This window comes from Pempheris klunzingeri, chromosome 19, assembly GCF_042242105.1.
Source record: "Pempheris klunzingeri isolate RE-2024b chromosome 19, fPemKlu1.hap1, whole genome shotgun sequence".
Classification (NCBI taxonomy): Eukaryota; Metazoa; Chordata; class Actinopteri; order Acropomatiformes; family Pempheridae; genus Pempheris; species Pempheris klunzingeri.
In genome coordinates, this window is record NC_092030.1 from 2,828,093 (window position 1) to 2,897,956 (window position 69,864).

Consider the following 69,864-nt stretch of genomic DNA (forward strand, 5'->3'; position numbering starts at 1 on the left):
TCTGAGTCAGTGTTTGTGTGTCACTGTGCCTCTGTGCGTGTTGTTATTTTTGTTTTTTTCAAGGAAGTGAGTCGGGTATCTTCAGCAGACGTCAGTCCAACACTCGTTTACTGAAACAAGGTCTGAGAGCCAGTTCATTTTTGGTCGATTTGATTAAATCTCGTGTTAAAATGGAAGGAGCGTTGGCTGGTTTCTGAACTTTAAAAAGTTTTTCTTTCAGTCTTTCAGTTCTGAATCAGGCACCGTGATGCTTCTCACCTCCCCGCCTTGGAAGCATGTTCATACTGCAGCGGTCAGTGAGACTGACAGCTCCTCCAGCCAATGAGAGCCCAGTCTGTGCTCAGTTAGTTTGTGGGGAGTGGGAGGCCGTGATTCACCATCCATCAGCAGCCGGGGGAGGTCGTGATGGGGCTGTGGTGCAGGTAGGCGGGGTTCACCACAGAAACTGGGAAGTTGAAAATGAATGGGGAGGTGGGCGTGGCCGCCGTCGCAGTGGTGGTCGCAGAAGACTTGGGTCCCAGCAGCGGGCTCGCTGTGGCGGCCGCCTCAGCGGCACATGACGTGGCGAGGAGCTGCGACTCGAACTGCAGCAGCTGGCCCATGAAACTGAAGTTGGGGGAGATGATGCTGCGTCTCCGGCGCACAAACTCGAAGGCTTCGTCCAGACGCACGCGTTTCCTCTTCATCAGATAGGCCAGGCAGATGGTGGCGGAGCGGGAGATGCCTGCTTGACAATGGACCAGCACTCGACCACTGGAGTCCCGTACTGAATCTGAGGAGAGAGGGGTCAGAGGTCAGAGGTTTCCATAGCAATAAACATAATTCAGTTTTCATAGGCTACTACAAACATCCCAAGACTGAGACATCCTCATTGGATGGATCACCGTGGACATGGTCCAGATGTCCACGCTTCCCTAATGACTCTGGCATCCTCTGAATCTTCCTCTGGTGCCATCAACAGTTTTTCTGTGTGTACACCGTTGGCCTTAACAAACAAACTGTCACCCTCAGTGTAAAAATAAAAGTCTCTTAAGCACAGCAGACATACAGTGATGCTTTGCCACAAGTTCTTTTCATTTCCTTTTCATTTCCCTTCTCTGTGCAGTCAAACCAGTAACTAACCTCAAAGTAAGAAAGCTGCAAATCACATTCAACTGAAACACAGAAGTGCAAAAGTTTGAGTCATCAGCCTCACTGACACTTCCTCCCATCCTATTTATGCCTCTGCCTCTTTCAGTATATTTAGAAGCTAGACATTACTTCGCTGCTGTTGATAACAAGATTTAGGTAATAGCTTGATTAAAGCGTTTAAAGTAACTCAATTTCCTCAGCAGTTTGAAGGATTGGTTGGGCAGTCACGTTAATGTACTGGAGCATGTGTGGCGGCCAGCAGGAAATTGGAAGAACAGAATATGAAGAACGTAATGGGGGGAATTCATTTATTGTTTTTTCATGATTCATTTAATCTGATTTTCCACCACTGCCGGCCTCGCTGCTCTTAATGCTAAATTACCGCTTTGAATAAAGTTCAAACGTCCTTTCAGAAATATTTACAGTTTTTTTTCTCTAAACGCACAGATGCTTGATTGATGACAACCGCCTCCCCCACCTCTCAACCTTTGTCTCGCTTTTCAGATTTTTTTTTTTTTCTCTCAAAGTCTCTCTTTCACACACAAAACGACAGCTTTCAGGTAACTCCACCACAGCGTCTGTTCACCCGGTAACAGCGGATGAGTCAGACTCTGGCCCCACAGCAGCTAACTATGACGCATACCAGCACCTACACACACACGTATATGCACACACATGCATATGCATACACGCATCAGAGTACACGCTCACCAACTCACACTCATAGCACGGAAAACACACACACAAAGTACGCAGCATGGATATGCAAATCGAAAGCAAATCACCTCGTCGCCTATATGAAATACACAAACACAAATGAGAAATCACGCTGCAGAGATTGATTGGAATGTTTTTTTTATGTTTTCCTTGATTGTATTACATCGTTTTGCTCTGCAGTGGATTAATCTGACTAGACTTTGGTATTTTATTCTGCTTCTGCAAAGTCTGCTGAAGATAAAATACAACTTTAGAATGACAAGCATCAGATTCCAATAAATAAACGTCTCATTTGTCATCATCTGCCTGCTCTATATGCACAGTGTTTCCGGTACATGAAAGTCTTTCCACAACAGATCTCTGAAAGTGTTTTCTGGGCTCCTGATAAGAACATTTCCAGTCATTTCTGGGATTGAAGGAGAGGGCTGTTTAGTTAGCATGAACAGCGTACAAAAAATATTCAGTCTGAGGAAATGTGTCTAGACCTGCAGTGAACTGGTAAATCATTGAAGCCAGTTTTCAAGCAAAAATACCAAATATTTGATGGTTTCAATTGAACATCATTGGATTTTAGACGGAAATTCAGCCAAATTAATTTAGAAAATAAAAAATTGATTAACAAACTAATTTAACTAAAATTTGTGCTTTTAATCTAATCTAAAAATGATGTGACCTAAAAATGAACCACATAAATCACAAAACATGCTGTAGCCTGAAGGAAGCTCATTACATTTATGGTCATCCACCAAGGCAATGCATCTGTTCTGCTACAATAACACACACACACACACACACACACACACACACTGACCTATGAACTCAATAGCCTCCAGGAACCAGCAGCTGATGTCTTCTTTATGGTTGTCCTCCACAGGAATGCATTTGTACTGGTACACCCCCTCAAAGTGGTTGGGGCAGTCTGCGGACACGTTCAACAAGGCGGAGATTCCGATGCCGTCCAAGACCTCTTTCTTCGAGGCGTGGAGGGCGCTGCCAAGGTAGAGGAACGGGAGGATCTCCACTGGGCCGCCCTGGACAGATGGCAGGATGATGATTAATAAATTATTTCTTAATAAATCAGCCATGAAGACACAGATTTCCGGTTCTGAGGCAGTTTGTTCATTGAGTTATTACATATTAGGGCTGCATCTGTCGATTATTTTCTCGATTTATCAACAGATTCCTTAACAACCAAAACAACCCAAAGACATTCAGTTTAGTGTCAGACAGAAGTAAAGATACCAGGAAATATTAACATTTAAGAAGCTGGAATAGAATTAATCAGAACGATTAAAGGATTATCAAATAGTTGGCAATTAATCAGTTCATTGCTGCGGCTCAGTTACGTATAGAAACATCTCCTGACCCAACCTAACTTGGACAGCCACGCTCGACATAATTTACTTAAATGAAGACCAGCTTACATGATAAGACAAAGAATTCACTGTGTCAGTGTGCAGCAGAGGCCAGATACCAGATGACTTCAGTGTAAGCGTGACCTCGCTTAAATATTTCATTAATGACATTAGGCATGCTTATCATCGGACAGAGGTGCCTTATTATCTGTGTGATTAATGCAGGGTCATTCGATATGGACCATTTAGTTTGTACGTTTCTATTCCAGGCCAAGTTATTTCCTCACATTGAAACACATCCCGCTGACGGAGTCGTGTGTCTGATGAAGGACTAAACTCTAAACATGTTCAACCATAGAAATCAGTGGAAATATTAGCATGCTTTAGATTCATCAGTAAGTGCTACAGATCTTGTCTCTCATGCTTCGTTGAGGACGCCTTGTGCTTTTTCTGTGATCACACTTTGTAAGTGGAAAAACCAGTTCTGAGAAAAACATGCTCCACAGCAGCTTTTCTTCAAAAAGTCTGTTTTACTCAGTGCCATGTGTTTGCAGCTGCTACAGAGTGAGCAAAAGTGCAGTTCAACACAGTGTACAGTACATACAGTACATACAGTCACGCACTGAGGCTTTTTAAATTTCCTGGATAAAAAGAAAGTATCTGATGGAACATAAAAATGTAAATATGTGTTTGTCTCTTCTAGTTTTGCTCTGGTTAACATTTAAATGCCATTTAAAACATAAAGCATCCATAATAACTACAGTAGCATCTTATAAAGAGGAAATATTTTCACTGAACATATTATACATTTGTAAAATATTCTACTCTGTACTACATGTCCTGTGTCCTGATGCGTACGTGTACCAATCCCATCGTGGGCTTGTTTTTTTTTTTTTTATTCTGAACACATCTCAAAGCATATCCTAATGTAAGAGTGGGAGTATTGTTTTCCCCTTCACTGGATCGGAGGGGTCAGCCGGTTGGCAGTCTATACCGGTAGTGAGACTTATCGACGAGGGCTCTGTCTGTTTATGTCACTGCCGCTGACGACCTCGGTACTGACACAGCGTCAGGAAATGATCAATACTGCTAAGAGATGTAATGTGAGGAGGGGGGTGGAGGGGGAGAGGAAAATAGAGAGTGAGATACCCAACTAGCTGTTCTACCCAGTCCATCGTTTCTATGCTGCAACAGGAAGCTACAATATTCCTGGGATAAAAACTCCACCTGGCAGTGTGGCACAGACTATCAAGCGTTTTCTTTGAAACCAGACAGAGGCTGGATTGTCTGCATCCCTCTCTGCTCATGCGTTCCAGAGGAATTAAACCCACGCCACATGTGACTGTGAACATTGTATAAAATCTCCACAGCAGATCACTGACCAACAAAACGAGGCCACCCGGATCACAGGAAGTGACACAGAGGGGAATCAGCGGTGAACTACGACCTCCAGTGCAGCCTGTCATAAGACGAACACCTCATCCAAACAAAAAGCGGATTTTCAGAAAATGTTCACGTCTGTTTGTGTTGTTTTTTTGGAACATGATCTTCAGACGGGTGAGACAGGTTTGTGTCCACACTGGCACTAGTTTACCTGCACTGGATGGGAAGTGCAGTTAAATGAATGTGGGAAAGTGAACAACAGTTAAGCTGCAGTGCAAATAACTTCCAGTGTTTGCACACGACATGCCCTGTTGACTTTCACAGGATAAAAAGAGGAAACAGCTGATTAGCCTGTTAGTTGACTGTCAGGACATTAATAAATTCCCATTCTGATAAAGCATTAACAGTTTTACTGACTAAGTAAACAAATCTATTGCTTCTAGATCTGGTCGGATTTGTCATTTGTCAGGTGTTTGTCATTATTTTTCACAATTATGAAAGACAACTCGCATTAATTGCAGCCTTAACAACTGGCTGCACTCACACACTCAGTGACATGTGACCTACATCAGGTTGACACCGATGAATAGTGTTCCACTTCTCAGGCTGAAAAGATGCTTGAGGTTAAAATGCGGCTGCGTTTGCTGGGTTTTACCTGGTCATGGTGTGGTGTCCCACAGGACGAGCAGGCCGAGTCGATGCTGGACTGGCTGGTGAGCGACGGTAAGGTTTTGGTCTTTAGACAATACTCTGGGTACTCTGCGAAAAATCTGTCGTATCCACCTGCAGAAGAGACGTCACGATCAGGTTTGATGCATCAAATGTCGCGCTTTGCACAATATAGTAGTACAAATATAGTAAAACAAAAAAGGAGTTTCATTCCTGACTGGACATCCCACACAGACATTAAGATCCTCCAGGAACATTACAGAAATAGAGATATTTGCATTTAACACCACAGAAGCATGTGACCCCACATTAACATCCCAGAACAATGTGCACCAGGATTTACTCCTCTACATTTAGTGAGCCTGACATAGCCGACCCCTGACCTACTGTCTGGATTTGAAAACAATTTCATCATCCTGTTGCTTTTTATATACATCTGCAGGTTGACCACTGCCCTCTGCACCTCAGGGATCATCTCAGATTAACTGGGAAATGTCATCTTTTATAAGCCACAGTACGTACATACGCTCCTGTGCTTCAAGGCGCCTGCGTCATTAGGATGCACAAGAAAAAGAATGCGCCACAGCTTGCAGCTTGCAGCAGCTTTGGTTTTCAGATTTCCTGCAGTCTAAATATAGTCTGGTAGGTAAATCGCGTGTTGATTTTAGATTTTACAGCTCCCCGTTGGTGATTTACCCAAAGCGGAGTGTTTCTGAAAGGATCATGTGTGTCCTGTAAGTCCCTCCGGTTTGATGTGGCTTCTACGCATCAGCATTACCTCATTCACTCAGCTCACGGCCATTGGTCTGTGTGTGAATGTGTGTGGCTGTGAGTGACTGAGTGAGTGTGTGTATTGTAAAAAACACCAGAGCATAAAGATAGAGCAGGCACAGTGAGCAGGATATTTCAACCTCGGGTTTATAGTGTGCAGCCACAAAAACAATATTCAGTGTCTTTATGTGGGCAGGGAAGTCATATTGATTGAAAAATAAGATGAGCAAAGCTGCAGAGTATTATTATTAGTGTTATTATTGCTGGCTGTGATTGTCGTAGGTGAACATTATCATTAAGAAATACCATAATCTTTCAATTAAATGTGCCTTTATGAAGACTCAAGAAGCCCAATTTAAAAAAAAGGCTGAATTTAACAAAGAAACAAACATTATTTATGTTGCCATTATTGAATGAGAATCACATGAATCTATGACATTTGTAATTTCTATTATGGCTGTAATCATCATTGTTATTTACCGCCTACATTAGGCAAAGGCTGCATCACAGAATAAACGACCATTCATCAGTAACATTCAATTAAATGCTTCAATGGAGCTGAAATCTAAAGCCCACACTGGAGCTGCATGCCGCAGTTGACCCATATAGAGGCTGGGTGTAATACTGAGCCCATATTTACCTTTGAGCAGGTACGTGCTGGTGTCTGGGGAGTCCCTGCACAGCGCGTTCAGCACCAGAGCCAGAGTGCTGTCCTCCTTCACCGTCTCCGAGTCCGGCGTCCTCTCATCGTACAGCACCACGGCGGAGTACATCCCGGAGCGCAGGCGGCCCCGGACCTCCTCGTCCCCGGCCAGTATCTGGTCCAGGCTCAGCACGGAGCCCTTGGCTCTGCGGCGGACGATGGTGTTACAGCGGGCGTTGACGGCGCCGCGGATGTGGCCCGCGTTGAACGCGAGGAAGGAGCGGCAGTCCAGCACCAGGCACTTGGCGCTGTCGTCCTTCAGGAGCCGCTTCAGCACCGGGCAGTCCATCTCGCTCAGGTCCTCCATCGCACGTCGTTTCAGGCTGCGTGCGTAGGCTTCACTGTCGCTCACCTCCTCTCCGAGCTTCTGCGCCCCCACCGCCCTCCACACCGGGAGAAGGCACACGGACCCCGCGGAGGATTCCCTCAGCGCCTCGGCTAAGCGCATTGTACCCGCACTACTCTTCTCACTCAGTCCGGTCACCTCTTCCTCTCCTCCTCTCCCTCTCCGAGTGCTCCTCCTCGGGATTGTTTCTCTTTTTTTCCTTTTTTTATGAATGGGTGCATCGCGTCACGGCGGAGGTGACGTCAACCCGCGGCAGCCAATCACGAAGCGTCCACTTCCCCGTCCCCCTTTCCTCATCTGCCGTTCATTCATAAAAAAAAAGACAGACATCAATGAAACGAGAGGCGATGGGGATGGAGATTAGAGTCCGTGAGGCGTACAGTGGAGTCTGGCACCAGCCATGCCTTAACCAGCTCATGGCCACATCCCAATAATGGCTTCTTATGATGAGATAAAGGGTCACATTGATAGAAAAACCAGCACAGTTTAAGTGAAACCAGATGTGTTGTGTCTTATTGCCGTCTTACCTGCATTGACAAGTATTGTTTATGATAAAAGTGAATCAAATGACTGTATTTTCAGTTTGACCTTCTAATTCAACCGCTCACCATTCATGGCACCATAAACCCACCGTGTGCTCCCACAAAGAGACGGATATTTACATCATTTGGCCAGAAATGCACCTGCAAGCAAATGTTCATGTTGTTTTCACTGGATGCTTTTTACATGTTAGAGACTTTATCAGTGACGTGTCTTGTATTAACATGTTTCTGCCTCCAGTGGACAAAAACATAGTGATGCAGCTTTAAGGTCGTTTCACTTCTTCTGTTTTATACATTTTATTTGGCATTCAAATGAAATGCCAAAGCTTTGATTGCTTTAAGTTCTAATGGTATTATTTCACATTTCATTCAGATATTAGCATTTTGAATTATTTGGCTTAAACTTTATGGTATTTCATTTTCATTGAAGGCTCCGTACCATTACTTCATCTATAGATATTTAAGCCTGGTTGTGATATAATGTGCTGAGAAATGAGCTGGACTGCGGGCGGATGTGCTTACGCATGTGCACACACAAACATTTGAGTGTGTGTGTGTGTCTGTGTGTGTGCATGCATCTGAGTGTGCATCTGTGTGTGTGGGTGTGTAATCCTACAAGCGGAAACATAATTTGCATCTTCTATCACACAGCTTTAGCGAGCGTGCTCAGGTATTTGCATGTTGATCTCATTTCCATGGTTACGAGAGGAAAGCGAACAGCGAGGCAGCAGATGAGAGGAGGAAAACGCACACACACACACACCCAGACACAAACTGAGTGGCAGACGCTCCAACCGAAACAGACAGACAGACAAACAAACTACATAAAGAACTGATCACTTTCAGATGCTCTTGTTTTGAATGGGTTGATGTGGGAAAACAACACATGGGCCTATGGATCTGTGACCTGGTTTATTTCTGATGAAGATTTAAAAAACTGGAGTCATACGAGTATAAACTGACATTTTTAAATGACACTAAGCTGACAATCAGAATCAGGAGCTGCCTGCTGCCAAACAACAGTAAGCAAAACTCAGAGGAGAAAATGTAGCAGCCAGTTCATGGAAACTGAAGCAAATGTTTTTATTCTTTCTTTCTTTCTACTATATATATATTACCTGGAGTTACTGACCATGAGAATATAACCTTTAGATGCAGTAGAGTGCTTCTACAATTTAGTTTTGTACAATGTCATGCAGATGCAGAGATATCGTCATATTTAGTTTCTGGGGTGGGTAAACCTACAAAAACACTGAATCCTACATTTCCCATAATGCAACTCAATTGCATCTTACATTACACCTTCACTGTCCACGTCTTTCAAGCTTGACATTTGGTTGAAATGCAGAAGTTCTGTTATAAATTTGAAGTCCAAGCAGAAATAACTCCCTTTTTTCCTTCTTATTTTCTCAGACTCGATAAAAAAGATGAGATAAACTGGTTTTCATGTGTCATGTGTGGCTGCAAAGGCAACATAATCACTCTCATCAGCTCATGCTGTGACCCCTGTGTCCTGCATTGAAGCATCTGTAAATGTTTTTCATGTATTCAGTGTTTTTGTCATTTGTCTGCAGACTCATATACCTCTGGATCAGATTTTGTACAACATATCCATGTTGTCCAAATCATAAATGGAACAAAAGTGATTTCATTGCAGAAAAATCAGAATTGGGACACTATGAACCGTAATGCAAATGTGCAGTACATCCACTCTGTTATTCTGTGTGCGTGTGAATGTGTTTATGGTGTTCGCAGCGTGTGAACATGAAGTGCACATAGTTGACAGAAGCACTGCAGCAAAAATGAAAGGACCTTGAGCGTTAAGACAGTGAGGTGAGATGGAAGACGAGACATGAGAGATGAAGGATGAGAAAGCGGGAGAGGGAGGACGGGAGGCGAGGGACGGGCGATTGAGTAAGAAAAAAGAGGTGATTACTTGTGCTGGATTGCAGCCTCTGGTTTAGCACACGCTCATAGACACCACGCTGCATTACTACCAACCCTAAACAATGCCTCACGCAGGCGGGATGGTGCTGCTGCCGTAGCAACAAGGGAGAGGTGTGGGAGGGCGGAGACAGCAGGCAGGGGGCTGCGAGGGGATTGGCCGGAAACTGACTCCGCACTGATGTCATCCCTCCCTCCCTCTGCTCTCCCCTGTCCATCCATTCATCCCCTCACATCCCTCGCCTGCATGCCGTCATCCGCAAAATACAGTGGATGGGAGAGAGGAAGAGAAGATGTTTTGAATATGAGCTTTGCACACATCAATATCGTCCTTTTACTCCATTGTCTTCCCTCTAATCCCTCACTCTGTGGTGACCTCTTCCCCCTCATCATCCTTTTCTCTTTTTTCTGTTTTCCCTTATTTACAGGGACAAACTAAAGGTAATACAACATTTATGTGGAGTTAGCTAAAGGGTCTTTTCTCATCTTAAGACACTAGACTGATGTGAGACAGCACACAAAACAGGGGATGCTAATGCAACAACTAAAACATGCAACACAGAGGCACAATGTTCAGTACACACATGCAAAAACAACGACACAGAGTGACTGCAGGTGATGACAGCGAGGTGACGACAAACTCTGTGGCTCAGCTGGTGGAGCAGGTCGTCCATTACATGGTTGGTGGTTCGATCCTCGGCTGCTGATGTCAGATACACTTGACAAATCACAAATTTGAGCAGATGGAGGACAAAGGACAAACAACACAATAAGGTGTTTTGCAGCACCAGAGGAACTTCAACGCTGCGTGACATGTCCACACGTAGAGGTGTGTACACACACCAGGCCATCACTTTGCATTGGCGTGTGTGTGCAGGCTTATTGTACAGGTATGAGCCATATTAATACAGTCCGTTTAGTGTTTTTACTGTTCATCACTGTCTGCTTTTATTGTTAATGCAAACATAAACTACTAGTTACTTTCAGAGACGTTTTCTGAAATAGACTTATTTGCTTTCCTGTTGAGAGTTAGATGAGAAGACTGACACCACTCTCATGTCTGTACACTCAATGTGAAGCTACAGCCGCCAGCAGCTGGTTAACTTATCTTAGCAATAAGTATGGAAGCAGGGGGAACCAGCTATCCTGGCTCCGTCCAAAGGTCACAATGTATCACACAGTATTTTCTTACAGACGAATTGTGATTTTACAAGGAGTCATGGTCCAGACCATTTCTTGGCAGATTTTGTGTGGATTAAGCAAACAAGATGTTAATTAGTCATTTTTTTCATACATTGACAGTGTAAGGCTAGCTGTTTACCCCTGTTTCCAGTCTTTATGCTAAGCTAAGCTAACCAGCAGGCTGTAGCTTCAACGTGAGAGTGGAATCAATGTTTTTCTCAAACTCTCTGCAAGAAAGCAAATAAGTGTATTTCTGAACACGATCCCTTTAAAAAAGCTCTAAATGAATGAAATGTAATGTAATTGTAGCATTGGCTGTATATAATGAAAGAGCAGTGAACTGCTGTTGTTTTATAATGGAAATCCTGAGCACACTGAGTGCAAATCAAGTCCACAAGGCAGGATAATTAAAACACCAACATACCATAAAACACCACAAACACACACTTGTACGAGTGTGTGTGTGTAATTCATGTGTATACGCTCCAGATCTGTCCCCCTCTCTAATCCCATAATCCAGTGGTTAAGCCTTGACTGAGGGCCGCAACATTTTCATGAATGAGTTTATGTCATTTGTCATGTGTCTGTGTGAGGCACAGAGGGGGGGGGGAGGAGGAGAGAGAGACAGTTATGTATGTAATAGAGAAAAGGAAGCTATATATGAGAGAAAAATTACAAGAGAGAAAGAGGGTGGGGGGGTAGAAGCAGGGCGAGGTGGACAGCGGAAATGAGCTTTCCACTGAAATGACCAAATCACAAAGATTGTATTTTTCCGCTCTTGTGAAATAGAAACAGCAATGAACCACATTTTGTGCTATTTTGCTTTTTGGACAAATCCATCATGAGGACCGACTCTTAGAGCACGCTGTTATGGTATTATGTGTTGCTGCTCTTCAGAAAGATATGCAACAGGTGTCAGACACGTATTAAAAAGCTAACCCTACAATCAGAATTATACTGAATGCAGTGGCATTGAGTATAATTCTGCTTGTCCTCCACACGTGCTCTCAAGCTCAAGTATCTCACGTGCTCTCAAGCTCAGTATCTCCATGCTGCACCCTCGGGAGCAGTTAGTCATCTTTTGAAGCAACCAATGTAAATGAGCTGCTAATTTTACAGGCTTCCCGTAGATCTTACTGCAGTAGCTGATGTGCTCGCTAACGTTTGCGGAGTAAAAACATCACTATGAGGATAACTTTACCGTATCTAAAATGTAGCAAGGTGACAGTCACCATTACCTGAATGGTCCTAAAGCCAACGCCTCTCTGTGAAGTCGCTGTTATTGATATGTATTTTTTATAACAGTACTGATATCTTTGAGTTCCTGCTTTTTATAGAAGAAAATTCTGATTTCAATTATATATTTATATGAAGGATATTTAGATTTCTGCTGCCCCTTTTTGTCACTTCAATGTTTTGCGGTTGTCTGTCAATGATTGTTGTTGCTCTGATATCTGCTGCCTTTCACATGCAGTTTAGCGCTGGAACGCTGGAGTTTTTGGGTTGATGAGTTTGTGTAGAGCTGTTTGTGGAGAGACTGTGAGTTAATGAGTAATGAGCTGCTTATCCTCATTTCAGTGGACCGACTTTCTGAACACACATACATACACACGAATGTAAGGTCATTGCACTGAATCCCTTCTTGTCTGACCCTCACATGTCAACCTAGTGAACCCGAGGCTGCAGACACACACACACACACACACGTGCCTTATTGCCTCTTTACTCCCACTAGTTATTGTTAATGGGAACTGTGAGTTTCTTATTTGGTTGTGGTGCTGCCTACTTCCTCCACAGTGCAAACACTGCACTGTTTGACAATCCTTGACTTCTGACATGGACGAGCAATTTGTGAAATATACTTGTTTTTCAATTTGAATCTTTATATTCAACTAAGAAAGTTGATTAAAAACAATTACTACAATTTTTAATAATGAGCTGACAAGAAGAAGAAGCTGTAACTTCATATTGGGAAAAAGAAAAGAAACAAATAATGGGATAAACCCTTATGATGAATGGAGAAATAATTGAAAAGTAGTGTTAAGAGAGCTACTGTTGAAGTTGAACCTTTAATAAGACTCTGGTAGGTGGATTTGTTACCCTTGCACAGAGCCAAGCTAGCTGTTTCCCTGTTTGCAGTTTTTATGCCACACTGACCTCAGCACATGCTGGCTGAGACAGTGGGTCAGTTTTCAGATCAATGAATCAAATAACCGTGTTTCCCAAAATGTTGAACGGTTCCTTTAACGTTAATACTGACCTCTGCAGCGCCCTTAACGCCACATGATAAGCTATTAGCACTGTGAGGAGCCCAATCAACTCTTCTTATGTCCACAGAAACCAATTAGAACAAATAATAAAAGGACACTACAGACTAACAATGAACTCTAACTGAAAATGCACATTACATGACGAACGCCTGTGCTTGTCGTGGAGAATTGTTTTTACAGTGGCATGACATTTTCAACCCAAATTGCGGCAAATAAACTTAAAATGCGAGTGGCATTACAGTGTATATAGTCTTTTTTCTGTCTTGTCTCTGTGTTTTTCTCTGTCGCTCTTAAAAAAAACACTTATTCCTCATTCAAATTGAGTGTTTTGAATAGTCAAATCAGCACAGGATGAAACGGTGAGATCATATTCAAACCTATTCATATTTTACTCAAACATCCGTAACCCAGGGGCATGTACGCAGCTGAACATTGCTGTTACGCCTCCAACGTTCACACTATGTTTTTAAACCATGCAGCTAATACAAATATTGTTTTAATTAATGAGTGTAGTAGAGAAGTTCATGATCGTAGCCTGGAGGTAGCAACGGTTTTTAAAGCACCTTCCTTGCATGAATACTGTCTCACAGCTTGAGTCCAGACAGCTTGTTTTAATATTTGGCAATCTGAGTAATGTCCACTGGCTGGTAAAGAGAAAGAGAAAGGTGAAGGTACAAGGAGTTATCATACTCGGATGGCATGATAATGTGAAACTGTGCCCAGCAGAATTTTGCATCACTTAATGTTCAAGTTAATACCCGGCAACACCAGACACTGGCACAGCAAAATTCTTCCACGTTTTCTTCACAAAATATGTTATTATAGAAGTTTGGTGACATAAATGGGGATTCTCCTACATGTTATAAGTGTATGACAACATTACAGAGAGGATCCCTACAGAGACAAACCTGTAAGATTCAACACCACCAGACTCCATTGACAAAAACCATCATTTTACCTTGCAGAACATGGGACTTGCCAATCAACTGCTGCCACATTCGGTTAGTTTACTTGTGTTACTGTATGACTTTGGTGTTTTAAAGGGTTAGTTTGGATCCAGCAACAAATATGTCTCATATATTTATTGATTTTTTACCAGTGCCAACAAAATAGCATTCAATTAAGGAAAAAATCATTAAATGTGTGGATTAATAGTAGACGAGACAGTTACATTAGACACACACACAAAATGCAGTCAAGTAAGACAAAACATAAAATAACTGACAGCTTGCTCATGTTAGTATAATTCTGGGGGCAAATGTGTCCATGTGTAGATCTGTTCAAGGGAGAAAAGTAAGTTTTGGGGACAATTATTAACCCATAATGACCTCTTATTAGACCCAAGTGTCATTTATTTCCCTTTTTTTGAAAATTATGTTCACATTATTTGTCCCCACATAGCTCCTCTGTGTGTTTGAGAATGAAAATATGAATTAAGACTATAAGGAGGATTATCTGCAGGTCTAAAGCAGGCGGAACTAAAGCACAACTTGTGCGTGCGTCTGACACATGAGCAGAGCAGACATGGGGATTAAAGACAGGAAACAGACTGGTGTTGCATTGAAACCCTTTCCACATCCGTACACAAACACACACACACACACACACACACACACACACTCTTATGTGCCTCTCTCCTGCGGTTTGTCAGTGAAACATACATTTGACTTGTGAATCTGGATGCAATGATTTTATATTTTGCTCTTGCTAACGTGCACCTACACAGTCACCGCGGTCCCTCTGTCATCTCATGTGGCAGAAGTGCGTCTGACTTGACACACATGTTGACGTCATCAATCTGTCAGGTTTTTGTTTGAGGAGGAGTGACAGAAACAGAATCTGTGGTTACTAAGGCAACGAGTGGGGCAAATATGACTGGTGACTACAGGTAGAGACACACAAACACAGGTGTGTGTGCACACATGTACACACACACACATACAGTCATACAGCATACACACAGACAGACAAACCACGTTGAACTCATGTTGATCCGTGTCTCATGTGATGTGCTATTTTTCCAGAGAACAACACGAAGGGCAGCTGACAAGTGATGTAGGGCACAAGGAGAGGGGGGGTGCAGGAGATGAATGGGGGAGGGATGAGAGGAAGTGGAGTGTCCTTGTTAATGTGACAGTCACATTTAAGTGATTGAATTTCCTCTATGAGTGTGTGTGTGTGTGTGTGTGTGTGTGTGTGGATGAGTGTATAGTCAATTGACCAATTGCTTGACAGCCAACATGGCTAAAGTTACACAACAGACAATGAAACATTTCCTTCCTTGCCCCCCTCTGTGCCTGCAAGACGCTCGAAATGAAACTCGAGGTGTTGTCACAATCTGCCACAGTGCAGCACGACTGATTCATATTAAGTACAGTGTGTTGTAGCGTTTGCTAAGTTCTCTCTTCCTGCTTGTTTCCTACTCTCATGCTGTACTCTGCTGTAAGGACACCGAGCAGTGAAGTCGAGGTAGAGTGTAAGATGTAGATTTTGCTCAGTTATGTAATTCTAAATATGCAGTTTTTGCTGTTTTACTTCTGTCTGTAACTCAAATAGTTCCGTTCAGTAAAAGACTAAGATGTACATATCTTTTGTCAGAAGAAAACAACCGTTAACATATTTAATACATTCTAGGAGAACTGAATCCGGCAGAATGGTACTGGCTGGAAAACTGAAATGGTCCAATAACGTTACAACACTTGAGCACTGAAAAGCAAACACAATGTTGCCTCAAGGAAAACCAACAGTGGCAGTCATGTATGAACCTGCTAACAATAGCTTGCTAACAGAACTAACCTGCCAGCTGCTGCCCACGGACACGGTGTGGGTGGACACGATGGATCAAACAAAAACCTCCTGTACTCTTCTGTTCTACATTGTTATAAATACATTCAAGGGTTGCAGATTTGAGAATTTGTTTACATTAGTTGCTCATCAGTAAATGCAGGTGCATTCAACATCCAGCAAACATAAACGCCATCATATCTTCTTGTTGACGTACTTACAACTGATCACTGAACAAACTGTGATATAGTTCATTTTTCCAGGGAAAGCCACTGGTTCTCTGGTTTGGAAATTGACTTATGACATCTGGGGAACGAATGAATGACTGAATGATTAATGAAGGCAGCATTTATCACCAACACTCCCTATCCAAATAGTGAATGTTCCTTATAACAATGAGTATCTCCATCTGTGTGGGGTGCTCCCTAAGATGGGAGTGTTTCTAAATAAAGAAAAAGAACTTTGCAAAGAGCAACCTTATTGTGGTCATAGCATAGGAAAGTACTGGTGTGAACACTTGGAACGATAATACACTGTGAAGACGGAGGCGAGTGCTGTGCACTCAAGCATTTTATTTTTGATTCTGTGAATCAACGTTTCAGCATGCACTGCCTTCTTCAGGATAAAAAAAACAAACACACAGATCATCTGAGGTGCACACAGCTTCAGTCCTGTAAATCATCTGTTCTATTTCACTGGTATTAAATGGGTGACATTTCCCAGGATGTTTAGGATAAAACATTGCTCTTTCTTTATGTAAATATTGTGTGTGTGTGTGTGTGTGTATGTAGGGTGCATGTTTCTGTGTAGAAGTTATATAGTTTTATATTATTATATTTTTAATGAGCAAATAAACACATCTTACTTGCCGTTCATTAAATATGTGGATGGATGAATAAGTTTCCTGTATTAAAGCACAGGTACTACAATACTACTATACTACAATGATGGCTGAATTCCATTTAGCTGTGTCATTTTCAGGGTGATGCTGTTGTGTATGACATTTTAGTTTTTTAACTTTACGATGTGGACGTGCTCATGTTTCTGATTTAGGTTTTGCAGTGAAATAGCAATCACAAAGATCACAGGTAACAGCAACGTCACAATTTCAGCAAATTAGATTCTCATTCTTTTCACTTGAACACTTCTTCTTCTCTGGTAGAGTAACTCCAAACCAGACCACTAAATATCATCAGATTTCAGATGGGAGGGTGAAGCCACATTTACTGCACCTCTACTGATCCACACATCCACATTGACTTTGCCATGGATGTCCATCACCTGTTTATGCTGCCCGTGCCCTTTGCTTCAACATGCTGTGCATAACCCTCGGTAAAGAGCAACTTTTCGACAACATTCACAGGAGTTGGGCTTTCACAGGAACTTACATAATTTTGAGGGCGGCCCCTTTTCTAGGAACCAAAGATAGTTTGAGTGATTTTATTTTTGAGAGATGACGGTATTATCCATATCACATATATCCCACTAACCAGCTCCCACTCTAGCTGCAGGGGAAACGTCTCTTCTCTCAAAATGTTTCCCATGAATTATGCCTTAAGCCTGTTGCCTCAGTTACTTTAATGGCACTGAAACTTGTGGTTGCCAGGAAACACTTAGTATTATTTTGGGGATAATATTTTTGGACTCCCTTTATTTATCACATTCAAAAAGACACTGTTGTGGGCAGTCTAAATACTTAATTTAATCTTCAAACCCTGAAAATAACTAACTCCTATGAGGAGGATGAAACACTGGAAAATTCATTGGAACTCATAGTCTAACTCCTACTCATTCCACCAGTAGCAGCCAAACACTGAGCCCAGTCTGTAGTTTCTAAGGAAATGTGCTCTATATCTTCGCACCGGGTCGCCGGGATGGAGAGAGTTTCTCTGTAACTCCCCCATGTTCTAACTGCGATTGCATTCTTTAATTGTGCAAAAGCAAACATCTCCTCCTACACTCCTACTGGGACGAGATCTGTGGGAAAAAAAACACATCATGGAGGTCACAATGATGTAACTTTAAAGGGAAATTTCGCCACGTGTTATGTGGATGTCCAATCACTGTTGATAGTAAATGTGTTCTGCTCACGGAGCTGTGCCGGCAGTGTCTACATGAACCATGATGCATTGCACTGGGGCCTCTGACGCCAAACCCTGGATGTACATAAGACCCAATAGAAATTGCTCTCCTGGTGTGTATGCCAAAAAGGTTTCTTCGTTACTTCGGGGGTATGCGGCCCACTGCACGTGAACAGTAGTGTTAATCCCATCATGCCTCTGAACAGCCAGGCGACATCACAGCTGTGACACCATTCTTTATAAAGATGAAACCGCTCTGGCTTAAAGTATACAATACAAAGAGAGTGACCATGTTACAGCCGAACGTGTCCTGTCAACAGATATCTCTTTTACAATGGAGGTCTATGGAATAAATGCCCTTTGGGTCACATGGGATTTTTTTGTGGCCACTGAGAAACATTAGAAGCAAAGTTAAGCAGCGCCGCCATCTTATAATACATCCATGCATCCACCCCTCATATCATCTAATGTAGGGTATTAAGACCTGCCTCCCGGTGTCTTACCACAGAAACAATGTATGAACAGTGTGTAGTTAGGTTTATGCACCAAAACGGTTTAGGAGAAAATTATGGCATTAAAATAAGTGACCTACATAAGTTAAGTTACATTATGTAAGTTAAACACATCCAACTTTTGGTTTCACACACGAAGTTCATCCACCACCAAGATCCCCCCCCCACACTATACTGTGTTTCCAGGGAATTCATGTCTCCACCATGACAAAGAATCCCACTTGACTTTCCATTAACATTTTTCTGTTGTGCCGGCAGGTAATTTTTCACTCCACCACCAAGTCATGTGGTGTTATGAGGTTGTGATCATTTCACTAAGTCAGTCGGGAAGTACACTCTAGCTGAGACACTTGAACATGATAAAATCTACTTGCTGCAACATTTCCAATCCACTCCATGAAACGGGGCAACGCATTCAAGTATTCAGTGCTCCAGTGAATTGTATGCTCTGCCGTGTTAGCTCCTGCATTGCTCACTGGGAAACAGCTAACGTTAGTATGCTATAACCCACACCCAGTCCCCTGAGGGAAAGCTAGCATCATCACTCCCCTGTCCTTACAGGGTGTGGCAAGGTCAAATATTGACTGTGCATATTCTGCATATAATTATACACTCCATGACTCACCTGATGTAAATAAGGGACATTTTAAAGGCAAAGATTGCAGTAAACTAAAAATGATGCATGACTATTACCTGCTTCAAAACTCTGCATCATTCTATTACTTCACATTGGGATCGGATGTAACCCGAAATATTCTGTTTGACTACTAGTTAGCTGCGTGTGAATCATAGTCAGGAGTGAAAGGGAGACTACTGGAAAAGTGGCCTGACCTCTTAATTCAAACTGTGTGAGCACGGCTAAAGCTGTAGAAGAAACAGGCCTGCTATTGTTGTCTCTATATCTGAGCGTGTTGGGACGCCAGCTTTCCTAACAGCTGAGGATAAACATACTGAGCTCTGTAACACCAAGCAAACGGCACAGATTGCAGTTAAGAATGCAGTGTGTCTGGACAGCACCCTGGGCTGCTGGACTGTGTGTTTGCACAAGTGTGGATGACAGGGCCTGACCAAAATTTATGATATTTTTCAGTAATTTAATCCAGGGAGTGGAAGTTAGCTGTCCGGTTTGTCTTAAAGGGAACTTGCAAATGAAAATCACAATGCTTATAATATGTGTCATACATATTGATTGAGTGAGAGACGCCTGTTCCCAACAGTGGGGTTACGTTCCGATCAAAAATATTTGATATTTGATACAGAATCATAAATGTAACTAAAGTTTGATTTTAACCAGGAACAATCTGATCAAACAAGAAGTAAATCATAATATCCAGCATTACCCAACAGGTGAAATCCCATTGTGACACAACTACAACACTATTTACATAGTGTAGGGTTAAAGCAGGGTATATATTTACCTCACACATGCACCTTGTAACCTTCACCCCAAACCTAAAACACATTCAGCTTCATTTTCAGTGGCAAAACAAGTTTTATTTACTTACAACCAAAACTTTTACCCCCATGCTGTGTTGGATATGGTCGTGGATGCTGCCATCCATGAAACCCAGATAAGCTCCGGTGAACAAACATACCAACAGCAGCTTAAAGGATAAGGCTGCAATTTTTCTATACTTTCTTGTTGTAATCAAATCTCATGAAAACATCAAAAGTAGCAGTGTGTTCGTATGTCTCTCAATACTTCACCTGTCAGTGGCTCACAGCCCAAAATCCATCAGTTCCTACTGAAGATATAAATCTTTAAAAACGAGTCTTACTTGCATTTTAAAAAAGGTTCAACCCTGAAACTGTACAAATGCTACTCAAAGCAGTGCATTTTGAGGGACTATTTTCAGAGGTGGATTAATACACCTTTTGTAGGCTGAGGTTTATTTTGAGGCGTGGGATTTGCCTCAAAATAAACCTCATGTTCTGTAACGGTGGAACAGTGCAACGGTGTGACTCACTCATGTTTCTAACAGTTTGTGGACACAGAGGATGATCAGTTTGTGTTGCTTTATGTCTTGTCATGCATTTATTAACAAAAAGACTATGTGGAAATGACTAAATAAAATGTCTGACATGCAACAGGTCAAATTCAAACAAGCTGAGAAGATGTTCGGCTTGATAGCTCTTAGATTCTGGCTGTACTCTCCCTCCCCCTGGACACCTTCTTTCCTCTCGTCATCTCATTCCTTCCATCCCTCTTCCCTCAATTCAACCTCCTCCCGAGCGGATGTCACCGGAGACAGAGCCATTTCCCCAGCAGCTAAAAACAGGTCAAGTGTTGTTCCGTGATGTCGAAATTAATGACTGCAGTCCGAGAGGAGGGCAGATGGACGGGAGCCATATGAGAGACAGAAGAGGAGGACGAGTGGGTGAAAGTGTTTAAAAGACAGTGAGAGAGTGTGTCAATTGGAGAGGGAGGATGGAGTTTGGAGAGGGATGCTTTTACTCGACTGTGCTCGCAGCCACTCATCTGACTCCCCTGTTTCTTCTCCATCTCTCACATTAGAATGGCGGCATCATGGAACGACACTTGCTTTTAATTTTGAAATTATAATGAGAGTCACAAGAGCACAACAGCTGGCCCTGAAATAGTCTTTATGCGTAGTAAGCTCTTGAGTTACTTCGGTGTCAGAGGCATCCGTCTATGCAAATGTATTTAAGAGGTCTAAAAGTAGCACTTAGTCTACATTTGTTTTACTGAACCGAAATTATTTCTGTGGTTTTAGTTTTTATTGTGTGTGAATAAAGCATTTGAGTATCTATGAGTCATAAGTAATATAGCTTAGAATATAAGTAATACATTCGGAATCAAGGACTCAAGAGATTTTCATTAACATTATTTTACATCTGTTTACCATCTACTCACTTTTTAAGAGGGTAGCAGAAAAGTTAATCATTTTTCAAACAGGAAATGGACAATGACTTAATATACTGAGTTATTGCTAAAGCTGCTAGTATTTAAGTGAAACTGTGTTTCACTGGTGTTGTGGACACACTTGTAAGAGGACATTACTGCAAAACAGCACAGCTACAAAAAATGGTTTTGGCGACGGAGAGCGACAGAAAAATGTGGGGAAAATACAAATGGGCTCCTGCATGCTAGCAAGTGGTCCAAGGTCAGTCGGTTAACCTCTTCAGTCCAGAGCAGAATATCTAAAATACCTTTGGATTGCCATGAAGTGTAATGCAGACACGTTTGTTTCCCTCAGGATTGAATGGTGAAAAAAACATAATAAATGTAGTTCAAGATCTTCCTTATTCTACCATGAAGGCCATTCACTCTGTGATGTCAGTGCGCCCGCTGAGGACTTAACTATAGATTGTACGCTGTGTCCGCACATCTGTCAACTTCCTCAGCAAGTCTCAGGAAGTTCATTAATATTCTATGGAGCTGTGCGACCTGAAACTCAACCGATGTTACGGTATAACCAGGAACCGGCTGACCACTTCTCAAATTCTATCAGTGACACTTACATCAGATGATATAAGACCCTTTGCTGCGACAAATGATTATATACTTATATTTGGCAGAGTGCTCTGCTGCTCAGGGCTCCCTGGTGAATCTGAGCAGCAGCACCGCAGAGTTCAGCGGCACAAAGAAGATAAATGACACAATTAAAGAGTGCTTGATGGCACCTCAGTGACTAATGGCTTTTCCTTCCTGCTTGTCTGAGCACAGACAAACACTGTAGTAAGCAGCAAGGAGCGTGTGTGTGTGTGTGTGTGTGTGTGTGTGTGTGCTGCACTGACAGGCACATGCTTATGTGTTTATGTGAGTGTGTCTCTGTGTGTTTGTGTGTGGGCCAGAGGTTTGTAGGAGGAATTCAATTGCCAGAGACAACAAACACAATGAAACCGAGGTTACCAGGTGATATGAAGGCAACACAGAGGCTGCACAGTTTTATTGAATGATCTCAGCAACAATAATTCAACAATAATTCTTCATTGTACTGTTTTTTATGTTATGAATGAATGAATTGTGTGGTGAAGAATCAGATGTCATTCTATATCTATGCAAGAGAAATGAGTCTGCATAGATCATTCACTAAAACACCGACTTCTGTTTTGTAAGTAAGCTGCAAATGTTAGCATGTCTGGCTAAACAGCCTATGATCTATGGTAGTAATGCCAGCGTAATTTTAGTTTCAAGGCCAATGAGCTTATCATAAACTGACCAAGGAGTGTATCATAGAGTGTATTATTTAGAAATCCGAAGTGAATAACATGGAAAGTGAGTAGGAAAACAAATGCTTTTAAATTTGACTCCAAACCAACACACTCAAGTACCGACTGTGTGATCAAGAAACACAACCATCAATAGTTATGAATATTGCAAATCAACGTACACCAAAGTACTTAATATTTAATGTCCCTGGGGAAACATGTACAGAGAACAAGAGGAGTCCGAGGACAGAACCCTCATGTAATAACTTTCAAGATAGAAAGGTCATCTTGGCTAAAAATGAAGCTTATACACTTGGGAAGTTCTGTATAAACTAGTTTCTGCACACAAGTGAGGCGGTGATATTGAGCATGAAGGTAGCAGAGGACATCCTCAGGGCCGGACCCCTGGCTCCCCTCCTACAGCGTCACATTTTCTCTCTTGTTAAAGTGAAACATGCTGTTTAAAACAGGAACACTAATGTATAAATCTAATCAAATCATGTTTTTCTAGTGAGCTCGGCATCTAAACAGGAATTTTGTTAGAACGAACAACAGTCAGATTTGACACTTTCCTCATCCTGCTGTGTTGTGATATTTGGGCTGACTAGCTCTGCTCTGCTGCTTCATTTCCAGGTCTTCTACATGGACCACCGACTGGTAAAGATGTTGGCTCTTTGCCTGGGACATGCAGAGTCTTTTAGCATGATATTGTGCATGCATAGCCAAGAAATTGCACATTTCACTTGGGTTCTCATTTGTAGACGAGCCAGCTGGAACGTTTTCAACCAATTCAGGGGGACTACTATTTGTATGTGACCCAGCATGTGTGTATGGTGAAGGGGTAAGGGCCGGGGTTTTCCTGTCGTTACTTCCTGTGGTATACCCTATTAAAGGCCGACAGTACACTGGGACAGATAGGACAGTCATGTGGTAATTAGCTCTGCTCATTAAAACTGACCTCAGGCTTTGTTCTGCCATCTGGATACACTGTCCTACCTCCTGTTGTACAAGTGTGTGTGTGTGTGTGTGTGTGTGTGAGAACCCCTTTTTCTCAAAATCCTGGATGGAAAATGGTCCCACCTGTATTGTCTTTTGTTGTTTATTTGTAATTTTCTTTTCTATTGCCCTGTCCCTTCATAAAACATCATCTGGAAGACATATTTTTAAAAGTTGGCTGCACTTCTGAACATTTCACATTATAAATGTGGTGAAGGATCCTGTGCACATAATGAAAACTTGAGCTTCCAGTCACTCCTTAATGAGCTGCATTTTGACGTCGTCTACATGCCAGAAAGAGAAATTGTGCCACCTCTGCTCATCACATTCTTGAAAATCATTAATGTTACATTCACAACGGCACATTCACTAGGCCATTGTTTGTTGGCACAAGGTCACCTGATTTTTAAATCATGTTTTAAAATGTGAAGGGGTGGACGACAAGGAGACACACAGACAGTCGGTTTAGCCTGGAATGCAGCAAATATGTGAAATGCTGATCTGTTCATCTGGTGTCCTAGAGGTCTCCAGTTGTATCCCTGCAACAGGCAACGTGTCCACAGCCAATCAATTTCTTATCTGGTAAATGTGCTGTAACAGAACATCGGTAGCTGAAGGAGAATAATCTGCATGTTTTAGACTATAATCTGTTAATAAACCAAAGAATAAAATGTCAGTTTAAACAAACAAGGTATAAAGTGTTAACTAGAGAATTTAAAAAGTGATGGTACATATATTCTGTTAGCTTTGGACAGAGCTAAGCTGTTTCTCCTGTTTCCAGGCTTTATTCTAAGCTAAGCTAACGGGCTGCTGGCTGTAGCTTTATATTTAACTACAAGACATGGGAGTGATATTAATGTTCTCCTCCAACCTTAGGCAAGCAAGCTGAAAAATTAATTTTCCAAAATGATGAACTATCCCTTTTAAGTCCCTGCACTCAGCTGTGATAATAAGAAGATAACAACATCTGACATAATATTCACCAATATATTAGCAATCTATAGAAAGCTTCAGTTCTCTGCAGACATATTTCCCTCCATACGGACATGACTTAAAACCAGCAGCTGCCAGGAAGCGAGAAGCTCAAACTGCAAAATAGCGTGAATTCATGTACATGTGATTTGTAGATAATGAGCTAAAAAAGGAAAACCACGAGTATAGCACTTTAACTGTTTAGTCTGCCAGTGTCCTCTCGGTGTTTTAAACTAGATCAGAGGGCTAAAAGAGAACGAAGGAAACAATTAAACAGCACTAAGAAGTAGGCCTACACGACATGAAAAAAGCCAAAATGAATTAAACAGAGTGTCCTTAAGAGGATTCACTGTTGTAAATTGTTGTGAGTAGGAGCTGCAGCTAATGGACAAGAGCAGGGAGAGCAATGAGTCATTCCACTGTGTTCACAAGAACCCCATTTTCTGCCAGATCCTGTGTGATGTATGTCTGCAAGTGTGTGTGCGTGTGTGTGTGTGTGTGTGTGTGTGAGGGTGAGACAGAGGCAGCGAATGTCGGCAGCATGATGCAGCGTGCATCGGAGGGAGTATAGTTATGTGTGTGTGAGAGAACACAGTTGGTTTGTTGAGCAGCTCTCTGCAGGACAAAAGCATCTTTCTGAAACACATGCCTATGGCTGATTATGCAGACTGCAGACCACATTCACTGCATAGCTCACGATATACATGTTACACACCAGGACTCACACTGTCGCTGAACATGTCCCGGTCAGATTCGACTCTTTGTTGCTGCTGGGATGTTAAAGGCTAAAATACAGCATTACAATACAACAATTTGGGGCAACTTAAAACATCTGTAACTGTCCTGAAACTCTTTTCTTTAAGATGCAGTGTGGGCGAAAGCAACTAAAGGACATGTTTTGTGTCTTATTTTAGTTTGCTTGTGACACCTTAAAATTAATCAGTCGACTTGTGACCTCTCACCACTATGAGTTGTAAGCAGTTCAACCAAAGACAGGTTTTTCTTTCCTTGGTATATCTGAAAAACGTTTGCAGGCCTGAAGAGATAAAAGTGTCCAGGATTTCAAAAGAAAAAAAACGTATAAATTAAATAAAAATCTGAAAAAAAAAGGTTTTTTCTTCCTCTAATGCCTTGAATGATCCAATCACCCCTCAAATTATGAATCAAGTATTTAGGGACTCATTTTATTTTGAGTTGAGAGTTGAAAACCACTGCACTGTCACACCAAAAATCTTAACAAACCCCAAACTGAAAACCAGTCCAGGGACACGTTGAGAGCATTTAAAAATACAGAATATTTAAATGAGACAGGATACGATGACAGAAGCAAAATACGCCAAATGTTACAGTTCATAATGTATCATAATGTTGACCAACATTACATGAAGACACGTCAAACCTTAAGGCAACATAAAAATTACATTTAACATGTACAGCACTTGACAGATCCTTGCAATCACACCCAAAATAAAACACAATACAAAGAAAGTGTACCACACTCCAATATGAACGAGTAACAGAAAAAAGTCCAGTTTAGTTTGTGCTAAAAATCATCCAGGTTATCTGAAATTTAGTTGTGCGCTCTGGAACGCCTACTGGCATCATTTACATGTGATTCAGATGGTGTGCATATCACTGCCAACTGCTTTCAAAAATAACCAGGTTAGAGGGTGTGTGTGTGTGTGTGTGTGTGTGTGTGTGTGTGTGTGTGTGTGTGTGTGTGTGTGTGTGTGTGTGTGTGTGTGTGTGTGAGACTTGCATACTAAAAGGAGGCAAGTCAGTGTGGCTATGACGAACTGTTGCTAAGCAGTGGTGGTTGCTAGGTGGTGGAGGGGGAAGGGGAGACAGGTTTGCAGTTAGTGATGGAATCTGAGGGCTTACCTCTGCGTGCACGAGCGCACGTGAGTGTTCCCTTGGATTTATTTCCTTTAAATATTGATGCTGCAGTGTGGGAAAAAAAATGTAGTTTCTACCGCATTAAAAGCTGCAGTTTGAGAGGCAATTTCAATTTCTGTTCACATCAAACAGCACCATGAACAGGCGAAAAAGGGAAGGTGTATCTCGGTCGACCGAGAAACAACGTCTGATGTAAAAGGCAGGCTCAATGAGACCAAGAGTTTCATGGTGAATCTTAGAAACCTTCATAAATGACTCATTAAAAAACAGACCACAACATGCTGTCTAGCTGTGACAACAGAAGAATGGAGGAATGAGTCATTTACTTTGTCTTCTGTTGCAGATTCATCAAGCAAAGCTGCTGAATATCTGGCAGAGGAACACACAGAGTGAAACCAGCTCACTCCTCGGCTTTCCCCAGGACGATTACTGTAGCATACAGCAGGGGAAAGCCTTACGACTGCTGGCTTCCCTCCGTGTGCGTTCACATATTTCCCTACATTTTCTACACATCCTGGACAGGCGTATTTGGCCTCTAGCTACAGTTTTTGGTGTGTTTTTTTTTATTTTCAATGTACCAGGCATCACTTAACATATTGTGCATCCCTAGCAGGAGTCGCTCCTGTCAGATCTGGTCTGATCCAGTTGGGTGAAGCAGACGGTGGGGGGGTTGGCTGGGCGAGACACAGGCAGCCATTTGTACTCAAGGTTCTGCGATGGAGGGTCCAAACGCCAGTTGTAGTGCTTTAGCAGGTATGTGCAGGCTTCCTGGCAGCAAAGAGCGAGAAAAGGGGTTTTCTGAATGTGTATCTTTGCTGCATTGACATCAACATACTTTCTGCCGTTGGATAGATGATAGTTAGAGTTAAAACTTTAACTACAAATGTCCTCATTTTTTACAGCAGTGCAAACACAAGATGTTAAACTGGAAGGCACTTGGCAGAGCGAGAGCTTCCGCCAACACTGAATAAATCTCCAACTTGTAAAGCTACAGCCTCCATAACACTTTGTCTACTTCTATGTTGTTTTTCAAGTTTGGAAATATCGGTGCCACGCAACACCTCGCAGAAGCCAAGCTGAAACAGAACAGTGGGTCGCTGGGACGTGTTTGGCGTCAGAAATGACTCAAATCAGAAAACGCCTCCTATATATTTGTGCACATTTGACCATCTAGCAGGGCTCAAGAAAAGCTTTCTGACCCTTTACAAATTCTCTTTTTTCACCAAAACGTCACCAGTTAACATCACACTCCTTCCACGTGTTTGTGTAGAAGTTATATTGATATTCTGTTTTCTCCTGCATGCTGGCTGATGATATCATAGCCAGCATTCCCCATTGGCTGATACTCAGCCACAGAGCCGACCAACCGCATCCACCATCCATCAGCCAGTTGCCCCGCCTCCATCCACTTTATGAATGAAGGTTTTCCTGATGGAGGGGGAGGAGCAGGATGGATGAATGGGGATGGTGGAAGGGAGGAAAGGAGTGAGGGAATGGAGGAAGGATGATGAGGATGGGGGAGGGAGGGAAGGAGGAAAGGGATGAAACAAGCGATGAGTCACATCTCTGACCTAGATCACTGTGGTCTACTTTTTCCTCTGGTCACGCCCTCCTCTCGCTCTGTGTGTGTGTGTGTGTGTGTGTGTGTGTGTGGTGGTATGTGCCAGTGGTCAGTCTGCTCAGAACCAATCAGATTCACTTTAAACAGCTGAATGGTGTGGTGTTTTATTGCTGACAGAGCAGCTTGCATTAGGAAATGAGGCTTAAGGTTCAAGGACAAGGTGATGCAGAGTGTTTGTATTTCCTGCATCATCACACAGCTGGATTGGGTCGGTCCTTTAACAGACTGAGAGAAGTGGGGAGCGAGGCTGACCCCACTGCCACTGATGACACCATGTACCATGAATTATTTTAGTCTACAGTGACTGGTTGACAGGTGACCAGCCTGTGGCAGCCAAAGTGGCATAAACTATTCATCAGTACATAGAAATGTACAAGGCTGGATAAGAGAGCTTTAAATTACGACATTTAAAAAGTGAAAATTAAAATTGTTATGTTTACTGTAATTACAATAAACTTAATCATTAAAGGTATAAAATGTAATAATCCAATTCATGTGAATCTTAAATAAATAAAAACATGAATGAAATTGAATGAAATTATAAATCAAACTAAACTAGACTTAATCAAATTACATTCAAATCAGAAATTAAACTCTCCAGTCAAAGAGCCTTTCAGTCACGTGATAAAGAGACATATAAAGCTGCCAGAGCAAGACATCAGAAGAGACTGAAGGGTAACCTCAGCACCAACAACCCCAAAGATGTGGAGCAGGTGATTCAGAACATCACAGGCTACAGAAGTAGGATCACCTCCATCATGTCTGAGGGTGAATTTAAGTGAATGTGTCCAAACTGCATCTGCCACCCAGCTACCCAACGTTTTGTGAAGCAGCTGAATGGGACAGTAGCTTGCAATTTGTTGTGCAACCCTGTTTTTTGTAGAATGACAAACAAACCTTGAGCATTGCATAAACTGTTAAGCCATTAATAGCCACCGTTTTAGTGATGGTTGACAGATCACAGAAATGACACTGTTGAGTACAATGTGTTCATAATAATACAGCTGAAATGCTGTAAAATCAGCACAGAATTACCACGACTGCAGCCCATTTACAACATAACCCATAATAACATCATCACGAGCCCCCCATGGGCTGTTCACTCTCCTTGCATCTAAAAAATGTTACCGGAGCATCAAATCTCACACCACCCATCTTCGCGACAGTCTCTTTCCGCAGACAGTCAGGCGGCTGAGTTGCTGATGCTCCTAATCACACTGATCATTATTTGTACATAGCATGTGGGCACTGTTAGACACGAATGCACTATAAATGGTTATGCTCTGGGCTCTTTGAGTTATGGATGGCCTGTATTTGTCTATTTATGTACACAAAGGACAAGAGATCCAGGGAACAAGCATCTCATTGTACTAGAACATGTGACAATAAACGTGAACTTCAAGCCTGAAGAGCAATGAAAAGAAAACCTGTGGTGTAATAATATTTATCTTTTAGCTCAGCAGTTGTAGCAATGGTACAACATGGGTCAATGAAGGGGAAATGATTACTCACTGAGCATCTGGAGAGAGGAGTATGTTCTGCCTACATTTTCCCATTCATGCCACTTGCTTAAGTGATTAAAAAAAAAAAAAAAACAAGCTGCCTGTGGTTATCCAGAATAAGTAATCCAATTCTAAGTAATGAGATATGATTGTGCTGCTGAACAATGAGGAGAGCAGGTCATTAAACCACTTTGGACATTTCACCTGATTTTCCCTATTCAATCAAGCCCAGCATTAACAATGACTCATGAGTGTGTGTGTGTGTGTGTGTGTGTGTCATTCCTCACTGTAACACTTTGGATAGCTTGCAGTAACACACCCATCCATATCATGTTAGTATGCATGTGTTTCTGTTTTTGCTCTTTAATAATCTATGGTAGAAACACATAGATGCTGTCTTAGAGACTGTGATCTTCCAGCGTGGGCATAATAATAAAGACTGAGTGTGTTAGCTAACAGTCTGACTCAACGGATGTGATCTGCAGAGATAAGCCTGTCATTGGCTGACTCGTGCAATCTGCTTCATTCCCACCGCTCTCTCGTCTGGCCCTTCTTGCCACGTTCATTGAGAAACAGCGACGTGCAGTTGACTTGGCAATGAATGAAGAAAACAAGAGTGTGTGGCAGCCTGGCTCAACACACACGCTTCTTTTGAGCATTTCAAGCGTTTGGCACAAAAAATATGATACATTGTTGACTCAGTTATGTAAGCGTTACGACATAAAACACATGTCCTAAAAGAATTGGCCTATCGCTAAAGCCCTCCACAAACAGCAATGTTCAATCACCGTTTAACAACCGTGACTCGGCACAGCAGGCCTCTAAAGCTTTGGTTTTTACCAAAGTGTAAGCAAGGGATTCAAGATTCAAAGACTTTATTGTCACATGCTCAGCAGTTACATGAAGCAATCACTGGCAGTGAAATTCTCATGTCTCTGGTCCCAGTAACACTGCTGTACATAAGAAATATAAATATAAGTAAAAATAAGGTATATACAACTAAGAAAATATAATAAAATAAAATAAAATGTACAGCTAAGAAGTGCAAAATAGGGCAGTGCAAATTGTTTGCAGACTATGTGCAGTTTAAGAGTCTCATGGCCTGGGGGATGAAACTGTCCCTGAGCCTGCTGCTGCGGGCTCGGATGCTGCGGTACCGACGGCCAGACGGCAGCAGGCAGAAGGGGAGTGAAGGGGTGTAAGAAATCAATGAACCGTTGTGTCTTACTACGGTAACCTGACAAAGAGGTCCATCAAAAGCCAAAGAACACATTTCCTTAGCTAACTACATTTTGTGGGGTTACATTTTCAGACACTGGACCAAACTACCTCTGCAAAACAAGCACAATGAATAAGAAAATGAATTGTCAGGCGTTATCCCAGTTTCAAGCTGGGAGTCCTGAATCCCATTCATTAACATTAACATAAACAATGCATGGGTCTAAATTCAGCTAGGCCACGACACTCGGCTCTTTCTGACGGAACCTGTCAGTATGCTAACGGTCCAGCTGCATGTATGCATATGCGCATCTTATTATTTCCATGTCTTATCTTGTGGGGTTGCTGACTTTTTCTGGACATCTAGACTTAACCTCAGTCTTTAAGCATGATATCATCTACGTAGCTATCAGGTACATACGTAATCCCCCTTCTCATTTCAAAGAGAGTCATCTGGATACATTGAACAGTCAGCCGCACACATTTTCAACCAGCTCTTGGACACTTAACTAGCTACAGCAGATACTTTAATTCTGCTCCTGGTATCATTGTACTGCACTGAACTTCACTGAACTGCATTTGTGCTGTGTGAGAGCAGAACGCTTGCAGAGAAGAGTCCAAGGTTTTACTTTATTGGTTATAACAAAAATAGGAAATCCAAATAAAACCTTGGGAATCCACTGGCCCACAGGGGTTGTTTTCAAGTTGGTGACACCACCCCAATCCCCAGTGTCTAGGCTCACAACACACACACCTGTCTTGTACTGGTGCCTCTCATAAGCTGTGTATGTGTGTGTCTATGTGTCTCTGGAGCATATAGGCACTGGTGACTATGGTGAGTACTGCTGTGTCTGTAACTGGGTACCTCTCTGGCTCTAATAAACACACACACACACACACACACACACACACACACACACACACACACACACACACACACACACACACACACACCAAAGTATTTAATCAGTCCCATGAGCGGTGCTCACTCTGCTGACTGGAGATGGTTCAGCTCTATTTCTGTCACTGATGATTAGTCTACTTCATTAAAAAACTCTTTGTTTACATGCTATATTATGTCAGTCAGTGGCAGTTACAGTGGTATTGCTCCTTCATTCAGTAGCAGCTCCTCTACAAATGATGAATAGGGGTTTTCCCAGCAGCTCACTTCAATTCTCACTTCCATTTGCCCCTGTCCTCTTGGTTGCAAATTCCCATTTTTCTCCCACTGGTGATAAACACAGTGTGTGTATGAACATGTTTCTTTGGGCTTTATAAGTTTATGTTACAGTTTGAAGCTACAGAAGTTATATTTTTCAACCATAATAACTCCTAAATAAATCAGACAATCTTTTGTAAAGTTTTTGTTTGTGCCACATGCAAAAAATAGAATTCATGAATTTCAACATCCATAACCATGATGTGAAAATCTAAATTAAGGACTTCTCAGGTCAACAAGTCAGACTGAAAGTGTAGAATATAAAAAATGTGTTCTGTTGGTCTCATTATTGTGGATAGATGAGGACAATCTAAGTGACTCTGTCTCTCAAACCAGTGGTGTTGTTAGCGCTACAGTCCTATTTCTGCAAATTCAAACATGTCAGCTTTGTTGCAGCTTCTCCTCCCTTCCTTAAGACGATGCAACAACATTGGAAGTATTTTCTGCAGTGACCTTTCACTCAGTCCAGCAGAACTGAGGCTGCTAAACCACAAATGTCTCAACATCTCAGCATTTTAACTTCATCTTTGTGTTCATGGTAATGTTAATGTCTCAATGAAAATGTACGTATTTATGTGTGTTTGTCACCTTAACGAAGACTTCGGTAAGTTTAACTCCTATGCAGCCTCTGGGCCCGCTGCCGAAGGAACACAGGAAGTGCTCCTGGCCCGCATTCCTGCACATACAAGAACAAAGTTCCATGTTACATGGTTAAACACAAATACACCATGTGTGCAAAGTAATCTGTGATGCAAAAATCTAAATTCTGCAAAAGCTTCAAGAGTTCAAGAGAAATTCACAGGTTTGAATTCCAATTCATAGTTTGTCCCTCAGGAGTATAATGACCAACAAAACCATGGGCTGTATATAGCAAGTGGAAGTGGTCATGTGACATCGACCATTGGTTCTTGGACTGCTGTTTTGAAGCATCAAGTTTATTCTAAATGGGACCAAAATTGAACATCACCTGTATTGAAGAAGTAGAAACTAGAGATTTAGACCATGAACTCATTAGGAAGGTGTTTACTGAGATAATAATCTCTCAACTAATGATAGGACTGGAATAGTAATCACATTAGTAAACCTTGTTCATATGCTATTCAGACATAAAAGCAGATGCTTTTTTCGACTTTGCTGGTCTAACCAACCAAACAGTAAGCATTCAGCATTGTGTTATTCATTCAAACCTGCTTGTTTTAGTGTGTGCACTGTTGCTGTGTATGCGAGACAAGGAGCTGGTTTTCCCCTCAGACATGGTGATGAGAGCCTATGCTTTCCGGTCTGATGTATAGTATTAATTTGAACAGGAAACAAATCTTTGCACAACACACAAGTGTGAAGGTGCATGACACCACAACATGGGCCTGACTCACTGTCACAACTTGACACGTGTTGTCAGTCTGACTCTCTCTGCCATACCCGCTGTAACTTTCCATTGCAACTCCTCTAAAAATATACTTAAAGAGATGCTGGCTGTTTCCAGCCAACAGGTTTGTCAACAGCCTGCTAATGCAGGCCGTCTCTCTCCTCTCACTACTAATGCATCCTGTCTTCCTGAAACCTGAGCTCTGATTAAAGGCAAACAGGAAGCATTAGTGGTGTGTATAGCCCAGGTCCAAGTGTGTGTGAGAGGCTTTGTGTGTGTGACAGAGAGAGAGGGGAGAATATTAGTGTTCGCTGCAGCATCTGTCTAATGGTTTAATGTACTATTAGGCCCATCCTGGAACAGTGAGATGTGTAGGGTGCAATACAGTCCTGGGATACTGAGAAAGAAGAGAGAGGAAGTCTCACCATCAGTCCACCATAATATCAAACATACATCTAATACGCCGTGTGGATGGGAAGGAAATCAGACAAGTGTAATCTATTGTGCAGTATAATTAATTTTACTACTACCGTAGTGAAGAGAGAACAGTCTGAAATGCCACGACTGAGCTGTAAGAAATTAAATCTCTGGGACAGTTGAAAACTTTCAAGTACATGTATTTAGTGGAGAACTTCCATATGTTAGGTCTGATGTTGTGCCCATTCATGGATTTTCCCCCTAATTAAAAAATATTAATATAACAACTGCGATCTGATCTGGTATCTAATATTTAAGACTTGGTGATAATTTACACCTCTAACCGACTTGTATGTCAGAAGGAAACTCCCTGTTCTTAGATTTATCTAAAACTACAAACACAACACACTGCAGCAGCTCAGATTTGTATCCCTCGTTTGGTAGCGTTTCCGATTCATTTATCTACGGCCGGAGCCTGTGTGGGTGTTTGGATGTTAACTTGCCAGCTCTGTTATTTACCTCCAACTGGAAAAGCACACACAGATACGGTATGTGCTGGGACACACACCGCAGACAATATACGCAACCATCCCACAGAAACACACACGAAAACAGACAATGTGGATAAACTGTAGTTATTGTTGGGGGGGCTTGTTATGTAACAGGACTGCAGTCATTAAATTAAACAGCCAGGTGGCAAGAAAAGGAGCCAGGCAACTATCAAGGCAGACAGGAAAATAATGGCCAAGAAGACAGATGACAGATGGAGAAGCAGGTAGGAGGAAAGAGAAACAGACCGGAAGATAAGAGGGTTGGAAGAGTAGAGCAAACACGCAGACAGACAGAAAGACAGACAGACAAGAGACTCATTTATTCAGGGAAATTCAATTTTAGATGCAGAACATATACACACATATGTAAAACACTGAATGTCCAAAGAATGCTCACAGGTATTAAGAGGTAAATATTTTAGGCACTTTTCATATATTCTAAGATATTTTTTACAATGCATTTGCTACATTTTACACAAGGAAATTCTCCTCTGACTCATTCTTTCACCCCATCTCATCCTGCAGAGCAAGATCTACACACACACACACACACACACAGAGCACAGCACAGGGAATCCCCATTGGTAAAAAAGGGTGTGATGTGGCCAGTTACCATGGCAGCAGCTACCTGTCTCTTCATTCATAGATTTCTTCCTTCAGTTGCCGACTTCAGCCCATTTTGAATGGCACTCATTACTGAGTTAACGTGTTGTGTAGAATAGATTTTGCATTATTAGTATGTGTAACTTATATTTTCAAGTGTAACAATACATTTTAAGCTCCATTTGTCCATGGCATGTAGGGAAACAACAAATGCAGGGAAAAATAAAATTATAAGTAAATAATAGACTGGAATTCAAGGCTAAATTGTCACATCCAGACAAAATATACTGAGGCTATTAAAAAAAACATTTCTTGACCTCGATTTGTCACCAAGCAGTACTAAATTAACCAGATACTGCTTCATGTTTGCGGCAGCTAAAAAACAGGGACTGAAGAAGACGGTAATCCTTCCTCCAAAACTGCTTAAACTGATGGTGGTGAACGTGTCTGCATATTTTATTTACCTGATTTAAACTGTCTGTTCCATTAAAAGGGATTTCATAATGGTGGTTTATTCAACTCAGAGGGACGATGAAACTAAAGGACATTTATCTTACAAGAATCACCCTCTTTTTGTTTTGAGACACACACACACACACACACACACACACACACACACACACACAGCAGGATAGGATCTTCTCTGACTCATTCTCCTGTATCCCATCCTACTCCACAGGGCATTTTTCTCCCCCACCCTGCACACACACATACACACAAATGCACAGAGGGGAATCCCTATTGGTAAAGACGTGTCAGGTGACCAGTTTCCATGGCAGCAGCTACCTACATACATACATTCATAGATTTTTTCCCCCCCCACTCTTCTCTGTTGCCTCAATGAACAAGCATGAATGAGAATAAACAGGTGAATGGAGGAAGTGCATGAACAGAGGAAGCAGCAGACAGAGAGAATGAACTGGTGATGGAGACGGATCAGGTTTCATTTCACCAGAGCAGGTAGCAGACAGGGCGGGGGGGGGGGGGACCCCTAGCTTGTCTTCAGCTGTCTCCTTTTGTGTCTCCTCCCCCCCCAAAATCTGATCTTTATCTGTGTGTGTGTGTGTGTGTGTGTGTGTGTGTGCTGTATAATATATGTGAAAGTGATCAGGTCACATGTGTGTGCTCAGCCTAATCTGTATTGGTTGCTGTGGTAACAAACCAGCTAACCAGCGTGATTTTCCCACACAGAATCAAAACGCAAGCTGCAGTCTAGACCCCCAGACTGAGTCGATTAGCATTCGGCTGTGTGTAGAAGGATTAAAATGGCAAAATGTATCCATCTGAATTGTATGTATTTATTCACAGAAAACACATTTGTGATTGGTAAAATGGTAAAATGATGAACATAATGTGTGCCATCACAGCCTCACCCTCTCTTAGGATGGCCACAGACCACGAGCAAAAAGAGAAGCTGTGTTGCTAAATAGTTGAATTAGTCAGTAAATCATCATGTTTGGGTGAGTTTTTATCACCGGAGAGCTGGATGGGATTGCATCAGCTATTTGTAGATCCGGCTTTGTTACAGACACGTACTGTAATGATCTTGTAAGGATCTCTCGTGGATAGATAAGCTCTGCGGCACTCCCTCTTTAGCAGACATATACTTTCATTTTCTCCTCGTCCCTCTTGATGGAATATCATCGATGTGGTAAATGGTAAATAGCAAACTGCACCAAAATGTGAATACAGTAAACAGCATGTACATTTTGTGGTACTCTTTATGTCTAATACTGGACATGGACATGTATTTATTCAGATATTTACTAGTGGACACTATTAAAACCAGCAGTCTTTGGCTAGGTTTGACAATTTCCTTCCTTCCTCCTTTCTTCATCACGAACTCTGAAGACATCATCCATTTTGCAGAAACCTATTCATCCATCATCAAACCATCACCTACACCGTCATCCACCCCTGAGCATTAATATTAACTCATCTATTTGGTCATCCTTTTCTTTTCTGTTTGAATGTTATCCAGTGCTTAAAAACTGTACTGTAATGGACATTAATAAACATTTTTACTGATTTTTCTTTCTGGTTTCTGTGAGAAATGGATTTTTGTGACGCATTTCCTCAGTCCTTAATGTGTCAGGGCACTGAAAGCTTCCTCCCTCTCACTCCTTCTAATGGTCAGTTAGTGTGTGTGTGTGTGTGTGTGTGTGTGTGTGTGTGTGTGTGGGGGGGTGATACCACAGTTAGTCACAGTGAGTGGCAGATAGGGTGTGTGAACAGAGCTGTAAACACGTTTCTCCCTCAACCTTTAACCTTGTGGTCATGAAACTGTTGCAGGTTCAGTTCCCACAGAGAGGAAATGAGAAAATCTTTCAATGAGGAACAATGAGGATTTTAACCATTTACCATTTCCACTGGTTGCAGAAGGAAGTGGCACAGCACAGTTGATCTGCACGTCTTTGTGAAACAGGTGATGCGAGAGGCTTGGTCCCACACAGTGGGGAGAACTCACAGGGCTAGTTGCTGAACCACTGGAAAGCTGGCAGCTGACTTAAGGCATACTGGCTACAGACTGATCTTTAACCCTCACACAGACAGCATCCTTCCTCTTATTTCCTGTGTGGTTCAGAGGGTTCATCAGCTGTTACGTATGTATTTAAAACATTCCCTTATGTAGGATATAGCCTCTACATGTCTTCAATATACTGTGGACATACACATAACTACAGGTTGTTTTCTTCTTTCTTTTGAATTCCGTGTTTCGCTCTTCTTGTCTGTGGAGCTCGTTGTAGTAAACCTCACTTTTAGATGTTCTGCTTCATATTAATTATCTTCTAAAATAAACTACCTCAGAACCTCGGAGGAAGCACGTAGGACACTTGCTTCTATTTCTGCAGTGAGGTCTAAACTTAATAAACAGAAAGATCCTCACCTTCCGCTCCATCTCTCCGGCAGGAAGTCGTCCGGCTCCTGGAACACCTCAGGGTCACGGTGGACGGAGTGGCTGATAAAGACCACACCATGACCCTTTGGGACATGAAACCCTGCCAGGGTGGAGTCCTAAACACAGAGAGAGAGAGAGAGAGAGAGAGGAGGAGACATCACATTATTTTAAATTAATTAACATTCACTTCTCTTTCTCTGCAAACAAACAAAGTGCTGGTCATGGTCATTTTTGTCATGATCTCCATGAATTTTGCTGAAACTTTCCAGCAACTATCTGTTTTTTCAGTGCTAAATATTGTGAAATTATAAAAATCTGTAACTGTATTCACTGAGAGTTTGAAAAGGTACTGCAAACTAAATGGCAGTACTGAAATGTAACAAGTCAAAGCTGGTGTTAATGAGGGCATTTTATGGTAAATATATAAAAAATCCACTTTAGCCGGAAAACTATTCTTTGCCAAGGGTTCATGTGACACCACTGAAGATCCCCTGACCTTATTTGGAAGAGGTAAACAGCACCCTCCACCTAAGGTAACACTGACGCTCCCTGACCCTCTCCAGAGCCTGCATATGAAGCTTTCCCCTTCAGAGACAGAGAGAGAGAGCTCCAGAGAGAGAGACAGAGAGAGAGCTCCAGAGAGAGAGAGCTCCAGAGAGAGAGAGAGAGCTGAGAGCTTCCAACCTTGGCCATAACTCAGGCCACCACACTAATGTCCGCTTCAGGGGTGAAAAGTCCTCCAACCCAGAAGAGCCTCTGTGACGCAGCTGCCTTGTGACTCTGTCGCTCTCCGTTTTTCTCTGGCCATGGGATGATATCACTGATCAGCTCCTGTCTCACACAGCCACCCCCCCCCCTCCATCCCTGGTGTTTGGCTTACTTGAAAATTGTAATTCCATTTTAAACAAAATCTCCTGAGTTGGGTTTTCACCATAAACTCTGGTAAAAAGGAGCCACCTTGGGGCAAAAAGACCACTTACCCAATTGTTGCCCTTTAAAATCATCTTTTCACTACATCCATTAGTAGCAGCACTAATGGACTGCCACAGAACATGATCACTGTTTCTCTTTTCTCTACCCTCTTTCTCATTTCTCTCTCTGCCTCTCTCTGCTGGAGTGGAAAATCTTTTACAAATCTCTTTCTTTCTCCCACTTCTCACTGAGAGATGCCTCTGCCCTTGCCGAGTTCATTCTCTCTCACACAAACACACTCACGTTGTTCAAACTATTGCATATCTTAGTTCCACCAGGATGGAGCTTCTACTTTTTCCACCTGATGGTGAATACTAATAATCTCTCTTTCTTACACACCTGCCTGCACATAAACGCCTCTTCAACTCCTCTGCTTTTCTTTATATTAGTAGTGGGGGTTGAGGCTCAGTGAAGCTAATATTAGGGGATAGGACAAGTGTCACTCTCTGGTTATTTTTCTCATTCATTATTCAATAGAAAATATCATTGTAGTGTCATAATTTGAATTTTTTTTTTTTCAATGAAGCAAAGGAAACGACTGGATGAGAATGGACCATAAACTTCTACATCAAATTCATTATAACTTTATATAAGTATTTTATACAAGACCTCAGAATGAAACCCTTTTGTATTCATTTTGATGTAGTTACAATCAGGATGCCACACTTTTATAAAGGCAATATGTACTGACATTAACTGTCAGGAGTCTTAAAAAGTGTTGCTTTTGTACTGTGACTACTGTCCTTTCCAACAATATCAATATCATGGCCCTTGGGAACTTTAAAAATGAAATACACATATTCTTTGAGTTCTTTTTTTTATCTAAAATGCTCTAAAACGCCACACATCATGAATCGGTTTCCCAGCAGGAATCAAAGTGTGGTGGTGAATGTTCCAGAAGTGACAAATGACTTTCCACTCGGCTTCACAGTGTCACCAGCACACATCATCCCACCGCCAACCCAGATCTGCCCCCCCGCCGAACTCCCTTCCTTCCTTCCGGGGGAGCGGAGCCAATCAATCTCAGAGAAGGATCAATGCCTCTGATTGGGCTGTTGCATAAGGCTGTTTGATGAGGTCACAGCGACCACAGACGCCCGGTGTGGCAGGAGGCAGACACACTGTGAAGCCAACCAGGTCGGATTCTATCGGCTGAAAGTGGTGATGTCAGACCACAAAACGATCATTTTAATGATTAGCATACATACAGGATACACAGGTTACAGCCTAGGATATTCATCAGACCTTCAGGGATGATCAGTCCCCAGTAAAGGACGCATGTGGAAATGACGCTGGATGGAACAAGTTGGAATAAACAAGGGGTCAACTCAACACGCTGTTGAACAGTCCTGTAGTACATAATGCTGTGATTGGTCAAATGGCCTGTCACGTGTCATGCTGCCATCAAAGCACATATGCTGCTCACATACTAACAGTCTGATATCAGTTAAAGCTGAAAAACAACGTCATTGTCATTGTCTGACTTTAGCTTCTAGCTGAAAGAGGAAAAGTCTGTGAACATTATGAGACTGACCAAACTGTTATTTAGTGCATCAGGAACAAAGTCCTGTAAGGTGTCAGTGCTCTCTGTCTCACACCTGTAACTCTTGTACAGTACAGTACAGTTCACATAAGGGAGAGGACAGTGGGGGAGACTCATCTACAATAATATGGCGCCACCTAGAGGATGAGAGCCGCAGACAAACTCCTGCCCTGTGTAAATACTGGAGTGTACAGTGCACATTTACAGAGACATTTAAGTCCTGATCCTTTGTGAAAACTCAGACTTGACTTTTTTTCAGATTAGATTGGTCTCGGACATATTTATCAGTTTATACCGGTTACTGATAACGAGTGCAGATTATCCTGAAAAGTCTGTGTCATAATGGCTTTAGAAGGTCCCAAAGGTGACCATACATCTCTCAAATTGAGAACACAGGATGAGAAAGACTGAATACTGATCCGGTACTACATGAAAAATCAGTCGGATGCCCCCCAGTCCCCGGGCGGACAGTCCTACCTGATCAGCTAATCGGCGTCCACCAATGAAAGGAGGCCACAGCCTCTGAACCTCCAGCAGAACTCTGTGCAGGTAATCAGGGTCTTCCATTGCTTGCCGACGTGTCTTCTCATGAACATGGAGAGTTATGGAAAAAGGTTTGTGTATTAGGAAGAAAAGCAATACTGGTAATAACTTTCATTTTACACATACTGCTGTATTAATACCTATTTTCTATCACAGGGTTTTTCCCAGGACGTGTTAATCTAAGAGGACGAAGAGCTGGAGCATAATGATGGGTTGGAGTGGTATGTTTTACTTACTATCAAAGGCAAGCCTTACTTTTCCTTCAGGTGCTTTATCTCATCACATTCTTACAACCCAAAGAGCCATAAAAGCAGCGTTTGCGTACCTGTTCATTTCCACTGAGCGCCAGTGTGAAGGAGGTGAGCAGCGATGCCAGGGCTTTGGGGATCAGAGCGGAGATGAACAGCAGGAGATGCTGGGAGGCAGAGCTGGAGTTGGGCAGCGGCAAAGAGCCGAGGGAGCCGACAAAACTAAAGAGAGTCGGCGAGGCAGAGAGCAACACTGAGATTAAGATCAACAAATCAGTATTAAATAACAGCATTATTACTATAAACAAATCACAGATCAACAGACTGTGATTTACAGCACAGAGAGAGAGAGGTCACTATAACAGGCAAAGACACCATTATGACTTTTAGTGGGTAATGTTGCTGTATTTCAAAAGGAGTGTTTCAAAAATAGGAGATGAAATACGATGTTGTAATACAGACTTTTGTTTCTTCAGTGGAAACAGTGTATATGCCACACCTTCACTAAATAACTATATATTCACATAAAGGTAGCTGATGGAGACGTGCACTGCAACTTTCATAAATGTACCGAAAACTTGTGCAACAGTTCAGCAAGCAGAAACGAGAGAGAGAAGCTGAGTATCTGTCTGTTCTGGGCGTGAAAGAACCCATCAGTCTACCACGCTGCCTCACCCCTGGGTGTCATTCTCCAGTTTGTCTCTGATGATGTCCATCAGTTTGTCTCTAGCATCCAGAGCGGTGGAGAAACCCGACGACCACAGAGGAACCTTCACGTTGACCGGAGCAGAGATCAGACCTGCAGGGGCAGAGGAGGAGGTGCTCAGCAAACATATGAAGATGGTCAAACACACACACACTAAAAGTAATATTTATTGTACTGCAATAAAAAGGGAATGAGGGAGATTTTGCAATACTGAATTGCACAACAACAAAACTGACTTACAACATATGTCCGCTAGAGAAAACATTTTGCAAGTGAGTGTCTCACAATACCACTGCTGCATTTCAACAGACAACAGACACATGTCTGTGTTTTCCTACCATGCCAGTGCTGGGTGCACAGCTGCACGATTTCCTGGTAAAGTTCAGGCTGGTCCTCCGCTCGTACGTTCAGAAAAAGGCCCAACACCAACTCTGTGCCCAGACGCTTAAAGACAGAGTACACACACTCTGGCTGGCCACTACACACACGCACACACACACACACACACACACACACACTTGGTTAAGCAATGACTCTACAATGTAAATATGAAGTGACTTGAACGAAACACTGCTTACAATCCTGTAATGTACTGAAAATAAAAGAATCAACCACACATCATGAAACACAGTATATGTATATATAAGAGCAGAGGAGCTTGAACCTCTAGTCAGACAAAAAATAAGAGAATAAAGCCAACAGGGATGTCAGGAAATATGGAGATCGTCGATATTTCTCCTGCTTGTTTGCAACTATATAAAACTGCTGTGTACTTTTTTCACACACACACACACACACACACACACACACACACACACACACACACAGAGAAACTGTTAAGTGTTACCTGAGAGAAAGGTCCTTCAGACAGCGCTCACATACACTGTGGAGACAAAGACGTAGAGAAACACAAACACACGATGGCTGATACATTTTAGTCTCAAACAAGATGAAGTCATTCTAAGGTGTTCTGCAAACGTATGTCTTGCATTTTGCTGCACCACATTACACGCAGTATAATAACTGTGGGGATTTGGGTCAGTTCTTGCTCAAGACACCTTCAGCATTGATGGACACATTACAACTACTGCAGCAATAAAGCTTTGCAGTTGTGTAACAAATGTCCTCCGCCACTATTTTTGGTGCCATCACTGACACCCACTGAACCAAAGGCTCTAAATATACAGCTAGAGTCAAAATAAGAACAAGTTCCATGAACCACGTGATTCTCCACATCATAAAATACATATCCTCACAAATGTCAAATGCAGCCACACAATCTAATGTGAGTTAAAGCCGAACATCTGTTCCACTGGCATTACTTCTCCTACCTGCTGATATAATCATGTGATGACTTCAGACAGTTTCCTGTGAACAGGCTGGTGAGAGACAGACGGAGAAGACATGCCTCCTCACCTGAAACACACAAATACAGGTTACTCATATTTATATTTGCAGAGCTGAACATTTTTTTCAGTTACAGTCAGAAGTATAAAGTAGATGTAGTGAGCGGCTTGTGTTTTCTTTTTTACAGTAGAAAAATGTTTGTGTTGTTTGCTTTAGAATATTTTCTTATTGTCTATAAATCATTTAGGGCAGCAACTGATGTTTATTCCATTATTGATTCATCTACTGATTCTTTTTTTCACTTAATCAATCTCCTTTAGTCCATAAAATGTCAACGTATTGTGAAAACGCTCAATGACTCCTTGTTTTCTTGAAGCAACATTGCAAAACCCAAATGTATTCAGTTATAGTCATAAAAGATATATTCACATTTGATAAAAAGATACCAGTAATAAATTAAATATCTATATTAAATATTAGTACCAATTAGTTCAACTGTCAATCAGCTGTCACTTGTGGAGGTTTTGTGTGTGAGTGTATTCACCATTAGTGGTGACAACAGTGTCACCATACATGTTGGTCATCAAGTCAGTAGGATCCTTCACAAATAAGTGGGATTTCTCTGAAACACACAACGTAAACTTCATCACAGACGTACACACACAGCATAGAGGACACGGCAGAGCTTCATTCTGTGTGTGAGTGCTGCAAACAAAGCAGGTGAGCAGGAGGGAAAGAGACACTGAGGATGCTTCACTGGAGGTGCGACAGTTATCCAGTCAGTCACATGTTAAATAAACCCTCTAAATAACCTTCACTATCACTTCACAGTGTCACAAAACAAACAATAAAGTCAAACACGGAAACATTTGTAATATATCTAAGCAACTGCAGTGTCTCATCACACCATGACACCTTTAAGGAAGTATTGAATGTCTGACATTCATAACAAGTCATCTGTTCTGTCATTATGTCTCACATGTGTATGTTTTACATCTCAATACAGCATCCTTCTTTAAAGTCTCTGAAGACAATATCTATAGAATTCTCCTATATCTTGTACTTTACTGTGAGTGTAAGAGAACTTTATTGAAATCTATTTGATGTATTAGCACATTTAATCCCCCTCCCTTTTCCCTTTTTATATTTGGAAGTGATTTCCCGTAGCTCTCAGTAGCTCCCTACCCCCCCCCCCAGCAGCATCACGAGTCTCTCTCATGACAGATCAGACTAATCTCGGGGTGAATTTCACCCCTTATGGAGGAAAATGTTCATTGTGTGCCTTCGAGTGAGAGGAAAGTCATTATTAAGACTCGTTATCTTGAGGCAAAGGAGAAAAGGTCACTGCCAGCTCATTAGAAACCATTGACTTCCCTTTAAATCAGTGACTATAACCAGTGAAGGCACCAACAATCCCATCAACCATCATATAGATGCAGACTAGAAATATAAATGTGCAACGTCATTGTAAGAATATTATTGACCACCTGGTTTCAACACAACACATTTACACTGAACTTTGAGATGGTGGTGCTCACCTGTGGCGTTCATACGCACACACGCACGCGCACACACACACACACACACACACACACACACACACACACACACACCATACCACACAGCAGCTCTCTCATCCCCTGCACGGAGCAGATGAAGGCGGTCGGTCTGTTCAGCAGGCGGCACTGGAACACTCTTCCCCGGTGCTTCTCGATCCGCTGCCGGCAGAAGCTCACCGGGTCCCGGTAAAACTCCAGCGACTTGTCCCCGAGCACCGACACTCCCGCGTTTCCTGCTAGTTTAGACATTCGGGGCCGACGGTGAAGCCACGACTTTTTATGATTATTTCTATTTTGATTCTCCTCCGAGTCGAAAGGTGGATGCAGCCGGGACACTTGCTCCACAAACAGGGGCTGTAGACCTCATCAGGACTGGGCCCGGGTGCAGAGGAGGTCCTCCTGTCACCGCCTGCTCATCTTGTTGGTTGAACAGGAGCTACCTGCGGGTCGAATGACTGCGCGCTCATTGTTGGCAGGAACTATTTTCTCTGAGCTTACCCAAAGTACCCAGCGGCGTGACGCGTTCAGGTGGAGTCCGTAATTTAGGAACACCTTTATGCATCGCTGCAGTGGTGCTACATCGCCTCCCAGGTGGGCCCCTAGGTGTTTGGGACACAAGTTTCTTCATCCTATAAAGAGTCAATACTCCAATCAGCAGTTCATTAATTCTGATTGATTTTATTCAAATGTTTTATTTAGTATACTAATGACAATGTGTTCTAATTTGTACCCAAACCAATAACCAGCACTCAGGGTCAGGACAGACACCAAACCCTGACACATGAAGCCCCACAGCCACAGTCCGTCCCACTGGTACCATCACTGAACTTGGTCTCAATGACCCAATGTCACCTTTTGTCCACTGATAATGAAATGGAGCCATGAGTGAACATCCATAATGTTGTAGCAAAGCTCATTACAGATGACTAAATCAATATCACTACATGTTTCTACCGTGGGGCTGATGAGTTAGTCATTAAAACTCCTCATGACACCACTTTCACTTTGTCCAGTGCATTATGGAGACCCAAACGGTTCAGTATTAAATAATACAATGTTTTAACTCTTCTTTTCACTTCTCCATATCAGCAGGGCACCGACCTTCACTCATGAGGCTGCGATGGAGAATGAATAGAGAGAGGAGAGGATGGAGACCATGCTGTGAGCCACACGTTAGGAGGGCGCTGGCACTCCAGATCATCTATGGACTCGGCTTCCATCCATCCACGGTTATCCTTCAGGGTCGCAGGGGGGCCGGAGTACACCCTGGACTGGTTGCTAGTCGATCAACACACATAAACAGTCACACTTGTATTCACACCTACAGGAAATGTAGATCCACAGATTAACCTGGTGTTTTTGGACTGTGAAGGAGAAGATGGAAGACTCAAACCTGGAGCCTTCTCTCTGTGAGGCAACAGTGCTAACCTCTACACCCCCGCGCACCCTGGACTCAACTTGTTCAGTCTGATTTCCAACATTTCCCAGAATAACAACCCTCAAAGAAAGAATTTCTCGGCAAGCGCACATGTGGCAGCATGTTACGCAAACACGGACGAGGCAGAGTTGATGCAGTTTAATGATTTAATGAATGAAACTGGAGATATATAAGCTGACAGTCATGAAGCAGCCAAGGGTGAAAACTAGGAGAGCAGTGAAAAACAGGCACAACAGGCAGGCAGGGAAGTTAGAAGTGGTGGGTGGGTTGGTGGGGAAGTCAGGTGACAGGAAGAGGAGGGAGAGTCCTGAGGGCCTCTGGTGGACAGGTGGAGGATGGCAGGGAGGAGGGAGGAGGGAGGAGGGAGGAGGGAGGAGGGAGCAGCTGCTGGAGACGGGGACTGAGAGCAATACAGAGGGTTGAGGATGAGGATGAGAGTGTGACATACCAGATAAAGTGCTTTTGATGCACAAATGGACAAAAGTCATATATTGAGATCCTAAACTACAAAACCTAATGTTCACACTTGGCTTGAGTTATGCTGTCAGCACTGAAAAACCAAAGTTCATGTCACTTGTATTGAGGCAGAGGTGGAAATCTCTGAGTAGAGAGGAGTAGGTATCAAAAGTAAAAGTAAACTTCTCAGTTTAACTAGTCACAGATCTGTACCACTACCATGTATCTGTCTCTGAAAGACTCTTATTGGCTTCACATATAGATGTTTTACACAATTTGTGCTATGAGTGCTATTTTGAAATGAACAAATATCTTGTGTGGACAGGCTCCAAGACAAAATCCATCCATACATTCAATGTGATTTCTTTCTTTTAACTACACTGAAGTTATATTCAGCTAACTTACACTAAACTGGTTGACTCAGGCTTTGGCGCAGTGTAACTAAAGCATGAGAGGATGCATCAAATAAAACCTTCTTTGGTCTTCTTTTAATTCTTTCTGGCTATTGTAAACATTTCCACTAAAATTTGATTTTATTAGTTATTTACACTAAATGTATTAAAATGAAACATGCAGGGAACTATGAACTATTTACCCATTAGAGGCAGGTAGAGGTCAGCTCATGTAGTGCAGCCTAAATGGCACTACAGCAGTACATCAATCATGTGTTATCTACCAAAGGGGCATCCAAGAGGGCATTTCTGCAGTGTTTTATTCAAACATGGAGTCCACCAGTGCTCAGATATAGACCTGATCTTCCTCACAGGTTACAGGTGAGATGTGACTGTAAACTCACATGTGGACAGAATGGACGGGCAGGATTCCACGGTTGCTATGTTTTGTCTCCAGGTGCATCATTTTCATAAAATCACCATTTAAACATACACAAACTCTCAAACAGTCACAAAAAGTTCTGGCAAGTTTTACTTGAGGATTTCTGTAAAGTTATCACTTCAACCGAGGACTTCTTTTATCCTGACAAGTATTCAAGACTCAAACAGACTAACGAACTACAGAGACACTACCGACCTGCGACATGGAAAATGTAAGCTATGAACATTTAGGACTTTTCTATGTGTTTGCACTGATACATGGCTCACAGGCTCTGACATGAACAGACCCACAGACATGTAGAGCTGAGCAGTATGCAGATATGGATGAAGCTTATTTGGTCAGACACTGTTGCCCATAAAGTTGGAATAATTGTTGAATCATTTAGTTTTTGCCTGAATACACAGTTTGCAAAGGTTCGTTGTGGTTTAAGTTTCACTGTGATATGTTTGGATGAGTTTGATCAATAAAGTTGAGAAGATTTAACTTTATTTATGAAGAATAAATCACATTATCAGGTAAAAGGTAAGAGGAAAAAAACATTTTATTCCAACTTTAAGGGCAACAGTGTGTATAACAGGCCTATATGTCATATTGTAGAAGGATTTGAAGAAAAGCTGATGTGAATATTCACTTAGCTCCTCTGAAATGGCTAAAAGAGATTTTATTTTTCTCATCAGTAGAATAAATCCAAGATAAATTCAAACATTCATTCATAAACATTATAGCCTGTATTTTAAGCAAAATATCTTCAAAATAAATGTGACAAAGGGAAGATCAGGTGTATTTTCTATCACATATTCACTAATGAAACTGAGATGCAGATTTACAGCTTCCATTATATCTTTCATGTGTTTTTATGCTGGTTTTCAGTCACGCTGTGAAATAAATTGACACATTTTGCTGTTTCTCTGCATCTCCCTTTCTTTTCAAATGTTTCTATGTTGTTTTCAAAAACTGTCAAATTTAAAATTACTCTGCTGGTAAAAGAGAAATCTTTATGGAGCTTATTACAACTTTCATGTGTTGTTCATGTTTTTCTGCATCTCAGTTTCTTTTCAAATGGTTTAATTTTCTTAAGAAAACATTTATCAAATTTAAAATTGCTTTATTAGCAAAACTGTATCCTCTGATGTCCGTCAGCTTGATTTTATCCTCACACTTTATTCTTTATAATATACTTAGACTTAAATTGAGGCAGAATGACTTTTTAATTGATCTTGTCTTATTATTATTTAATAATATTTGGTAAACTTGTGATGTAAACTCACATGTGGACAGAATGGACGGGCAGGATTCCACGGTTGCTATGTTTTGTCTCCAGGTGCATCATTTTCATAAAATCACCATTTAAACATACACAAACTCTCAAACAGTCACAAAAAGTTCTGACAAGTTTTACTTGAGGATTTCTGTAAAGTTATCACTTCAACCGAGGACTTCTTTTATCCTGACAAGTATTCAAGACTCAAACAGACTAACGAACTACAGAGACACTACCGACCTGCGACATGGAAAATGTAAGCTATGAACATTTAGGACTTTTCTATGTGTTTGCACTGATACATGGCTCACAGGCTCTGACATGAACAGACCCACAGACATGTAGAGCTGAGCAGTATGCAGATATGGATGAAGCTTATTTGGTCAGACACTGTTGCCCATAAAGTTGGAATAATTGTTGAATCATTTAGTTTTTGGCTGAATACACAGTTTGCAAAGGTTCATTGTGGTTTAAGTTTCACTGTGATATGTTTGGAAGAGTTTGGTCAATAAAGTTGAGAAGATATAAACTTTATTTATCAAGAATAAATCACATTATCAGGTAAAAGGTAAGAGGTAAAAAACATTTTATTCCAACTTTAAGGGCAACAGTGTGTATAACAGGCCTATATGTCATATTGTAGAAGGATTTGAAGAAAAGCTGATGTGAATATTCACTTAGCTCCTCTGAAATGGCTAAAAGAGATTTTATTTTTCTCATCAGTAGAATAAATCCAAGATAAATTCAAACATTCATTCATTAAACATTATAGCCTGTATTTTAAGCAAAATATCTTCAAAATAAATGTGACAAAGGGAAGATCAGGTGTATTTTCTATCACATATTCACTAATGAAACTGAGATGCAGATTTACAGCTTCCATTATATCTTTCATGTGTTTTTGTGCTGGTTTTCAGTCACGCTGTGAAATAAATTGGCACATTTTGCTGTTTCTCTGCATCTCCCTTTCTTTTCAAATGTTTCTATGTTGTTTTCAAAAACTGTCAAATTTAAAATTGCTTCGCTGGTAAAAGAGAAATCTTCATGGAGCTTATTACAACTTTCATGTGTCGTTCATGTTTTTCTGCATCTCAGTTTCTTTTCAAATGGTTTAATTTTCTTAAGAAAAAAATTAATCAAATTTAAAATTGCTTTATCAGCAAAACTGTATCCTCTGATGTACGTCAGCTTGATTTTATCCTCACACTTTATTCTTTATAATATACTTAGACTTAAATTGAGGCAGAATGACTTTTTAATTGATCTTGTCTTATTATTTATCAATATTTGGTAAACTTGTGATGTAAACTCACATGTGGACAGAATGGACGGGCAGGATTCCACGGTTGCTATGTTTTGTCTCCAGGTGCATCATTTTCATAAAATCACCTTTTAAACATACACAAACTCTCAAATAGTCACTAAAAAGTTCTGGCAAGTTTTACTTGAGGATTTCTGTAAAGTTATCACTTCAACCGAGGACTTCTTTTATCCTGACAAGTATTCAAGACTCAAACAGACTAACGAACTACAGAGACACTACCGACCTGCGACATGGAAAATGTAAGCTATGAACATTTAGGACTTTTCTATGTGTTTGCACTGATACATGGCTCACAGGCTCTGACATGAACAGACCCACAGACATGTAGAGCTGAGCAGTATGCAGATATGGATGAAGCTTATTTGGTCAGACACTGTTGCCCATAAAGTTGGAATAATTGTTGAATCATTTAGTTTTTGCCTGAAAACACAGTTTGCAAAGGTTCATTGTGGTTTAAGTTTCACTGTGATATGTTTGGAAGAGTTTGGTCAATAAAGTTGAGAAGATATAAACTTTATTTATCAAGAATAAATCACATTATCAGGTAAAAGGTAAGAAGTTAAAAACATTTTATTCCAACTTTAAGGGCAACAGTGTGTATAACAGGCCTATATGTCATATTGTAGAAGGATGTGAAGAAAAGCTGATGTGAATATTCACTTAGCTCCTCTGAAATGGCTAAAAGAGATTTTATTTTTCTCATCAGTAGAATAAATCCAAGATAAATTCAAACATTCATTCATTAAACATTATATCCTGTATTTTAAGCAAAATATCTTCAAAATAAATGTGACAAAGGGAAGATCAGGTGTATTTTCTATCACATATTCACTAATGAAACTGAGATGCAGATTTACAGCTTCCATTATATCTTTCATGTGTTTTTGTGCTGGTTTTCAGTCACGCTGTGAAATAAATTGGCACATTTTGCTGTTTCTCTGCATCTCCCTTTCGTTTCAAATGTTTCTATGTTGTTTTCAAAAACTGTCAAATTTAAAATTGCTTCGCTGGTAAAAGAGAAATCTTCATGGAGCTTATTACAACTTTCATGTGTCGTTCATGTTTTTCTGCATCTCAGTTTCTTTTCAAATGGTTTAATTTTCTTAAGAAAAAAATTAATCAAATTTAAAATTGCTTTATCAGCAAAACTGTATCCTCTGATGTACGTCAGCTTGATTTTATCCTCACACTTTATTCTTTATAATATACTTAGACTTAAATTGAGGCAGAATGACTTTTTAATTGATCTTGTCTTATTATTTATCAATATTTGGTAAACTTGTGATGTAAACTCACATGTGGACAGAATGGACGGGCAGGATTCCACGGTTGCTATGTTTTGTCTCCAGGTGCATCATTTTCATAAAATCACCTTTTAAACATACACAAACTCTCAAATAGTCACTAAAAAGTTCTGGCAAGTTTTACTTGAGGATTTCTGTAAAGTTATCACTTCAACCGAGGACTTCTTTTATCCTGACAAGTATTCAAGACTCAAACAGACTAACGAACTACAGAGACACTACCGACCTGCGACATGGAAAATGTAAGCTATGAACATTTAGGACTTTTCTATGTGTTTGCACTGATACATGGCTCACAGGCTCTGACATGAACAGACCCACAGACATGTAGAGCTGAGCAGTATGCAGATATGGATGAAGCTTATTTGGTCAGACACTGTTGCCCATAAAGTTGGAATAATTGTTGAATCATTTAGTTTTTGCCTGAAAACACAGTTTGCAAAGGTTCATTGTGGTTTAAGTTTCACTGTGATATGTTTGGAAGAGTTTGGTCAATAAAGTTGAGAAGATATAAACTTTATTTATCAAGAATAAATCACATTATCAGGTAAAAGGTAAGAAGTTAAAAACATTTTATTCCAACTTTAAGGGCAACAGTGTGTATAACAGGCCTATATGTCATATTGTAGAAGGATGTGAAGAAAAGCTGATGTGAATATTCACTTAGCTCCTCTGAAATGGCTAAAAGAGATTTTATTTTTCTCATCAGTAGAATAAATCCAAGATAAATTCAAACATTCATTCATTAAACATTATATCCTGTATTTTAAGCAAAATATCTTCAAAATAAATGTGACAAAGGGAAGATCAGGTGTATTTTCTATCACATATTCACTAATGAAACTGAGATGCAGATTTACAGCTTCCATTATATCTTTCATGTGTTTTTATGCTGGTTTTCAGTCACGCTGTGAAATAAATTGACACATTTTGCTGTTTCTCTGCATCTCCCTTTCTTTTCAAATGTTTCTATGTTGTTTTCAAAAATTGTCAAATTTAAAATTACTCTGCTGGTAAAAGAGAAATCTTTATTGAGTTTATTACAACTTTCATGTGTTGTTCTGCTGGTTTTTACTCACGCTGTGATATAAACTGTCATGTTTTGCTGTTTCTCTGCATCTCAGTCTTTTCAAGTTACAAAATTTTTGTAAAAAAAAGAAAATGTCTGATTTAAAATTGGTTTATTATCAGGACTGTATTTCACACATGTGCACCTGGCTTTTTCTTCTAGAGTTGAATTTATGTCTCATCTCTGATCTCTGAGATTCCTGTCAGTGTGTAATGATCAGCCTGTCTGCAATGACACGACTGCAGTTACTGTATTCTAGTTGCTGTATTTTAGCACTTAATACCTCTACCTAGAGGTACCTATATTTTATTCTATATATTTATTGTGGCTTAAACTGGGACCTGAGAGTGTAATTTCGTACCACCCCATGTGTAAATGTTTGTTGGTATGACAAATAAAGTTCCTTGAATCCTTGACTTCTTCCACTAAAGGTCTAATAATAAGTTCTTTCATTATTACTGTTGCTATAATGTGTTATTTTAATAAAACATGTTGGTTGTGACTGTATTTCAGAGATGTGTACATGGCTGATTTTACACCTTATTCTGTTCAATGCTTTGGTTTAACACAAGTTACCAAAAAGCATTTAACTGTGTTTGTGAAACGTCGATCTAACATGAGCCTATATTGTTGCAGTGTGAGAGACACAGTGGAAACAGAAGATCTGAGCGGCAGGCAGCAAGAGCGACACGGCCTGGAGTCCACAGCACATGCCGGTGCTGCAGAGACTTCCAGGTAAGGCATTTGATTTCCATGTTTTCTATGTTATGAAGGCGTGTGTCTCAAAAATCCTAGAAAATGGATATAATAAAGTTAAATAATAAAGTTATTTACATTGGACAAACTAGTCCTTCCCAGTGCATTTGATGCCGATTTCTCTCTTGTGACATTATAAAAGCGCGTTGTTAAGTAAGACGTTTACTGGAGCCTGACATCCTCTCATGTGTTGCTGACCGCCCACAGGTGCCAGGTGGAAAAAGAAAGCGCCAGCCCTCAGCTACTTCCAACCCTTCCAAGAGGACGAGAACCTCTGTGGCTCATTCGTCCAAACAGCACGAGCACCCAGAAGTGCTGAACCTGGTTCCCCCTCCTCAGCCCTCCACATCAGAGGACCAAAGGCCGGTTCCCCCTCCTCAGCCCTCCACATCAGAGGAACAAAGGTCTATGTCTCCCATCCCACCTGACGACCTGCCGGTGGTTTCACGTGTGCCCACTAGCCCCAAGCCCTCCCCTGCTCCACGGTGCGATGACAGCCCACTGAGGATCCACAACCACTCGGTGGAAGAATACCAGCAGATCTACCACGAAGTCGTCGATGAAATGTTGACGTATGTTTGTGTCAAAACTCAGAACTCTTTCAATCGGATGATTTTCACACTTTAGAGCAGAAGATGTTGGATCACACGTATCGTTATGATTGAATCCTTTTCTCTGTCTCTCACAGGTACAAGAATGGCCAGCCTCGCCCGTACTCCCTCGACCTAGGGCGGCGTATCAAACAAAAGCTGTGGGAGAGACTGAATCGTCCTACACTCACAACTTTTACAAGTGAAGACGGACGTCTCCATATTGCTGAAACATACGGGGCTGGGATCTCTCCTCCCCAACACGATGTTGATGTCACACATGAGCCAAAACCTCGGATTCCCAAAAAGCACAAAATCTAACAGCGTTAGAATGATTACATTAAGTGCATATATCATATATCAATAAGTTTCATTTAGTAGTAGTAGTGTTAGTGTTAGTGATAGTGTTAGTGTTAGTGTTAGTGATAGTGTTAGTGATAGTGTTAGTGATAGTGTTAGTGATAGTAGTAATTATAGTGATAGTGTCAGTGTTAGTGATAGTGATAGTGTTAGTGTTAGTGTTAGTGATAGTGATAGTGTTAGTGTTAGTGTTAGTGTTAGTGTTAGTGTTAGTGTTAGTGTTGGTGTTGGTGTTGGTGTTGGTGTTGGTGTTGGTGTTGGTGTTGGTGTTGGTGTTGGTGTTGGTGTTGGTGTTGGTGTTAGTGTAAGTAGTAATTATAGTTATAGTGATAGTCATAGTGTTAGTGATAGTGATAGTGATAGTGTTAGTTATAGTGATAGTCAGTGTTAACCGTGTAGTGTTATCAGACAGACACATGCAGCCACGGCCTCCACCTGCAGAATCTGCCAGAAAGTTGCAACTTAAACCTCCACCTGTAACTTCTGCCAGACACATGCAGCCACGGCCCCCACCTGCAGAATCTGCCAGAAAGTTGCAGCTTAAACCTCCACCTGTAACTTCTGCCAGACACATGCAGCCACAGCCCCCACCTGCAGAATCTGCCAGAAAGTTGCAGCTTAAACCTCCACCTGTAACTTCTGCCAGACACATGCAGCCACAGCCTCCACCTGTAACTTCTGCCAGACACATGCAGCCACGGCCTCCACCTGTAACTTCTGCCAGACACATGCAGCCACGGCCTCCACCTGCAGAATCTGCCAGACACATGCAGCCACGGCCCCCACCTGCAGAATCTGCCAGAAAGTTGCAGCTTAAACCTCCACCTGTAACTTCTGCCAGACACATGCAGCCACGGCCTCCACCTGCAGAATCTGCCAGAAAGTTGCAGCTTAAACCTCCACCTGTAACTTCTGCCAGACACATGCAGCCACGGCCCCCACCTGCAGAATCTGCCAAAAAGTTGCAGCTTAAACCTCCACCTGTAACTTCTGCCAGACACACGCAGCCACAGCCTCCACCTGCAGAATCTGCCAGAAAGTTGCAGCTTAAACCTCCACCTGTAACTTCTGCCAGACACATGCAGCCACGGCCCCCACCTGCAGAATCTGCCAGAAAGTTGCAACTTAAACCTCCACCTGTAACTTCTGCCAGACACATGAAGCCACAGCCTCCACCTGCAGAATCTGCCAGAAAGTTGCAGCTTAAACCTCCACCTGTAACTTCTGCCAGACACATGCAGCCACGGCCCCCACCTGCAGAATCTGCCAGAAAGTTGCAGCTTAAACCTCCACCTGTAACTTCTGCCAGACACATGAAGCCACAGCCTCCACCTGCAGAATCTGCCAGAAAGTTGCAGCTAAAACCTCCACCTGTAACTTCTGCCAGACACATGCAGCCACAGCCTCCACCTGCAGAATCTGCCAGAAAGTTGCAGCTTAAACCTCCACCTGTAACTTCTGCCAGACACATGCAGCCACGGCCTCCACCTGCAGAATCTGCCAGAAAGTTGCAGCTTAAACCTCCACCTGTAACTTCTGCCAGACACATGCAGCCACGGCCTCCACCTGCAGAATCTGCCAGAAAGTTGCAGCTTAAACCTCCACCTGTAACTTCTGCCAGACACATGCAGCCACAGCCTCCACCTGTAACTTCTGCCAGACACATGCAGCCACAGCCTCCACCTGTAACTTCTGCCAGACACATGCAGCCACGGCCTCCACCTGCAGAATCTGCCAGAAAGTTGCAACTTAAACCTCCACCTGTAACTTCTGCCAGACACATGCAGCCACGGCCCCCACCTGCAGAATCTGCCAGAAAGTTGCAGCTTAAACCTCCACCTGTAACTTCTGCCAGACACATGCAGCCACAGCCCCCACCTGCAGAATCTGCCAGAAAGTTGCAGCTTAAACCTCCACCTGTAACTTCTGCCAGACACATGCAGCCACAGCCTCCACCTGCAGAATCTGCCAGAAAGTTGCAGCTTAAACCTCCACCTGTAACTTCTGCCAGACACATGCAGCCACAGCCTCCACCTGCAGAATCTGCCAGAAAGTTGCAGCTTAAACCTCCACCTGTAACTTCTGCCAGACACATGCAGCCACGGCCTCCACCTGCAGAATCTGCCAGAAAGTTGCAGCTTAAACCTCCACCTGTAACTTCTGCCAGACACATGCAGCCACGGCCCCCACCTGCAGAATCTGCCAGAAAGTTGCAGCTTAAACCTCCACCTGTAACTTCTGCCAGACACATGAAGCCACAGCCCCCACCTGCAGAATCTGCCAGAAAGTTGCAGCTTAAACCTCCACCTGTAACTTCTGCCAGACACATGCAGCCACAGCCTCCACCTGCAGAATCTGCCAGAAAGTTGCAGCTTAAACCTCCACCTGTAACCACCTGTAATGTGCTATGCCTCCCCTTCAACCATCAGACTTTTAAACATGTTTTGATTTTTTATTTATTGTTTTTTTTTTATTGCTTTTATTTATCTATTTTATTGCTTTTATTTATGCTGTGTGAACTGTGCTTGTTCCATTAACCATTTCCTGTTGTTTAATAAACCCCTTTCTGTTGCTGTCAGATGAGTCATGAGTACATCATATATGATAAGTGTATTAGTATATAAGAAATACCTTAAAGGTCCCCTATTCTGCTCATTTTCAGGTTCATACACTGAAAAAACAAACTTGTAAGATTTACTTGATTAAATCCTCGTAACAGTTTTTAAGTAAATTTTACTTCTGTAATATCAAGTTCAACTTACTCACCACTATCAAGTAAAATGTACTTACTGCAGAACTTAAAGTTCATGAAAATATTAAGTACATTTTATTTTGTTTTATATAATTTAGATGTTGTATTTACTCAAACAAATTAAGTAAAATTAATTTAGTTTTTCCATAGACAGGGAAATCCCCAACATGAAAAAGTGAAGTAAATCTAATATATTTGTAATATTTACTGTTGTGAAAAATACAAGTAGATTTTTATCTTGACACTTAAAATTAAATCAATTCGATCAAGTTGTATTACTCATTATAATTATGTAAATTATGCTTATCTTATTTTGGTAAATATGACCAGATGATATACTTTTATCACAAAACTAAAAATATAATATATATTTATAATTTACCCAAGTTCACATCTGAACAGGTCCTGTTTAAAACATTTTTTGAACAAACAGCGCAACCTACTGTACATACATGTATGTAATGGAAAATGTAGGCTTTTCAATTATAACCGTGCTTTTCTTCAAATATAAAACAGTGCTTTCAAATATTATAACAGCTATATCTTCAAATATCATCTTTTGCAAGATGGAGAAGCATGGGAAACACTGTCAGCCAGGATTATAAACTGTTTCCTTGGCTACAAAATTTAAGACAACAATTTCATTTTTAAAGCTTGCACTTTTGGGGATAACTTAATCCCATCCAGTTCCAAGAAAAGTTTCTGAAATACCTCACAGGTGTAGCGCAGTGGTGAGGGGTATGCAAGGTTGAGGGCATAAATCAGTCCCATTAGCAGTGCACAAGCTTTGGCAGTATTGCCACATCAGGGCAACATCTCCTGGCCTTCAAGAAGGATGGATACGTTCACTGGATCTTCTCCATCCGCCCCATGGACAACTAGAATCTTTAGGGTGTGCTGAGTGGCATCACTGCGGCTGTCCTCCTGCATAAAAATGACAAAAATCCCAATTCTACTAAGATGGGTGGTGGGTGTATATAGGCTGAGCATAAAGGTAAAAGAACAGGGGGAAAAGTATGTTGGCTATATGTCCAGGACTGACATGGGGTTTCTGATCAGAATAAAAGGGATTAAAAATAATCAGTGAAGTTGTCTGCTGGCAAGTACATACAGTGGCATGCAAAAGTTTTGGCACCCGTAGTCAAAATTTCTGTTTTTGTGAACAATTAAACAGTACAAGATGCAATGATCTCCAAAAGGATGAAGTTGCGGACAAATATTGAAAAGAGTGTTTCATGTTTAACTTCATGCCTTTTAAAGATCATTTCATCTTTTACTTGTTGAAGTATTCACAAAAACAGAAACTTTGACCAGGGGTGCCCAAACTTTTGCATGCCCTGTATACAGTGAAGGTTACAATTTGAATAAACACTGCAGAAAAAGTTCAACATGAGTTCTCATGTCTCACTTTGCAGCTACTCATTACAGGTAATACATAGTTTCTATATTTCAAACAAATTCCATTTTAGACCATTTTTACACTGTAACCAAAATAGTTATGTTGTTAACATTAAGGTACAAAAGTGTCTTCAAAAACACTAGAAATGGCATATGTTAATATAATTTTCCATTTCTTTGTATAATTATACAAAAAATAATGCTCCAAAGAACCAGTTTGCATTCAGTATATTGAAAATATTTGTGTGTTTGTTTAATAAGAATTTGTGATGATGTCACAAACATTGGCATTTAAAAGGGTTAAAATTCTGAAATTACTTGAATATTTAATATGTATGATTAGGGCTAAAGTTGATTCAAATGATTGTTTAAGAAAGTGAAAAATATTAACATACATACTATTTCAAAACAAGGTATGAGTGTTGAACTTTTGTGGTGTTTTAAGAAACCATGCTTTACCTGGCAATCTTCAAATAGTTCCTCTTCTTTCTCTCCGAGGTAGATTATGAGGCTGCGGAGCACAGTTTCACGCCTCATCTCAATGCCTTGGTTCTGTCAAACAATTGAAACTGTGTCAATACTGAACTATGAATCATACACAAGGAATTAACAAATGAAAACGCAAAACCATAGGTAGGAACATATTCATGTGTAACAATAGAAGAAAATAGTGCGGCACTGTGAGAAGCCACGCATGCAAATCTTTGAATTGACCAGTCAATCTGTTCTGACAAAAATCTGGGTCATGTACAGCTCTACACACCTGTGTAGTTGTCCAGTTTAGACATGAAGGTATGTTCCAAGGAAATTGTTGTAATTCTCCTGAATTCTTCCTTGATCTGAAATGACATGAGATTCACAAGCACATCCATGGTTAACAGACAGAATGGAAACCCGATGCATTTTGTGTATGTCCTGTTTCAAGAGTTTCACCTACCTCAGCTTCACAAAACAAAGCCGGCCATCTTTCTTTAAAATCAGCAGCGGCTGGACTACCACTCACAACCTCCAGCCTTCGACAGAAGAACGTTTTGGCCATCTCTTCCTGGATCAACTTGGTGTTGTTCTTCTTCTTAACCTCATGAAGAAGCTCCTGTCTCTCGATCTCGAGACTGTTGCTAGTTTCTCCAGGTTGATGCGGAGGTAGGTAGTTGACCTCTGTGTCAAAATTAGGTGAATTACAGAGAAGACAACAAAATGAAACACTTTGTGATACTTGTTCAGTTTGTATGTGATCCCTTGATATGTGTGTGCGAAGCGCACCCCAACTTTTGAAAGAACAAGGACAATGTGAGTACAAGCATGGCAGTGCCTGACCAGTGGGTAAATGTTTCAACCTATAATGTGTTAAGAGTTGTAAACGTGCAATTTTTGCACAACCATATCATTACTTTTTCAGGACGTTTGATGACACCAGCGTTCTCCTTGCCCTAAAAATGAAGAAATGTGATTATTAATAATAGAACAACAATTACAATGCTCATTTTTAAGTGTACATTACAGCGGGCCGCAGAGAAAAAATACATAACTTACATTTTTTGAATTTACATTTTATTTTGAAAAATTACCGATCGGATCATTTTATTTTGTCATGTATCCAGAGAGATCATGTTATTCATGGTTCCGCTAGCGTCCAGCGCACGCGCCCGCCCGCCGGTCCGTAAGTATTGACTGACTTTAAGCCGGTCCGTAAGTATTGACTGACTTTAAGCCGGTCCGTAAGTATTGACTGACTTTAAGCCGGTCCATGGCGCAAAAAAGGTTGGGGACCTCGGCATTAGCCGTTATCTGGGAAGATGGCGGGTTATACTCACTGGCTATTATAGAAATAGTGATTCCACTGCGAAAAACATGACCTCAAACCTCCATAAAACCTGCTAAAGGTTGAGTTATATTTATTTTAGCCTCCTTAGCTATCTGCAGAGATGGATTGCTGTAGCCCAGATGACGGAGCCGCAAGTTAAAGTAAGTTCAATAAAGTTAAAAGTTTGGTACAGTCAAAACTTTAACTACGTTAAACTAAATTAGCATTCGCTCAACTGTTGTAAAGGACAATAGCTTGTACGTGGAAGTAACGTTAACGGCAGTATGAACGGCCGTTAGCGCAGCTATCATTTCAACAGGCCCAACAGGTAAACCTCCACCTGTGGCTTTCTCACGTTCATGGGCAGGTTACCGCTACAGATCTCCACGGGTCGCTAAGACATGCTACATTAAGCTAAGGAGGCTACCACTTAAAATAGCACAGCAGCGTGCAGATGTGTACACAACATTAACAAGGTTTGCAGTTATTTACATAAGTTAGTGATGCTTTCGCATTAATAGTCGTTCACGTGATGTTATACAAGTTAAAATATCACTCGTAAGCATCTATAACAACTTTAAACAAACAGAGAGACTGAAACTTTCGGCTCAATTGGCATTTCCACACACCTTGTAACTCCAGGTAATGCGCCTCTCTCCTCTTGGCTCCCATGATGCCTTGCTTCACTTCCTGTTTCTCACCCATAGTTCCCGCGCAAACCAGGTGGATTTTTCAGATTAAAATTTACTGGCTATTTTCAGGTTATGTTATGTTCTGACTATAAAACACTTAAGTGCTATCAGCAAATCCACATTAAAAGTTACTTTTCCCACACGGTGCATTTATCACTTGAATAAAGTGTGTAAATATGCATAGTTTTACTTAGGAAATTCTAGTACTCCTAGAATCTTGATATTACAATGTAGAAATTACTATACCAATTTAATATATTTTACTAGCCCCAAAAGTTTTTTTTTTCAGGTCCTCCTAAAAACAGGTTTACATGGTTTAATGTTCAGAAAACACATTATTTGATGTGCACGATGCAGTGTGTAGGATTTAATTTAATCTTGTAGTAAAGTTGCAGATTGCAACCATGGTTTATGGTGATTATACATTACTGAGAACATGATTATGAATTATATTACATTTCATTCGCAATAGACCTCTCAAATCCTGCATACTAAACCTTTAATATTTGAGATTCTCATGAATTTATATAATTTAGAACTTTTTGCCAGCAGAGATAACTCATCATCTAATTGCCTATTAATACTCATGTGTCTGGAGGAATCATGGGTAAGTTTGATTTTAGACCTCTGTAGAAGAAACAGGACCAATGCATGACCATGGAACTGCTTGTCAATAAAACTGAAGAAATAATAATAATAATAAGCAGAAGAAGAAGAATCAGAGGAATCAACAGTGATATTGTGCATTCATTATCGTCTTTACAGTGTGTTCAGGGAGCAGTCTTATTGACAGGCTCATTAAAACACAGGATGACATTTGCTGTGTGAAATAGTGCCTCTGTCAATTTCCCATGAAGGTTATTATAGCAGCTGATACAAGGTAACATCTTTTCATGGGCATTTCATCGTTAAAGTGTCTATTAAACACAGGTGTATTCACATCTGTCTTCAAATGTGGAAGATCACCTGTGACTGGAGTGTCAGCTGATCCACACAACTTAAACTACTGTGTGCAGTCTCTCTGAGCTGTATTCACTCTCATTACTGACCTTACTCTTTATACTTTAAGACTTCACAGATGACCTGACACAGCTCATCTCAGTGCATGATAAGGCCACACGATGGCATCACCCCTCCCCCCCTCTCTCTGAATGGCACGAGAATAAATCACATTATCAGGTAAAAGGTAAGAAGTAAAAAACATTTTATTCCAACTTTAAGGGCAACAGTGTGTATAACAGGCCTATATGTCATATTGTAGAAGGATTTGAAGAAAAGCTGATGTGAATATTCACTTAGCTCCTCTGAAATGGCTAAAAGAGATTTTATTTTTCTCATCAGTAAAATAAATCCAAGATAAATTCAAACATTCATTCATTAAACATTATAGCCTGTATTTTAAGCAAAATATCTTCAAAATAAATGTGACAAAGGGAAGATCAGGTGTATTTTCTATCACATATTCACTAATGAAACTGAGATGCAGATTTACAGCTTCCATTATATCTTTCATGTGTTTTTGTGCTGGTTTTCAGTCACGCTGTGAAATAAATTGACACATTTTGCTGTTTCTTTGCATCTCCCTTTCGTTTCAAATGTTTCTATGTTGTTTTCAAAAACTGTCAAATTTAAAATTGCTTTATTAGCAAAACTGTATCCTCTGATGTTCGTCAGCTTGATTTTATCCTCACACTTTATTCTTTATAATATACTTAGACTTAAATTGAGGCAGAATGACTTTTTAATTGATCTTGTCTTATTATTATTTATCAATATTTGGTAAACTTGTGATGTAAACTCACATGTGGACAGAATGGACGGGCAGGATTCCACGGTTGCTATGTTTTGTCTCCAGGTGCATCATTTTCATAAAATCACCATTTAAACATACACAAACTCTCAAACAGTCACTAAAAGTTCTGGCAAGTTTTACTAGAGGATTTCTGTAAAGTTATCACTTCAACCGAGGACTTCTTTTATCCTGACAAGTATTCAAGACTCAAACAGACTAACGAACTACAGAGACACTACCGACCTGCGACATGGAAAATGTAAGCTATGAACATTTAGGACTTTTCTATGTGTTTGCACTGATACATGGCTCACAGGCTCTGACATGAACAGACCCACAGACATGTAGAGCTGAGCAGTATGCAGATATGGATGAAGCTTATTTGGTCAGACACTGTTGCCCATAAAGTTGGAATAATTGTTGAATCATTTAGTTTTTGCCTGAAAACACAGTTTGCAAAGGTTCATTGTGGTTTAAGTTTCACTGTGATATGTTTGGAAGAGTTTGGTCAATAAAGTTGAGAAGATATAAACTTTATTTATCAAGAATAAATCACATTATCAGGTAAAAGGTAAGAAGTTAAAAACATTTTATTCCAACTTTAAGGGCAACAGTGTGTATAACAGGCCTATATGTCATATTGTAGAAGGATGTGAAGAAAAGCTGATGTGAATATTCACTTAGCTCCTCTGAAATGGCTAAAAGAGATTTTATTTTTTCTCATCAGTAAAATAAATCCAAGATAAATTCAAACATTCATTCATTAAACATTATAACCTGTATTTTAAGCAAAATATCTTCAAAATAAATGTGACAAAGGGAAGATCAGGTGTATTTTCTATCACATATTCACTAATGAAACTGAGATGCAGATTTACAGCTTCCATTATATCTTTCATGTGTTTTTGTGCTGGTTTTCAGTCACGCTGTGAAATAAATTGACACATTTTGCTGTTTCTCTGCATCTCCCTTTCTTTTCAAATGTTTCTATGTTGTTTTCAAAAACTGTCAAATTTAAAATTGCTCTGCTGGTAAAAGAGAAATCTTCATGGAGCTTATTACAACTTTCATGTGTTCATGTTTTTCTGCATCTCAGTTTCTTTTCAAATGGTTTAATTTTCTTAAGAAAAAAATTTATCAAATTTAAAATTGCTTTATTAGCAAAACTGTATCCTCTGATGTCCGTCAGCTTGATTTTATCCTCACACTTTATTCTTTATAATATACTTATACTTAAATTGAGGCAGAATTACTTTGTAATTGATCTTGTCTTATTATTATTTAATAATATTTGGTAAACTTGTGATGTAAACTCACATGTGGACAGAATGGACGGGCAGGATTCCACGGTTGCTATGTTTTGTCTCCAGGTGCATCATTTTCATAAAATCACCATTTAAACATACACAAACTCTCAAACAATCACAAAAAGTTCAGGCAAGTTTTACTTGAGGATTTCTGGAAAGTTATCACTTCAACCGAGGACTTCTTTTATCCTGACAAGTATTCAAGACTCAAACAGACTAACGAACTACAGAGACACTACCGACCTGCGACATGGAAAATGTAAGCTATGAACATTTAGGACTTTTCTATGTGTTTGCACTGATACATGGCTCACAGGCTCTGACATGAACAGACCCACAGACATGTAGAGCTGAGCAGTATGCAGATATGGATGAAGCTTATTTGGTCAGACACTGTTGCCCATAAAGTTGGAATAATTGTTGAATCATTTAGTTTTTGCCTGAATACACAGTTTGCAAAGGTTCGTTGTGGTTTAAGTTTCACTGTGATATGTTTGGAAGAGTTTGGTCAATAAAGTTGAGAAGATATAAACTTTATTTATCAAGAATAAATCACATTATCAGGTAAAAGGTAAGAGGAAAAAACATTTTATTCCAACTTTAAGGTCAACAGTGTGTATAACAGGCCTATATGTCATATTGTAGAAGGATTTGAAGAAAAGCTGATGTGAATATTCACTTAGCTCCTCTGAAATGGCTAAAAGAGATTTTATTTTTTCTCATCAGTAGAATAAATCCAAGATAAATTCAAACATTCATTCATTAAACATTATAGCCTGTATTTTAAGCAAAATATCTTCAAAATAAATGTGACAAAGGGAAGATCAGGTGTATTTTCTATCACATATTCACTAATGAAACTGAGATGCAGATTTACAGCTTCCATTATATCTTTCATGTGTTTTTGTGCTGGTTTTCAGTCACGCTGTGAAATAAATTGACACATTTTGCTGTTTCTCTGCATCTCCCTTTCTTTTCAAATGTTTCTATGTTGTTTTCAAAAACTGTCAAATTTAAAATTGCTTCGCTGGTAAAAGAGAAATCTTCATGGAGCTTATTACAACTTTCATGTGTTGTTCATGTTTTTCTGCATCTCAGTTTCTTTTCAAATGGTTTAATTTTCTTAAGAAAAAAATTATCAAATTTAAAATTGCTTTATTAGCAAAACTGTATCCTCTGATGTCCGTCAGCTTGATTTTATCCTCACACTTTATTCTTTATAATATACTTAGACGTACATTGAGGCAGAATGACTTTTTAATTGATCTTGTCTTATTATTATTTAATAATATTTGGTAAACTTGTGATGTAAACTCACATGTGGACAGAATGGACGGGCAGGATTCCACGGTTGCTATGTTTTGTCTCCAGGTGCATCATTTTCATAAAATCACCATTTAAACATACACAAACTCTCAAACAATCACAAAAAGTTCTGACAAGTTTTACTTGAGGATTTCTGTAAAGTTATCACTTCAACCGAGGACTTCTTTTATCCTGACAAGTATTCAAGACTCAAACAGACTAACGAACTACAGAGACACTACCGACCTGCGACATGGAAAATGTAAGCTATGAACATTTAGGACTTTTCTATGTGTTTGCACTGATACATGGCTCACAGGCTCTGACATGAACAGACCCACAGACATGTAGAGCTGAGCAGTATGCAGATATGGATGAAGCTTATTTGGTCACACTGTTGTCCATAAAGTTGGAATAATTGTTGAATCATTTAGTTTTTGCCTGAATACACAGTTTGTAAAGGTTCGTTGTGGTTTAAGTTTCACTGTGATATGTTTGGAAGAGTTTGGTCAATAAAGTTGAGAAGATATAAACTTTATTTATCAAGAATAAATCACATTATCAGGTAAAAGGTAAGAGGAAAAAACATTTTATTCCAACTTTAAGGGCAACAGTGTGTATAACAGGCCTATATGTCATATTGTAGAAGGATTTGAAGAAAAGCTGATGTGAATATTCACTTAGCTCCTCTGAAATGGCTAAAAGAGATTTTATTTTTTCTCATCAGTAAAATAAATCCAAGATAAATTCAAACATTCATTCATTAAACATTATAACCTGTATTTTAAGCAAAATATCTTCAAAATAAATGTGACAAAGGGAAGATCAGGTGTATTTTCTATCACATATTCACTAATGAAACTGAGATGCAGATTTACAGCTTCCATTATATCTTTCATGTGTTTTTGTGCTGGTTTTCAGTCACGCTGTGAAATAAATTGACACATTTTGCTGTTTCTCTGCATCTCCCTTTCTTTTCAAATGTTTCTATGTTGTTTTCAAAAACTGTCAAATTTAAAATTGCTCTGCTGGTAAAAGAGAAATCTTCATGGAGCTTATTACAACTTTCATGTGTTGTTCATGTTTTTCTGCATCTCAGTTTCTTTTCAAATGGTTTAATTTTCTTAAGAAAAAATTAATCAAATTTAAAATTGCTTTATTAGCAAAACTGTATCCTCTGATGTCCGTCAGCTTGATTTTATCCTCACACTTTATTCTTTATAATATACTTAGACTTAAATTGAGGCAGAATGACTTTTTAATTGATCTTGTCTTATTATTATTTATCAATATTTGGTAAACTTGTGATGTAAACTCACATGTGGACAGAATGGACGGGCAGGATTCCACGGTTGCTATGTTTTGTCTCCAGGTGCATCATTTTCATAAAATCACCATTTAAACATACACAAACTCTCAAACAGTCACAAAAAGTTCTGGCAAGTTTTACTAGAGGATTTCTGTAAAGTTATCACTTCAACCGAGGACTTCTTTTATCCTGACAAGTATTCAAGACTCAAACAGACTAACGAACTACAGAGACACTACCGACCTGCGACATGGAAAATGTAAGCTATGAACATTTAGGACTTTTCTATGTGTTTGCACTGATACATGGCTCACAGGCTCTGACATGAACAGACCCACAGACATGTAGAGCTGAGCAGTATGCAGATATGGATGAAGCTTATTTGGTCAGACACTGTTGCCCATAAAGTTGGAATAATTGTTGAATCATTTAGTTTTTGCCTGAATACACAGTTTGCAAAGGTTCGTTGTGGTTTAAGTTTCACTGTGATATGTTTGGAAGAGTTTGGTCAATAAAGTTGAGAAGATATAAACTTTATTTATCAAGAATAAATCACATTATCAGGTAAAAGGTAAGAGGAAAAAACATTTTATTCCAACTTTAAGGGCAACAGTGTGTATAACAGGCCTATATGTCATATTGTAGAAGGATTTGAAGAAAAGCTGATGTGAATATTCACTTAGCTCCTCTGAAATGGCTAAAAGAGATTTTATTTTTCTCATCAGTAGAATAAATCCAAGATAAATTCAAACATTCATTCATTAAACATTATAGCCTGTATTTTAAGTAAAATATCTTCAAAATAAATGTGACAAAGGGAAGATCAGGTCTATTTTCTATCACATATTCACTAATGAAACTGAGATGCAGATTTACAGCTTCCATTATATCTTTCATGTGTTGTTCTGCTGGTTTTCACTCACGCTGTGATATAAACTGTCATGTTTTGCTGTTTCTCTGCATCTCAGTCTTTTCAAGTTACTAAATTTTTGTAAAAAAAAAAAATGTCAGATTTAAAATTGCTTTATTATCAGGACTGTATTTCACACATGTGCACCTGGCTTTTTCTTCTAGAGTTGAATTTATGTCTCATCTCTGATCTCTGAGATTCCTGTCAGTGTGTAATGATCAGCCTGTCTGCAATGACACGACTGCATTTACTGTATTCTAGTTGCTGTATTTTAGCACTTAATACCTCTACCTAGAGGTACCTATATTTTATTCTATATATTTATTGTGGCTTAAACTGGGACCTGAGAGTGTAATTTCGTACCACCCCATGTGTAAATGTTTGTTGGTATGACAAATAAAGTTCCTTGAATCCTTGACTTCTTCCACTAAAGGTCTAATAATAAGTTCTTTCATTATTACTGTTGCTATAATGTGTTATTTTAATAAAACATGTTGGTTGTGACTGTATTTCAGAGATGTGTACATGGCTGATTTTACACCTTATTCTGTTCAATGCTTTGGTTTAACACAAGTTACCAAAAAACATTTAACTGTGTTTGTGAAACGTCGATCTAACATGAGCCTATATTGTTGCAGTGTGAGAGACACAGTGGAAACAGAAGATCTGAGCGGCAGGCAGCAAGAGCGACACGGCCTGGAGTCCACAGCACATGTCGGTGCTGCAGAGACTTCCAGGTAAGGCATTTGATTTCCATGTTTTCTATGTTATGAAGGCGTGCGTCTCAAAAATCCTAGAAAATGGATATAATAAAGTTAAATAATAAAGTTATTTACATTGGACAAACTAGTCCTTCCCAGTGCATTTGATGTGGATTTCTCTCTTGTGACATTATAAAAGCGTGTTGTTAAGTAAGACGTTTACTGGAGCCTGACATCCTCTCATGTGTTGCTGACCGCCCACAGGTGCCTAGTGGAAAAAGAAAGCGCCAGCCCTCAGCTACTTCCAACCCTTCCAAGAGGACGAGAACCTCTGTGGCTCCTTCATCCAAGCAGCACGAGCACCCAGAAGTGCTGAACCTGGTTCCCCCTCCTCAGCCCTCCACATCAGAGGACCAAAGGCCGGTTCCCCCTCCTCAGCCCTCCACATCAGAGGACCACAGGCCGGTTCCCCCTCGTCAGCCCTCCACATCAGAGGACCAAAGGCCGGTTCCTCCTCCTCAGCCCTCCACATCAGAGGAACAAAGGTCTATGTCTCCCATCCCACCTGACGACCTGCCGGTGGTTTCACGTGCGCCCACTAGCCCCAAGCCCTCCCCTGCTCCACGGTGCGATGACAGCCCACTGAGGATCCACAACCACTCGGTGGAAGAGTACCAGCAGATCTACCACGAAGTCGTTGATGAAATGTTGACGTATGTTTGTGTCAAAACTCAGAACTCTTTCAATCGGATGATTTTCACACTTTAGAGCAGAAGATGTTGGATCACACGTATCGTTATGATTAAATCCTTTTCTCTGTCTCTCACAGGTACAAGAATGGCCAGCCTCGCCCGTACTCCCTCGACCTAGGGCGGCGTATCAAACAAAAGCTGTGGGAGAGACTGAATCGTCCTACACTCACAACTTTTACAAGTGAAGACGGACGTCTCCATATTGCTGAAACATACGGGGCTGGAATCTCTCCTCCCCAACACGATGTTGATGTCAAACATGAGCCAAAACCTCGGATTCCCAAAAAGCACAAAATCTAACAGTGTTAGAATGATCACATTAAGTGTATATATCATATATCAATAAGTTTCATTTAGTAGTAGTAGTGTTAGTGTTAGTGTTAGTGTTAGTGTTAGTGATAGTGATAGTGTTAGTGTTGGTGTTGGTGTTGGTGTTGGTGTTGGTGTTGGTGTTGGTGTTAGTGATAGTGTTAGTGTAAGTAGTAATTATAGTGATAGTGATAGTCAGTGTTAACCGTGTAGTGTTATCAGACAGACACACGCAGCCACAGCCTCCACCTGCAGAATCTGCCAGAAAGTTGCAGCTTAAACCTCCACCTGTAACTTCTGCCAGACACATGCAGCCACGGCCTCCACCTGCAGAATCTGCCAGAAAGTTGCAGCTTAAACCTCCACCTGTAACTTCTGCCAGACACATGCAGCCACGGCCCCCACCTGCAGAATCTGCCAGAAAGTTGCAGCTTAAACCTCCACCTGTAACTTCTGCCAGACACATGAAGCCACGGCCTCCACCTGCAGAATCTGTCAGAAAGTTGCAGCTTAAACCTCCACCTGTAACTTCTGCCAGACACATGCAGCCACGGCCCCCACCTGCAGAATCTGCCAGAAAGTTGCAGCTTAAACCTCCACCTGTAACTTCTGCCAGACACATGCAGCCACGGCCTCCACCTGCAGAATCTGCCAGAAAGTTGCAGCTTAAACCTCCACCTGTAACTTCTGCCAGACACAT

The 69,864-nt window shown here is 40.9% G+C and overlaps 2 protein-coding genes across 2 annotated transcripts; both read right to left on the bottom strand.

Annotated features, from left to right (window-relative positions):
• Positions 1-367: 367 nt before the first annotated feature.
• Positions 368-7,079, bottom strand: dusp4 (dual specificity phosphatase 4). The gene is made up of 4 exons (XM_070850621.1): positions 6,667-7,079; positions 5,242-5,369; positions 2,660-2,879; positions 368-772 (listed from the first exon to the last, which is right to left on the bottom strand). The coding sequence occupies exons 1-4, from the start codon at positions 7,034-7,036 to the stop codon at positions 384-386; spliced, it is 1,107 nt and encodes a 368-aa protein (XP_070706722.1). The 5' UTR covers positions 7,037-7,079; the 3' UTR covers positions 368-383.
• An 18,653-nt stretch (positions 7,080-25,732) lies between these two features.
• On the bottom strand, positions 25,733-44,990 carry LOC139218940 (putative cytochrome P450 120). The gene is made up of 11 exons (XM_070850690.1): positions 44,801-44,990; positions 43,727-43,804; positions 43,167-43,251; positions 42,683-42,718; positions 42,174-42,313; positions 41,805-41,928; positions 41,207-41,351; positions 40,816-40,920; positions 37,812-37,939; positions 32,576-32,663; positions 25,733-27,195 (listed from the first exon to the last, which is right to left on the bottom strand). Exons 1-11 carry the CDS (start codon positions 44,988-44,990, stop codon positions 27,034-27,036), a joined length of 1,281 nt encoding a protein of 426 aa, XP_070706791.1. The 3' UTR covers positions 25,733-27,033.
• Between the last annotated feature and the right edge of the window lie 24,874 nt (positions 44,991-69,864).

Coding starts and splice junctions, on each gene's coding strand:
- dusp4 (XM_070850621.1), bottom strand. CDS start 7,036: ATGGAGGACCTGAGCGAGATGGACTGCCCGGTGCTGAAGCGGCTCCTG. Junction 5,370..6,666: donor CAGCACGTACCTGCTCAAAG/GTAAATATGGGC, acceptor TCTCTTCTGCAG/GTGGATACGACAGATTTTTC. Junction 773..2,659: donor GGAGGCTATTGAGTTCATAG/GTCAGTGTGTGT, acceptor CTCTCTCCTCAG/ATTCAGTACGGGACTCCAGT.
- LOC139218940 (XM_070850690.1), bottom strand. CDS start 44,990: ATGTCTAAACTAGCAGGAAACGCGGGAGTGTCGGTGCTCGGGGACAAG. Junction 41,352..41,804: donor CTGGAGAATGACACCCAGGG/GTGAGGCAGCGT, acceptor GACTCTCTTTAG/TTTTGTCGGCTCCCTCGGCT. Junction 27,196..32,575: donor TTACCGAAGTCTTCGTTAAG/GTGACAAACACA, acceptor CTTTGCTGCCAG/GAAGCCTGCACATACCTGCT.